Source organism: Corapipo altera, unplaced genomic scaffold (assembly GCF_003945725.1).
Source record: "Corapipo altera isolate COAL_440 unplaced genomic scaffold, ASM394572v1 45, whole genome shotgun sequence".
Classification (NCBI taxonomy): domain Eukaryota; kingdom Metazoa; phylum Chordata; class Aves; order Passeriformes; family Pipridae; genus Corapipo; species Corapipo altera.
In genome coordinates this window covers 17724070-17796158 of record NW_020884877.1, presented here as the reverse complement: position 1 = coordinate 17796158, position 72089 = coordinate 17724070, and the positions used below count along the sequence as shown (strand labels likewise).

General features: G+C 37.8%; 1 protein-coding gene across 5 annotated transcripts; it reads left to right on the top strand.

Moving 5' to 3' along the window:
• Nucleotides 1-23496: 23496 nt before the first annotated feature.
• Nucleotides 23497-51924, top strand: TANK (TRAF family member associated NFKB activator). Of its 5 annotated transcripts, none has more exons than XM_027637171.1 (11): nucleotides 23663-23785; nucleotides 24332-24472; nucleotides 26159-26258; nucleotides 28286-28432; nucleotides 31599-31707; nucleotides 32536-32648; nucleotides 40076-40255; nucleotides 41559-41635; nucleotides 43782-43900; nucleotides 45524-46104; nucleotides 50425-51924. In XM_027637171.1, the coding sequence occupies exons 4-11, from the start codon at nucleotides 28334-28336 to the stop codon at nucleotides 50590-50592; spliced, it is 1446 nt and encodes a 481-aa protein (XP_027492972.1). In that variant the 5' UTR covers nucleotides 23663-23785; nucleotides 24332-24472; nucleotides 26159-26258; nucleotides 28286-28333; the 3' UTR covers nucleotides 50593-51924. The 5 variants fall into 5 exon arrangements, with proteins under 5 accessions (XP_027492975.1, XP_027492972.1, XP_027492973.1 ...); XM_027637172.1 differs by having other exon boundaries at nucleotides 26156-26258; XM_027637170.1 differs by lacking the exon at nucleotides 26159-26258.
• The last annotated feature ends 20165 nt before the right edge of the window (nucleotides 51925-72089 follow it).

Sequence of the window (72089 nt, the reverse complement as noted above, 5' to 3'; positions counted from 1 at the left end):
CACCTCAAATGTAAAGACATGCAAATTTTTAAACAGCCTTTCTCCTTTAACACTGATGTAGGTGTGCTGTCCCTTTCTTCATTATTTTACTCACTAAATATACAGTGTCCCATCTATTGTGATTGCCATTGTGGGATCTGTATACAATAAAAACAGTTTCTTCCAGTTTCCAATTCCTAGAGTTCTCTAAGGATTGAGGTACCTAGTAGACACGATACACTAGTATAAATTTCTGAATTAGTAGTAATGTCCTGAGAACTCAATATTGCTATTAGGAGCTGGATGCTGGGTGAAGACACACTCTGGCACTCAGCACGCGATGGCAGTAGCTTGCTCTCACAGCACCTCCTGTGCAGAGGCAAACAGAGTGGGAGGGCAGTGGTTTCCTGGGACACTGAATGTTAGGCAAGGCCTCAGGACTTCTCTTCACATCTTCTGTGAGTCAGAACAAGGAAAGTGGTAAAAATAGGTATGTGGGAGGTGGGGAAATTGCATTATAGTTCTACTTTAATTGCAAATGGATCATTCAAGTCACGGTGCCTTTACAGATACACAATTTTTTATTGTGCAGAAAATAGCAATTGGAAGCTTAAGAAACTGCAGAAACTAGCAGTGCTAAATGTGGGATAATCCTAAAATGGGTGGGTGTCAAGTTTGTCTACATGATGTCAAGGGATTATAATTTTTTAACAGAAATCATGGTGGTCATTAAATTGTTCTTTTCTGCTGGATTTCTTCCCCCATGAAGTTTACTCTCACAGACACTTAAAATAAAACAAACAAAATAACCCCAACAAATTGATTAGTTGCTTTAAGTTCAACCTTCTCTTGAGTCTCTGTCTGAAGATTATCAGAACTACATTTGAAATACACGTTTTTCTTAAATTATATTTTGAAGGAAGATTGTAATTTGGGATTTTCATGCTTTAATACATGACTGTTCTTCAGCCATATCTCTGAAAGACCCTCACTCGCTATACTGACCCTGAAAGTGGAGCCCATGTGTATCTTTACCCCAGGACAGACTGATCAGGGAAGCCTTGTATTTGCTATGCTTTCAGAACCTACAGTTGAATGCAAGTTATAGTTGTAACAAAACTTTTAGAGAAAAGAGCTGGTGTTGTCATAAGTAATATTAAAATATGAATGTAGTTGTAATGACTATCATATAAAAATAATATAAGTATAAGGAATAGCAGCTCAGTTCAGAATTCAGCAATAAAAAGGGCATCTTAAGTTATGTTTACAAGTACACCTGCCATATGCTACATTTAGGGAAAATCGTGCTAATTACTTTGCGAAGACATAGAATTTTTTCAGATCTCTAGGTATAAAAAATACCTGTTCTTTGCAATAGGACTAGCTTTGCAAGATTCAGAAACTAAAACAGTTTCAGGTGTTTAACCCCACACACTTAAAGACCTAACAATACAACAAATCAGAGTTGAACCATCTGACAGTAAAAACAAGACCAGTACATACTTCTGAGAGCCAGGGTCTGGGGGACATATCTATTTTAGGACTCATTATTTATTTATGCCAAAGAATACGCTTAGTGATTTACAAAATGGAAAATAAAAAAATTCCTGCTTTGAAATAGACCACACATAAACCTTGGCTGCTGGAAAACAGAACTGACACAGAAAATATTTGAAGTACCACTAATCCTGTATTCGTAATGTTTCGGCAGAACTTATTTCAAATTCAATGTGAATTACACTTACATAAAAATTACATAATTACCCCCCTGCTCTGTTACATGATTACTACTTCAATTCTTATCTCTGTTATGACAGCACACTAGAGGTCTCAGACTTTGAGAGTTCATATACTGTACAAATACACAGAAAATAATACTGTCATAAAAATTTTAATTTGATTTAAAGAAAATGTGAAGGGAGGAAGAGAATAAGAAAGTGAGGGTCATTTATTTATACAGAGAGAGGGGAAGTACTAGTATACATAAAGGTATGTGTCCTCTATTTTCCTATGACCATAATTTCTATACAGAGTGTACTTCTGTTTCTTGTAATTATTTCTTGTGTTTAATATATATTTTTGGACAGGTTTTGGGGTTGTTTTTTGTTTGGGTGGTTTTGGTACAGTTTGGAGTTTTTTAGCTGCAATTATTGTCTGAATTCTTATTGATGTAGTCAGGTATGTTATTGCTCACTGCCTTTCATGTCATATACATGTATATTTCTAAATGTCTTTTCCACAAGGGTAGCTTCCGTTTTTGAAGCATAGTTAATACACTGTATTACAGAGGAGACATATGCAGGGATTTAATTCATTCTTTTGTTTTGTGTTTATTTTTTTTCTCTTAATTTAAAGCAAAATTAATTCAGACAGAATGTCTAGAGTTGATCTTTGGTTAGGAAAAAACATGATTATTATTCATGCAGCAGTGTTTATTTCCATCTGTCACCATAGCAGTTCTTTTAATAACTTATTACACAATTAGTTCAATAGCTTTTCTGCTCCTTTGCTACTACTGCACATGAAATGCTCTTATTCCTATAATGTTTTCACTGTCCACATTATACTATCCGTAAGTAAATCTGTTTTGAAAGTTTTAGTGGTTATACTGAATGTATTTCCTGCATAGTTTCTAAGATGAATCTCCTAAACACCTCTAGAAGTTACCTATACAAAATACATACATGATGAATTGTGCAAGATGAAACCAAGGACTATTTCTAGAATCTAATTAATTAGTTCTTGCATCTCAAATCAAAAATAATTTTTGCACCTGCAGAACTTTTATGTATTTCTTCGAGAGGACATGAGGCCTCCATTTCATCTCCAGGGAGGTGGTTGAGATCCTTCAGATCAGCAGCTTTTGGAAGATTCACCAAGGGAGAACGAAATGCATAGCCCTTACAATCCTTCACAACCCCGCAGGCTGAACAGGAAGTTTTATAACAAAAAAAAGGCATGCATGATAAGTTTATATTTACAGAACCAGTAGACCATACCAAAACAAAAACAATAACAGCAAAAACAAAGCAAATGAGTGAAATGTTATTGGGAAAGGAAGGGAGAAGTCAGGAGTGCAGGGGAGAAAAGGACGGGAGACAACCGGCTAGACAGCATCCATGCATAAAGGACCTGGGATCCTGCTGAGCAAGTTCAACATGAGTTAGCAGTTGTGCATTTGTGGTGACAAAGCCTGTATTAGCAAGGGCATAGCTAGGACATTTAGAAAAGTAGTGTAGCACTGAAAAAAAAAAAGTAGTGTAGTCTGCTGGAAGAAGTTGTGGAATTGCCACTTCTTAGACACATTTGAAACTCAAATGGATGAGTTCCTTGCAAACTCAATCTAACTTTGAAGTTGACTCAGTTTTCAGCATGAGGTTGCACTAAATGACCTTCAGAGGTCTCTTCCAACTTAAAAAAATTCTGTGATTGTAAGTATAATGCTACAGAGGTGCATAGTTTTTCTTCATCATTTCTCATCTTTTTGTCTAGGTCTGCTTTGTTAATATTCCCACACCCAGGGAAGAAAATATGAGCCTGAGAGTTGATTCGCTCATTTCTGTTCTTTTTCAAACCATGTATCTCTAAAGATATGATATCCAGAGAATAATTTCCTGCAAAGTCTATCTCACAGAATTTAAGAGAAAAAAAATAAGAATGCAACAGCTAAGGAAGAATCTTTTATTTCTACTTTCTTAAAATATGGGGGGAAAATGTTTTTGATATAAATGTTTTGAATGATCACACTATGGCCATGACATCCATTTAAAAATCTGATTAAAATATATAAATACAGCACAAGTAGATGAAAAAGCAGTTGAGACTGCCATCTGATAAAAAAAATAAAGAGGCCAAGGACATCCATGACCTGTGGAGGTACAGATGAATAAATCTAATTAATAGATACTGGTATTTCAATAGTTGCTATATCAGTAAAAAATACAGAAACCTGTGAGTGCTGTACTGCTGCTTTTTACTTCTCATTGTAGGCTCAAAAACTACCCATCTGCCATTCTGAAACTTCTAACAGTCTCTGAACAGGAAATGTAACTAAAAGTTTTATATCCAGGAGCACAAATGATAGCATCACAGTACCAAAGAAAACAAAGCTCTACAGTTTTATATCCGTAGTCAATGATTTCTGCAGTCGCAGAAGAAAGAAAATGTATTAGAATTATTCATTATTTTTGGTATATTCTAGAAATGTTACAGTCTTCTGAGTGACTCCATGGATGGTCTACTGAAGAAGCCAGAGAAGAGCCACACTAGCCAGAAATAGCAAAAACATCGAAATTTTAAATCTCTCCTGGCTACCTGGCTTTAAAACATTGTGCAAATAGTAGCAGTAACCAGTATTCTTCAGCTTCTACCAATACTTCTCGTCAGACAGCTTTTCCTGAATTTACCCCTCCTCAAGGGATGTATTTGAGAAAGATCCCTTGGTTGCCAGAGATGAATGCTATGGGATAGGTATGATGCTCTCCTTTGTCTCTCATAGGTCAGAACATGATATCTTAAGCTGAAGCACACTGCTGTTGTAAAATGAAGATAACCACTGTTTTATGGGCAGCTGGCAGCCCATATGCCAGAACTACCAGATTTGAGTAAAGGAGTTTGGACTAATCTAGTAAGTGTGCTATGGGAGAAATGTGGGGAGATCCTGTAATGTTTTATTGTCCCAAGTGAAATGCCAGAAAATGTAGCTATTTTGGCATGACCTGAACACATCACTGGGAAAAAAGGGACCCTGACCATACGAAACTTGATTTTCACCAAAGCATGTATCACTTTTTTCTCTTCACTCCTTTTGTCAGACATGGATTCTTTTCTTTCTTATATCTTATGAGACTGCAATTCTTTTTGCTCTTTCTGAGGCTTTTTGGTTTTTTTTTGTTTGTTTGTTTAGTTGGTGTGTTGTTGGGTTGGGGGTTTTTTTGGTGGGTTTTTTTGTTGTTGTTTTGGGGGTTTTTTGTTTGGTTTGGTTTTTTGTTTGTTGTTTGGGGTTTTATGTATTTGAGATTTAGCTTTCTTTTTCCATTCAAAGTTTAGAAACAAAGGCACTTAGAGACATGTCATTTCTAAAGGAATAGGTCAGCTTCTTATGAAAATCCATGGTTTATAATAGAGTCTTTCTCTATTAATTATTAACTTTGTGCAAATACATTTGGATTATAGGTTTTATTTCTATCACACCTCTTCCTGCAGAAGTTCTTTTTAGCATATACCTTCAACCCTGACTTCCCAGTGTACTCACCCATCCTCTGTGTTACTTGTGCTGAAAAAAAGATAATTTTGCAATGCTAATTACGTTCACAGAATCACGGAATATGCCTAGCTGGGAGGGACCTAAAAGGATCGACTCCAACCCTTAGGCCTGCACGGGACCATCCCCAAGAGCCACACCATGTGCCCAAGAGTATTGTTCAAATGCATCTTGAACTCTGTCAGGCTTGCTGCTGCGACCACTTCTCTGGGTAGCTTGTTCCAGTGCCCAACCACCCTCTGAGTGGTTTTCTAATATTTAACCTAAATTCATGGCTAGGCTTCGCAAACACAGATTTAGGATCTAACCTAAATATTTTCTAATATTTCCCCTAAACCTCCCCTGACACAACTTCAGGACATAATATAGAAAGACAACTCAAATCTCAACAGTATTTTCTAATAATACTTTCACACCTGAAAAATGGATATTGCTACAGCTGGACAGAAGCTTCAGAAAAGTAAGATTCATGAAAACAGTGTGACTTCAAATAAGACAGGAGAGCTTCAGTCTCTCAAATACTGATACATGTCAGAGTTGTCTGAGTTAGAATACGCAAATGTAGTTGTAACACATGCTTCATGACTATTCTAATACAGAGGACCCTAAAAATCTCTTGTTCATTGAAGCTGAAGAAAAACTGGTACAAAAAGTTTAACATTACAAGCACAATCTAGTGAATGGCAGATGAGGAAAGAGTGCCATATGTTTTGTGATCAATATGTTTTTCTCTTTTAAAAGAAATATACGCGTGTATTGATCACAGATTTGTAAAGGTAGTATCCTTTTTTTACATTTAGCTTAAGCATGTAAATAAAAATTACTTACCTGGAAAAGATAACAGGATCAAGCACTTTGACAGAACAAGTCAAATATTTTAACTGATTTAGAATCCCATGGCTTCTAAATAACTTATTTGACTTCAAGTGTAAGTAGCAGAAATAATAGTGGTATCCAAGGGTATGTCGTGGAGAATCAGTAAGAACCTGTATTATGATGTGCATAGAAAGGTATTTGCAAATAAAACAGTTCTCTTAATGTAAAAATATAAAATTATATGATGAGTTGCTGTACTGAGGGGAAATTATAAATTGACATGTAGAATTCTCTCTACAGTAAAATTCATATTTAATAGATGATTGTGAGGCTTGATGAGTGCAAAGGAAAGGTTTTCAAAGGCCCCTTAGTCACCAAGAGATTGCACATAGCAGGCAAACCTATCATACAATGAATTTACTGCACCTTTCTCAAATATCTTGTGAAGTCAATCATTCGAGCTTGGACAGTGATGGAATCTTTTGAGTAGCTTCACCAGTACAGGGGGAAAAGATCTGAGCAAATCAGATAGCCTGATTTGGTGATCTGCCTGAAGGTTTCCCTGCTAGTACAAAAGGTGCAGGTCAGATGACGGTGATGATGGGGGAACTTGGCAAAAATACCTATTCCTGAGATGACCAAAAATTCGAAGACACATAGTGAACAGAATGTTCAGAATGTTGTTATTCCCTTGTGAATAAACTACAGATCTTCCTTTCACAGTGTGCCCAAGAAAAGAAGTTATCATCATCAATACTGGTACACTGGGTATAGGCAAAGAGAGCAGAGAATGCAGCAAGCATCAAGAGAGAGTCTGGTACAAAAGCCATCTAAAGTTGCATATTAAGTTACAGGAGTAGAAAAAAAGAAACCAGAAAAAGTGAAGAGGAATCGAGAAATTCTGTTTTAGTTGTGAGGAAGTGGAATCTATGCACATTTCTGGGAGCTAGAAATGTTTAGCATATATTTATACTGGAAATCACAAAGCCGTCAAACCTGTGTTTGATCTGCAAGCAAACAGAAACCTAATTAGAGTCAGGTATTTCTTGATTATCCTAATTGGAAGAAGCATTTTAATGAGGCAGCTAGAAGCTATCATGGAAACAAATGGCACTAGATCATACACAAGTCAGATAAACAGTGATGCTATAAGCCAAGGTTCCTCTTTGGACTGGCTGCAATTTTTAAACAGGGCAAAAAAAGGGTCAGCAAAGTGTGGAACAGTCATGTGCTAGACCTTAGAAGGGACTCAAAGGGGAGCAGGAGTAACTGGGAAGTCAGATGCAGAAGATGTTAGCAAACTGTCTGTTGTTGTTTATTCATATTCACTAAAAAAAAGACTTTGTATTATCTGACCAGAAAACAAAACAAAGAACTCCAAAACATTCTCAAACATTAATTAATACCTTCATGTAACAACCAGTCACACAAGGTCTCAAACGCTGGCTCACTGCTTCAGTCAGGGAGCTATAGTATAGCCTTTTGGTAAGAACTACATGATTTTGAGAAGTCTAGAATACCAGTACAAGAAATTTAACAGAAAATGTTAATTTAAGACACTATCAAGCTCAATAATGTGAAGCTCACCTTAAAGCACCCTAGCAAGCTTGAGGCTGTCTTAGCTCCTAAGAAAAACCACACAGACTATTGCCAAAAGAAAGGAAAGATAAACTGAGGTTGCAAGTGCTGCTCCATCCATCATTGGTGAAAAAGAGGAATGCAGAAAAGGAGATAAAGGAGACAAGAGCCTGTCATCTCTTAAGCAGAAGCTAAACTGTAACTCATTTAAAAACAAAATAGAACCCACTCTCTCTCCTTGCTAGCACTGCTTTGTTAGTGTTGAGCCAAACACCAAAATTAAATTGTTTAACTTTCTTCTAGACCAGACAAGTGATTACTGAACAATGCCAGGAGATGAATCCATAGTTCCAAGGGCAAGTTATATCCAAGCTGATGCCCACCTACGAGTCTTCAGTTTGTAGTCCTTGGCCATCAATATTCTGTGGAAAAGACTCAGTGTGAAACCCAGCTGTTGTGTGGAGATATTTTCAAAGGAATTTTTGCAGGAAGAACTATGACAGAAAGAAAATCAAGAGCCCAAATCTATTTATGCAAATGCAATAAGAAAGACTTATGAACATTTATTGTTTAGAACATACCATCCTATTGCTTTAGAAATTACATGTTTGTAAATACCTTGTTCCTATACTTTGGATAGGAATACAGGTCTGTAGTTCACCAGATTCTCCTCATTGTCTTTTCAGAAGATAGGCATAGTATTTGTCCTTTTGCTAGTTAGCAGGAACTTTCCCTAACCATCACAACTTTTTAAAAGATTTTGAGAGGCCTCACACTGACGACAACAACTAAGTCCCTTAACAACACCGGGTAAATCCCACCTGTTCCATGGACTTACATATGCGCAGTCTACTCAAACTGATTCTGACTCAGTTGCCTATCGTGGATAGTAACTTTCTGCCATGAACTTTGCTGCTGGAAAGAGACCTGCAAGGCCTGAGGGCAGACCTTGCCAATGAAGATGTCAGCCTTCATCCTCATTATTGGATTGTTTGCCCTGTTCTTCAGGTGGCAACGTTTTCCCAGGTCTTCCATCTGCTGCCAGTGTACCCACACAAGTTTGTTTGGCTTTTTTTTTTTTTTTTTTTTTTTTGCTGCTCATATTCCTTTCAGTTTCAGCCCCAGATCTAGCTCTGGTCTTCCTAATTCCATCCTTGCATACCCAAGCAATGTTTCCATATTCCTCCTTGATACCCTGTCCATGCTTATGTCTCCTATACACTGTCTTTTTGTGCTTGAGTTGCCAAAAGGAAGCTATGGGATTGTCAATTGGTAATTAAAAAATTATGAATGGGCAAGAGACAGACCAAGTTGCAAGACAGTGTTGTTGCAAAATCTGATTAACCTGAGAATATTTTCCACATATGAAATTTACAGTGCGCTATATTATTCCTTACACTTAAATAACTCTGGGTTTCATCCCTGTCCAATGACCTACAAATTCTTGAAATCAATTAGATAACTTAAGAGCATTATTGGGAAAACTACAAACCTGAAATATCGTGAGCAATAAATAAGCACCATCTGCAATGTTTTGTTCAACACATGTTCTAAAAAAACTTTTGAGGTGGTATCTCTATCTTTTTGATACTCAAAAACTTATTGGTGATCCCAAATGACAAATTATGTATCTAATGAATCATGTTGTTTTATTATACATACATAAAAATATGAAAATGAATGTCACAAGAGGGCAGCATTTTTAATAATTTCCAAAAATACTTTTTGTATTTGACAGCATTTCAAATCTTTTAGTGCTTTTGTATTTTCCAAAAACCTATTTTTACCTTTTGTATTATTCATGTAGCCATAAGCTGAGACATGCTTGCTAGCAATGCGTGCATGCTCATCTCCAAGCATTAGCAAGAAAAAGTTAAAAATAGTAGGGAAATGGGACCTGCAGCACACAGGAAAAATCCCAAAAGAACTGGATAAGCTTAAGGTAAGTGGCATTTTTTTTTAATCAAAATCTCCCCCAAACTTCAAGTCAGATCTTGTTTACTCAGAAGCCATTCAATCAATCTTAGCCAAGGTGGTTTTAGGGTTATTTTTAACATTACCCTAGTGCCAAATACATTTAGAAGTCAGAATGAAATAGGAGTGGAGATAAGGAAGAGAAATAAATCTGGTAAAATAAATAAGTCTGGTAATATAATAATTGTATATTCATTACCGTGGTTGCCAAGCTGACATTTCTAGGGCTGTCAGACATCCAAACAGTGTAAATAGAAGTTTGCTTTCAAGTCAATTTATTTGGAAAACTTACAGGTTTAAACAACAATAATTTGGCTAAAAAACCCATCTCATATATTCTAGATGCTGAGTGGATTTAAAGATTTAGTATGAACATTACCCTGAATGTTGTGGAGGAGAAGAAATAGGGTAGTGAAAAATTCGCATGACAGGGAAAGGTAAGGATGGCCAGAGAGGTAACAAGCACTATGCAGGTTAGAACCCAAGAAGTCCTTTCTTTACTTTCTATCACTGCTAAAATCTGCTTCAAGACTCTTTGTTTTTAATCTTCCACATTCCAGTGTCCTTTGTTACTCTTGCAGTCAAGAGCAAGCACGCATCTTGGAAATGGAATTTGTCTTTTTACAACCACAGCCACTCTTTGGAAAGGACTTAAAGCTGGCAACAGTCATGGTTCCTTCAGGTTCCTGGTTGAAAAATCAGATTCATCAATGTCCTAGTTAGAGCAGCTGGGGCCAGTTCATCATTGTGCGGGTGTAACCCAAACTGTGTATTCTACACCCTCTTTGTCATTTCCCAGGAACCGTTAATAATAGACCATTTGCAGCAGCTGCCCAGAGCACACCTGACCCCTCAGGCTATGAGTGTTAAGAAGCGTGTGAGATAGGAGGATGTTCCTATCCTCACACCAATGAGTCAGGTGTGATAACTCTCCTCCAGGGAGTCATTAGCACCTCCACACCCAGCCTGAGGGGTCATGTCTGCTAAGAGCCACCAAGGAATCCAAAAATATCTCACGATTCACAATCACCCATTGTGGAACTCCCTGCTGTGGGGGAAGTACTGGGCATTCCCCTTCAAACCTGAGTGTATATAATCTTGGGGTCTTGGGACTTCTGGGCCCACTTACCAGATCCAGAGGAGGACCAGAACCTCGACCAGACTGTGACCAGCACTCTCACCAAGAGGTCTTTCCTTTTACTTTGGACTCAGGGGGACAATGTGGGGCTCAGCACAGGGGCCAACAAACTGTTCATGCCCCAGGGTGCTGGGTTATACATCTGGGTTTTGTGAGTTAAAACCAATTGTTAGTCCGTATAATTGTATTATTGTATTTTTTTTTTTAAATTGTAACTGTCACTTATAATAATCTCTTCTGAGTTGGGTTCATTTCTCCTGCTGGTTTACCTTTAAACCAGCATAATCATATAGGTTGATCTTGCCATATATACCCCAGTCTGTACCTGTGAATCCCTTGTTACAATGAAGTTTTCTTCATCTCATTATTTTTCTTCCTCTTTGGTCTTTAAGGGCAGGTAAATTCCTATTTTACATATTACTTTTCCACCATGTATTTTTTCCATGTATTTTTCTCCTAAACTATTCAGGTAGCAAAAGAAGAAAATCTTCTTGTCTCCTCATCTCAAGCACCGGGGAAGCTTCTTAATGCTTCCAGTCTATGGGGCTGGTGTTGGTCATGAAAGAGTACGTGTGCTAGAAACATACACAAGCCATTGTGAAGTATTTAACCAGGAAAAGTAGTGGTAGCCACAGAATTAAAAGGCTGCGAGGTTTCTAAGGTATAAGAAGCAGAAAAGGAAGGAGTAGCTGAGTTAGAGAGGGTTGGTGGAGTCTGGGCAAAAGCAGAGCAAAAACTGAGAAACACTTAGCCATAAGCAGCAGAAGATGAAGATGGGAGGACCTAGAAGGAATGGAAAAAGACCAAACAGAAATATCAATGCATACTGAAAGAAAAGAAGCTTTACCTAGCATTGCTCAGCTTTGTTGGCAAAAAATTCCAAATATAGAGGACAATTTCTAGGATGCTTTGCACATTAGTTGGTCATCTAAGGTAGGAATAGGAGTGAAAGCTATGTTTATAATGTAACTGAACACTACTACTATAGATGAAATAATTGCTGTCTGACATCTCTCTATAATTAACCTTTTTCGTTATACTGTATACTCATCTTAACCTCTCATCAATTGCTGGGTTTTTTCCTGTAGTATGAGATATTACACTCATTTCTTTTAATATGAAAGAGGCCAAGAGATTCATTATCGCTGTTTATTATCATTATTTCTAATGATATGATATTACCCCTGGCATTTTACTGTTTATCTACTCAAGTAGATTTGGATTTGCAGCAAGGTCCTGTTTAGACATTGAATGAACCCAACAGTCATGTTTAATAAGTCTTATGTTCTGTCAGAAAAAAGCAGCTTATTACTAATGAGGTGTATTATGTTGTTTAATACCCAAATAAAACACTGTTTCTTGAGTATGCATGCCTGGGGCACAAATCTGACAAACACTTAGGGAAGCAAAATGCTGTCCAAAGAGACAGTGATTAATAAAGACCTGTTGGGGGGGGTCGTTTCCATGTTCTAAAATACTGGCTTTGCTATACTTATTATTTGGAGTGAATCCAGTATGAGGAAACAGTGTGAGTATGCTAGGGAGAGCTTCAGGGAACCAAGGAATAATCACTGGGTCTCCGTCTACTGGCTGAAACGCCGATGTCTTACATGGCTCTGTTGCTGGAAACAAGAAGAAAGATTTGCTTAGTTACTAAAGTGGTGCCTGGGCATCTTCAGTTTCTTTAGCTGGGGTTGAAGCAAAAATAAGCATTATGTTGAACTAGCATTAGATTTTGCATTTCATTCATATAACATGGTGTGGAGCCGGGCCAACTGGCTCCACACTATGGACATGACTTTCACTCAAAGAGAATTTGTATCACTTGATTAGCACCACTTTTCACAAGCCACACTGCGGAACAAAAACCATAATTTCTCTCATTCTTTGCTGGGATACTAGTGTTAAAACCTAAAACCTGATATGTCTATACAAGGATCCCACCTAGCTTTCTCACATCTTGGACCAGTCACATCTGCAGAAGCAATGGTACCTTTTATTAAGCAACAGTCACATAGTCTTCCCTTGTTTTCTTCCATGGAAGTACAAGTTCCCACATAAGAATGCCCTTATTGACTCAGAGACCCCAACAGTAACTAGGAATGGATGCCTAGGGAAGTGAGTTCTATGCACAGAAGATTCTCTCAGTAGTGTACTTCACCTTTCCTACTTCTGCTCCATTTTATTTAAAACTCACTCAACGCACCTTCTAGCCATCCAGAAAATAGAAAAAAGCCCACACCACAGAGGAGTCAGAATATTTTGGTAGAAATACACAGTTAGTGTAATTATTGATAATATTTATTTTCAAACTACTTCCATGTAAAAGCAAAAATTCCTACAGATCTTAAAAGAAACAGATTTGTTATATATTCTGTAGCAGCTACCAAAAAATCAACAAAGAAAGAAAAAACCTACCTTTAAAGTAAATGAATATACAGAATTCTCTCCTATTTATTTCCTTTACAGTAAATTCTACGTAAAATTGTACATGAAGGTTTGTAACTGTGTTTTTCCTATGTTTCCTAATTGCTTACAAACTGTTCAAATATGATTAGTTATATGTTTAGTTTTTCTGAATACAGATGTAGTTTAGGTTTCTCCTTGAGATTCTCCTCTTTTTATTGAAAGAACATTTAATTTTAACATTTATTAAGCTTCTCATCTGTAATCAGTAAGATGGTATTGAACTGATCTAAATACTTTTATTGATATGACAATTTGAAAAATAAAATATTTAAACCATACATTAATTTTAAAATGGCTGGCATTCCATTTGGCATAATGGAAAAGAAACACAATAATTATGTTTTTGCAACACAATTGATGTATTCAAACAGTAGACTTATGATTTAATAGACAATACATCATCTTTAAGTATCTTTATAGTGGAAAAAGAGGCTTAATACTCAAGAAAGGAAATAGAGTGGTATTACTCAAATAAGAAGGAGCTGACTTTTGGACTTTGGAAAGCAACCTGGACATCACATAAACTTGAGGGAAAGAGTAAGGAAGAGGTTGTAGTTATTTGACTGCTTTGCATTGTTCCCAAATGAATGAATATTAATTGAGAATTGTTGTTACACATTTTATGACACTCTGGGTACATGTTCTGAAATCCCATGAGGCCTTGTTTAAATACAAATTAATCCTAAACTACACTTAATTAGCAATGCTGTAGTTGATTTTGCTTTTTCTGTTGTAAGAAAGAATACAATATCTTAGAGTTTTGCTGTTTTCAAATGTTAAAATATACAATGGAGGTGAAGAAGTGATTTTGTAGCTGAATGACTTCCTGGCAGGAGAGAATCTGACAGGATGGCATTTTACTAATTAAGAAGAGTGCTGGACTAACCAGATGGGAAAAATACATACTGAAACTTTTTTTTAATTCATTACTTCTTTTTTTATTCCCACAAGACAATGCAGAAATAATCAGGGACAACGAAGGGCACGCAAAGAAGAACTGATAAGTAAGGAAATTTGCTAGCATAAATACCAATCAGATAGTAACCAAATAATCCTGCTTTAATCAGATCAAAAATTAAGCAGGAATCAGAAGCCACTGATGTAAACAAGACATTTCTATGCTTCAGACCCATCTCTAACTGAAACATACAGTTTGACTTCTGACGAGTCAGTCAGGACTAGATCTAGACAGACATTTTAGGTCCTAAATCCAGTGTGCAGGCATCATTTTGATCCTCAAAAAAATGGAGTTTTTGAGATTTTTCATCTCCTTTAGAAAAAGAGGAGATAACACAAACCACCCCACTGCTAGTGACAAAATAAGAAATTTGCTTTGAAAAATCCCGAAATGCTAAATAACAGTGGGAAGGCCTTTTTAGCTACCTTAAGCTCAACGAAGTCACTGAGGAGTAAAAGAATAATGCAATAATGTAAAAAAGATGCCAAAATCAGAAAAGTCAAAATGGGATAAATATCTACTCTGGTAACACACCTGTAGCAAGACAAAGGAAAGAGAGATCTGCTGGTCAGTGGAGAAAAAGTATGATTAGAGATGGTATCAAAAAAGCTGATACCTTTTTTACTTTTCTTCACTAGAAGGGTCAGCCTCAATCAGCTGGCTAAAATCATTAGTATCAGAGACAAGGGGACAGAATACAGGCTTAGATAAAATACTTTCAAACCAGATGAGCTTGAAGAAATTCCTCTCAGAATACTTAGAGAATAGAATAAAGATGTTTTGGAGCCACTAGCAACAATCTTCAAGAACAGATGAGCTTCTACAAGAAAGAAAAAGGACAGATGACATGTTTATCTATAAGAGCAGAGAACAGAGGAAATCAGGAAATTACATACTGTTCTTCTTTATTTTCATTCTGAAAAAAATACTGGAGCAAATAATTGAAGAACTTTGCTTAAAAGCTTAAGGTTTTGTTCTGTTTTAAGGATATAAAACAGCCGGCATGTGTTTGTTGAAAACTACAGTGGAAAGTCTCAGCTGGATCATATTGTCCAGTTTGTTCAGTATACCTTGTGGAAAATGTGGTTCAACTGAAGAATAATTAGAGATTTAGAAAAAAAATCTGTAAGAAAGAACAGAAGGTCCCTCGGGAGGCTGTGAAATCTTTATCACCAATATAGATCTTCAAAACAGGCAAACATATGTTCGAAATGGTTTAGGTAAAGCTGATGCTGCCTTTGGCAAGGATGGTATCTTGAGAGGGCTGTTCTAAGCACCAGTAAAGTAGAAAACCAATCAGTAAAACTGATTGTCAAAAGCAGCAAAGTGGGAATGACCTACTGCCTACCATGCCATAAAACATGTAAATATTGTTAGAAGGAGACTGGAACATAAAGATTGTATTAGCCATGAGACTGGAGGACTGTAATCTCTGTTATCTGCCCCAATCAGTCCATGTAAAATCTAATTTTCATCTCCAGGAGATGTGACTAGAAAGGATTGAGGACTAGAGAGTTTTACCCAGAGACAGCAGCTATGCTTAAAACATTGCTTTTCAGCAAGCCCCATTACTCTGTGCAGCAAAGTTTTGTACCAGAGGCTGTAGCAGCCTCCACGAAGCCACCGGTACCATAACCCTAAATGCCTTCTGTGGTTCTTGTCTTTAGCTACTCTACCATCTGTCAACAAAGTAGGAAGAGATGGGTTGGAAGATACAAGTGTATCAGGGATTGGACTGATAGAACCGTACCTTATTAGTCTATTACCTCTGACGAATTTGGAGAAAAAATTTAGGATCACCTCAGTTAGTTCCAGGCTATAGTTTAGATGAAATACTTTAAAACAGGGGTTTAGAGACAGATGTCAATTTGGTCGTACTTCAGGGTATGAATGGAAAGGTAAAGCCAAGAACTAGGGAAGGAGGGCCTCTGGTACTTCATTTGCTTACTCCCAACTAACCTGACATCTATGACTTTATCTTTCCTGGTTTTCCTCCTCATACTAAGAGTTGCCTTTCTTTGATGTTCTTTTTGCCTGACGTGCTTTTGTGATCTAAAATGCAGTTGATACTCACTGTTGCAGGGAATGATTTTTTGGTTCTGTCTAAAATTCTACCGTTTAATTTAATACATATGCAGTGCAATCAAGGAGCGCTTAATTGCAGTTATATGATGACACTATAGCAATAGTCAAAACCTGGTCAAATAAGACTATTTCCAAATGTCATAGAGGCAGAAAATAAGACCAAAATGTCACTTAGAACATTTCATCCTAGACCCTGGGTGTTTATCTGCTGATGTAAACTGCTAATTAATACAGAGAAGTTAATGTGTAATAGCTTTTACAAGATTGTTTTGAGTTATCCCATTCTTATTCAGATCTCTGATCCAAGCCAAAATTCTCTTGCATCTTTTTCTTCCAGAAAACCAACAATAAATGGATACAATGCTGGAAGAGCAGGTGTGTTTTCTCTTAGAGGAAGCAGCTATAGATATGAAAATGTCTTAGCAGCTGGTGAATAAGAAGACTGAAGCTGTGCCAGATGAAGTAAGCGAGTGTGTGTGCGTGTGTGTGTGTGTGCACGTGTGTTTTGCCACTAATTATGCAAAAATGCCCAAACCCATTGATCATGTGTTTCTCTCCCTACTTCACCAGGAATAAATCTTGAAGTGTGACAGCTCTTTCAGAAAGTCAAAGTTATTACCAATGATGCATTTTCTGTATTAGAACTGAGAACATACAATGAATCACCCTTTTTTTTTTTCTTTATGCTTTGTGCACATGTTCCTGTTTACTGCATGGTAAGAACAAATGTAATTTGCAAGAAGCTGGTCTGAATTTTTATTGTCATATACTCCACTTATCTTCACAGACAATGAGGTTGTATTCAACCAAGGACAGTGTCAACACACAGTCAGCCACTACACAGTACATGGCTTCAAGCTTCCTTTGCTTAAAGTTGGGAAAGATTTACCATAAAATTCAGAAGGCACAGCTGCTGACTTATCTTTGGTGTATGCAGATATCAAGAAATTTTAGTTAAAACCTGAGCAGCCTGACTGCTCAAATCTTTTTGCTTTATTTGGTTATAGAACTTCACTGCAATTACACATTTTAAGATTTATAGAAACACTCATTTGACCATCTTATTTTGTCTTGCCCACTCTAATTAGTCAACCTTAGACCCACCAAACTCTCATAGGAAGACTAGGAGTAAAAATCAAGAAAAGCACTTTGTTGAAGTCACAAAACCATCTTTTCATTTATAAAATTATTTAAAAATTAACATGAGGAGTTGGAACAACTGTATCACAAGACATAGATGAATGATTCCAAAATACTTTTTTGCTATGCAGATAAACAGAACCATTTATTTTCAAATGCTGCTATAACATACAATCAAATAATGTTGAAAGAAAAATGTGGAAATGTATACCAATTCCATGTATCAGGGATATTATAGATATGGTTTCAGTTTCTCTATCTTGTAAAAATACTTAAGGAGGACTTGTGGTTTTGTTAAAAGATTAAACATGATTGAACCATTTTACTACCTGTTCCTATAAATTTTACTTTAGGAGGAAACCTAGGAAGTTTATTCCATTGTACAGTTTTAACTAGGACAACATTAATTGGTGTATATGGAGACACAAACCCCCTGCACTAAATAAACTGCATTAAATGGTTAGATGCTGCCTCCACTTAAATGATGGGAAAAAAATCTCTCTAACTACTACTCTTCGTGAGGCCTTTTTCTCAAGATCTGTTTTCAATCCACCAATCAAGAAGGTCACCTTGCTGTGTATTTACATAGGCGTACCTTCTGTTAAGCTTCGTGAGCAGTTAGAACGATATTATGAAGTTGATCTGTTGGTCATCACAATTTAACTAGAAATGTAGTCAAACTATAAACAGCATCTTTGAGAAACCAGATAAACCTCACTGGTTATTTTTAATAAACCTGCTCAAAGGTTTTATATTTCAAATGGATATTTTAAAATAATAAAAAATAATTCTGAATGGATTCCAATATCTCGTAGAGCTTCTGCAATTGTAATGCTCCCTATCCTTCTAGAGAATCCTATCTTTTATAGAAGATTGTTTAATGTAGAGAAATTCCTACACATTTGTATCAGCATGAAGTCATTAACATAAGAACATACGTCACATTGGTTCAGACCCATCTTCTCTTCAGCAGAGGCTAGAAATCAATGCCCTGGGAAGAATAAGAACAGGGCAAGCATATGTAATACTTCCTCAGAGTCTTCTCCCAGCTGCCAGCTATTTTCAGGTCAGAGAACTTCCTGAGACTGATGCTGCCTGTCTCTTTAGTTTCCCACAGTGAATCTCTCAAGTATTTACTTGTCCAATCTCCCCTTGAACACATCCAAAATTTTCACATCCTGAACAGTTTCGACAAGAATTTTCATAGGTATACTAACGCAGGTCCATTAACTTAATGACTTTGCATCAACACCTGTCTCTTCCTTTTCCCCAAACTTTGGAATTTTATGACACTACAGAAACAAAAATAATACCATGGAATCTGTGATCTTGCTGCATGACATAGCTCTCCTTTTTGCAGAAGAGGAAAAGAGATTCCAGAAATGGAATGTGGTATTTCAAATGCATCCTCCTTGACTTCTTCCACTCTTACTCCACACTGATAACCTGAACAGAGGTTCAGGATCAAATAACATTCAATAAGTAGTGCAAAGCCTCCATATATCAACTATTTTCTTAAGTTAGATACTGAATATAATGTAGTTCTATCTAAATCAGGTACCAAGATTTATGAAATTTTAACAAGGAACAGAGGGAGAAGGCCTATGTAATGTAGTTGATATCAAAATATCTCAATTTTCACATTGACAGATCTAAGGAATTAATGTTTATATGTTAAATTTTCTGAATACTTGTTTCTCTGGCAAAAAGACGCTCATGCTATAGAAAACAAATTTTCCAAGCTAAGTGTTTTCCCTACACTGTTCTACAGAACTCAGTTTCACTGTACAGTGGTTTGAGGGGGAAGGGGAGGAAAGACACAACTATGACAAGAAGCTGAACATGAGCCAGCAGTGTGCCCAGGTGGCCAAGAAGGCCAATGGCATCCTGGCCCGGATCAGGAACAGCGTGGCCAACAGGTCCAAGGAAGTGATTCTTCCCCTGTACTCAGCACTGGTGAGGCCACAGCTGGAGTACTGTGTCCAGTTCTGGGCCTCTCAGTTCAGGAAGGATATTGAGGTGCTGGAGCAGGTCCAGAGAAGAGCAACTAGGCTGGTGAAGGGACTCAAGCACAAGTGCTATGAGGAGAGGCTGAGGGAGCTGGGGCTGTTCAGCCTGGAGAAGAGGAGGCTCAGGGGAGACCTCATCACTCTCTATGACTCCCTGAAAGGAGGTTGTAGCCAGGTTCGGATTGGTCTCTTTTCCAGGCAACTGTCAGCAAGACAAGAGGGTATGGTCTCAAGTTGTGCCAGAGGAGGTTTAGGTTAGATATTAGAAAGAATTTCTTTACGCAGAGGGTAATCAGACATTGGAATGGGCTGCCCAGGGAAGTAGTGGATTCTCTGTCCCTGGAGGTTTTTAAGAAGAAACTGGATGTGGCACTTAGTGCCATGGTCTAGCAACTGCAGCGGTAGTGGATCAAGGGTTGGACTTGATGATCCCTTCCAACCCAGTTGATTCTATGATTCTATGATAAAACTAAAAGTAAAACTAGAATTCAAGGGTTTGCATAATTAAGTTTCTTTGGATCTTAACTAAGAATAAGTGCATTGGCTAGTCTTCTCAGAGAAGTATTTCATTCTCCATCTTGTACTCTCTGTATTTGTAACACAGGTTATATTCTATATAGAGGAATAGCATTTGTCTTACAAAGCTGTTGCTACTTTCTTTTGGTGTCATTATCATCACTGGCGTTTTCTTCACAATACATTAAAAAACATGTATTATATTTGGTACAACAGTTGCTATGTATGTTAACTGTTCCCACGCATGCAGAGTTGCCTGTTCATGCACTGTTCCCTTTTCATGAAGGCTAAACTTATTGCAAGGTAGTGAGCCTCCAGAACCCATTGACCTTAATTATGGAAATCAGGAATGTTGCACTGGGTCCAAAGCCAGTTTGCAGGTTGTTTCTGCTAAAGTCTCCGTTTTAGAGAATGACTGTCTGCTTGCAGTTACATTTAAGGAAGTTCTTCAGTTGGGTATTTCTCAGTGGAAGTTCCCAGCTAATATTAGTCATAAGCGGTACTGAAGTACAAAACCACATTTCATAATCCTGTTGACACTCCTCCTAGGCAACACAAAAATTTTCTGTACTCTTACCAAAGAGATTAGAAAAGAAAATGCAAACCTTTTGTTCCTACACTTCATAAAGACAATGAGTAAATTATACTTAGCAACTTCAGCATTTGGATGCATAGAAAAAGTATAAAGCACTATGTTTATGTTGCTTATAGTTCACCAAATCTGTATGTCTGCACTTTGACTAATATCATTTAGTTAGTTTCTGGAACTCAGGTTTTGTCTGTTACCACCTATTGGCAAAATACATACTAGGGTTTCCACAGGCTCACCAACTTTTGATGTTGGGGAAAAAAAAAATCATCCTCAATCTTCCTTCATACTATGATACGACAACATTTGATCTAAATTAAGCCACAATTCTCTTTTTCTGACCAGGAAAGGCATTTCAAGTTCAAAACACACTGTTTTATTTTGTTAAAGCAACAACAACAGGTTGTAAGAATGGAGAAACACCACAGAGTAGCAGAGACTGCTTCAGCACCCAGCACACTCCTTTGGGACCACAGTTTATAAATTCTGGAAAAGGTTTAACATCTGACGTGAGCCATCTAGTGTCTGAACAAATGGCTACATTAACAACTTGCAAGAAACATTTTAATCTCTTTCTGGTAGTAGCCAATTTGTATTTATAAGCTTATAAAGTTGTATAAAGCAATCAGATGAAACCTTTGATGAACTACAGCCTTTTGTCAGCTGCTGCAGCACCAGCCTCTGCTGAGAGCAGTCAGTTCCTTCCAAGACCTCAGCACAGTGTAACCAACATTGTTAACACACCAGCACAAACTAAGTAAAATTCCTGTTAAAATACCATTTCTGAAGTAATGTCAAACAGCAAACTGCATTTAGATGATGTGAGGTACTTAAATAGGCTGCTTGACCCACTCAGAGCAAATTTGAATTTTCACTATGAAAAAAGTATCAACTTGTTTCCCCCTCCCAAAATAAAAAAAGTTTCTAAGTGTAAGTAGTCAAAATATTACTTTCTCTGAGTCTAAAGACACAGACAAAAATAATAAAGACAAGAACTTCTTCACCACCACTCCTGAACTCCAGATAGGTGTTTTGCAACTGGTTTTAAGACTAGTAGATTCCTAAAATCCTAAGTCATTTTTAAATACACTGATATATGCTTGTTCTTTCCAGCTATCTTGTGAGGACTACATATAGGAAAGCAATTCTGTCTTGACAATGACATAAAAGTGTGAAATATTGATGTGGGACAAAAATACAGAAAGTTGTTTCTTGAATAGCTGTAGAGAAGGAAATACAGAGACAGAAGAGGAGGAAGCAGAAAAACAAAGAAAAAGAAAGCAAGGTGAGGAAGAAAAGGAAAAAACTAATTGACTGTAAAGCAGAAAACACTCTAAAAGATCAAAATTAGAGATCAAGTTAGCTATGCATTAGAGGTTCTGTATTATTTTCATGGGTATTTTTCTTTTCTTCTATTTAACAACTTATTGAAATGTTGGAAGTCTCTGGGAGTATCAAGTGGGTTACTGTAAAGCTTGTTACATACATGTTTTTGTATTTGGGGAGGAAATGTAAGGAAAGAAGACACTAAATAATGAAGAGAGAGGAAAGAGCACCTTCTCTTGTGCTTTACTGTGAAAGAATATTACTGGTAAAGAACTAAGAGATTCCAAACTATGTGATTCCAAAAGTGATGTTTGTAGATGGTTGTCACTTTTGCTTTGCTGAGTTTAAGACCTTCACAACAAATTAAGCACATTTCTAGAATTTACAAATTTTTTTCCCTGTAAAAACTAGCATGCTATGATGCTGTATATGTTATGGTTCTATTTGAATTCAGGTAGTCATAAACTTAGTTGATACATGTTTATAATCAGATAACACCCACTTGTACTTTTCTGCACATTATCCCTGTTTAAATATAGTGTCTGTTAAATTATATTTACATACATTGATCTGAACTTAAAAATTGCATGTTTTATTTCAGTTACTGAGATACCCATTACAATTTTAAGTGTATAACTACTTGCCAAAACTGAATAAAAATTTAACATGTAGAAATTAAATTTAAAAAAAAAACCAGCCATAGTCTTTTTTGCCCACCTACCCACTTTTTTTTTCTAAGACCTGGTTGAGAGAAACCTTAACTAAGACATCTCCAACACTGTCTCTGAAAGAGATTTCATTCCCATTTCTCGGAAACATTTTAACAGAGCAAACCCTCTCTGCACCTTAATAGTTCATTAGAACCTGAAGTTTTAGTAACCTGAAGTTACTAAAAGTGGCCAAATAGGAAGTATATTTATAGGCTTATTAAGCTGTCTGCCTATAAGTCTCTCTAAAGCTAACTTTAGCGCAGGCCAAAACAGAATAAAAGAGTTGTTACAGATCTGTCAGAAAAGGTAAATTACAATAGAAACAGCCTTCAGAGGAGCACAGAGAAGAACATCTGGCCACTTTTCCTATGGCTGTGTTTGAACTCAGTCCTCAGGCTTCCAAGTGCATGCACCCAGGGAAGGTAAGGTTGCAATAGCTGGAACGCAGGTTCTGATCTGTGACCGGCCAAAGGGGAAAGTTCTGCTCTAGCAGAAGAAACACTACAGCCTGGCTGCGTGGATGTGTTCACTGGGGTTCAGAGCCGGCCGAGATTAATTCAAAATCTGTAATGCTTCTCTGCCGCTGGCTCTGTGACTATCCTGGGCAAGTATGTAACAAACGCCTCAAGTTTTCCCATCAGCTCCCACCCTCCTACACACCTTCAGGGAAAAAAGTTGTACTAATATATGTGACCTAAAGAGAGAAGGGCTTGTAGCAGTAGCAAAATTAAAACTGTATGTTTCCATTATATTCTTATGTATAAAATTCATTGTCTGCATGAAATAAGTGCAGAGGGGGAAAATGCCAGCGCAGTAACCTAAAAAAAAACCACTTCAGACAGAAACTGCTCTGAGCATGAAAAGTATATTACAAACGTAAGTATTGTTATTTACAAATCACCCTGAAACACGGAAAGACAGAAATAGGGAAGGACTGTGGAAGTCGGGAGCGCCACAGACCCTGCTTGAGGTGGGTGCTTGGCTGCGGCCAGGCAGAGGAGGCACTGCAAGGCAGAGGGAAGCAGAAATACTCCCATCTTTGAGGTGAGGGCAGCTGGGCGCTCCCACGGCGGCGAACTCCGGCGGCCGCTGCCCTGCCCCGACCCGGCGGGCAGCGCCCCGTCACAGGGCGGGGAGAGGCACGGCAGGAAGTCGGTTCTGGTTCCTGGGTTAAGGCGCTCGGGCAGGAGCGAGCGCCTTGTGCCGGGAGCGGCCGCGGGCTCCGCGAGGCGCTCGTAAGTCTGAGTCGCTTTGGGAAGCGCCGCTCGCCGTCCCGCGGGGGGCGGCGGGCGCTCGGCCCAGGAACGCGGTGCGGGCCGGGCGCTCCCCGGCCGCGTTTCCGCCCCCCGCTCCCGGGGGCGCCGGGTCCCCCTCGGCCCGGCTCAGCGAGCGGGGCCGGGGGCGCAGCGCTGGCGCGAGGAGGCGCTCCCGGAGCGGCGGTAGCGGGGTCAGCGGGATCAGTGTCGGGCGGCGTGGCCCGGGCGGCGATGACAGGAGCAGGAAGAGGCGCTCGCTGTCCCCGCGGGCAGCGGCGGCGCGGCGGGGGGGAGAGAAGCCCCGCGCTCCGGGAATCACCGTCCCGCTCCCTGAGCGCTGAGGGGCGGCCCAGCTGCAGCGCTGGTGTGGCAGGAGGGGCTTCTGCCGTGTTCCCGACGCATTCCGCAGTCGGGCAAAGCAGGACCTGTGTCCACTAAGAAAAAATAAGGGGGGATAAAAAGAAAAAAAAAATCGAAAGAAAGTGCAGTGAGCTCGCATTCTCTCACAAATGATTACCTCAACAGGTTTCCAGTTCCCAAGATGATGGCAGTGTAACTTAAAAAATATTTCCATTGAAAAAGCTGTTTTGAAGGCAGAATTATGTAAAGAATTACTTGTTGCTGGATGGCACCTATGTTCTCATCTCTCATATGAACCTATGAGAGGTAGGCATGTGTATTACGAATTAATGTGTATATATACACATGATTAGCTAAAATATTTTTTCAGAATTAAAGGTTTTCTGAGGCACTAAGAAAAGTCATATGCCTCTCTAGTGAGCTGTGGAGCTGAGACTGCAGCAGCAATATGCTGCTAATCTTTGTGTTGGAGCTTTTTTGGCATTTGACTCAGAATATTCATATTGCTGTTTCTTTTTTTTTTCCCACCTATATCAGCAAAATGTTTCTCATTTGAGGCAAGTATTTTAAGATAATCTGCAGGTTTTATTTGGTTTGTTTACTTAAAAGTTTGTCTTACAATGTTTACTATACCCAGTTGTTTTCTGGTGTTCAAGTCTTTACCTAGATATGAAAATTGAGTTCTCATTGCCATAGCTTCAGCAATACAGCACTCACAGGTATTCACATTTGCAGGCTGAGCTCTGGAGCTAATCTCTTCCTCTAATTCTGACCCTGTTAGAATAAATTCAGCAATTTGTATTGCTGCATCTCTGCTGGCTACATATTGCTGTTAATGATTGTGGAAGTCTTTAGGATCTAATGAATATCTAGAATGTCAGTTGCTAAAGATCAGAGTTGTCAGTTTTGGGCTGAATTATGTATGGAATACAGTGACTGGAACATAGCATAACTAAGACTGGTTAAAATAGGGGGATATTTGAGTTGGGGGTTGTTGTGGGGTTTTTTATTTTAGGGTTGTTGGGAGGGGTTTTTTCCTCTTAGTTGGATGTAGGGAGAAGGGTAAATGACAAGGAACAGTTGGCAAATTCCCTGATAAATATTGATGCCTATGGAGGAGAAGCAGGAAAAGGAGCCAGCTTTTCTAACTGCAAGGAGTTCTGGATATGAGATGTATAACATAAGAAGCAGTTATTTATTCCAGCAACAGGCAATCCAGGGTGTGACTACAGAGTAGTTTAATCCAATCTAAATCTAGACTGCGGCAGTCCTGCCCACGGCTAGTCTCATGTTCCCACTGCCTTCTTGTGCTGGTAGTAGTGCTCCAGCAGCCTTGCAGTGAGCTAGCTCCAGTTTTAATTTCAAAGTTGGTTTTTTTAGGGGGGTTGTTGTTGCTTTTTTGAGGAAGTAGGGATCTGCTTTGGCATACTCAGCTGTATAGCATAGAAGTGCTAATACTGGTACAAGTAAGTGGCAAAAATACATGGCCAGAGATCGGGTAAGGTCCAGGTATTCTTCTCCGTGGCAGGACAGACTTACATCACTGTTACATAACTGTGACCTCATGTTACAGTTTCAAAGCCAATGCTGCTGCTGAACACAGGGGTTCTGTCTGCCTTTTGCTGATGTTTTCTGCTCCTGTGCAGGAGTCCTTGTGTTATCGTGTCATTTGAAGTGGTCTGTGGATCTGATCTGATTAAAACTAACACAGCAGAAACACCTTTAGTATTTAGTTTTAAACTGGATCAGTTTGCTGATACAGTTTCCTGTAAGGTTGCTTATGCTGGAAGAAAGGGAAGGGTGAGGTGGAAGCAGAAATGGGTGTCTAGGGGGTATGGAGCAAATATTGGACCAGTTCTTCTAGTTACAGTTCTATCTTAAAGTGTTGCTAGTAATGACTTTCATTGACCCTTTCTTACTGCATAGAGTCTGAATTTTAGGGAGCTACCAGTAAAGTAGCTACCATTCTCCTTATTTTTCCCTACCAAGTAGAAAATCAGGTGCAGTGCTACAATTCTGCCTGTTGGATCAATTACCAGCAGTCCAGATGACAGCAGAACTCTTTGTCAATGCTCCCACTTTCAAACAGTGAGTAAGTATAAGACTGGAAATCAGGTATAAATTTTAAATACTGTTTTTCAGATGGAGATTTGAATTTGCATGAATGAAATGAATACCTTTATTTTCTATGAACTTTGAGCCCTGTTCTCTCTCTTAGTATGTGAATAGTGTTTTCAATCCCACTGGACTCATTTAAGTTATGTTTTATATGTACAAGACATACCATTTACTAGGTAAATTGTTACAAGTGTCAGTGGAGAATTTCAGAAAAGTACAAAGTCAACGTTGATGCAAACTTTGCAAGCTTTTAAAGAAAGTGAGAGCACGCTTTCAGTCACTATCAGCCATAACAATGCCTTCTGCAGGTTAGCACCTGTCCTTGAAAGCGGGTGTAATATCTGATTTTATTCACTGAATTACATAAAACAGTCCTTCATTTGAAATTGAAAGAAAACCTACCTATTTAGTTAAAGATGTACCCCAGGTATTAGAATGGATATTGCATTTACTGAAGGGATACCCTTTGGGGGAGTTAGGGGGTAGATGAAGTAGCCTGTGTTACTGAAAACACTCCGAGACAGTATGCAGGGACCCAAGATTATAAACTACTGTACTAGTGTTCAGGAAAACAAACAAACAAAAAACCCAACAAGTCAAAACAAACAGAACTTTCATATGAAACAATGTAGCCGTTTTAGCGAAACTTACAAAATTGGATTTCAGTAATGCTTGTTACATCAAAGGATCCCTAAATGATTCCAAGTTGTTAAAGAATTCATTTTGCCACTTTTAAAGTACAGCCATGCCAGAGTTGAGATACAGTTGCTTTTGCAGTACACTGTTAAACTAAAATTTGCAGGATGAAAAAGTGCAATATCTCTACAGTAATCTGTTGCACCTTCTAGGAAAGTCAAACCACATTTCTGTATTCAAGCCCTATGATAGGGAAGATATTCAAAAGCCAGAACACATGAACAAAATCTTCAAGCGGCAATCCTCAGAATTTAGACCAGGGTCCAAGACAAATTACACTCATACCCTTCTTGCTTGGTTTATCCTCATCTGACTGCACCACTTTCCTTAACAGTATCTGTGGTTTATGCATAATCCCAGAAGATAGTGAGAGATGGTAGTGGCACACCATTTACTGTGAGATAACCATGCTTTAAATACCAGGAGGGATTAAATTATTAATTTTTTTTTCTTAATGCTAGTACCTTGGTTTTTTGGGGGGTTTTTTTTGAGAGTTCACTAACTTATTCTCTACTGTGCTTATGTTATGATAAATTTTGATCTTAAAATTAATGTCATATATTACTATAGAAGCAAAGGACCTGTGTTTGCAAAGTTCTTGAAATCGGAGTCTGATGTTTACTAGTGTTGTAGTCTTATGGGTTGAAGTTCGTGAGCTGTAGTTTCGGGAGTTTTACTGAAGTTGTATACAATGTGTAAAAAGTTTATAATATTGTGTGAAAAGGTCCAAGTCTTGCTTATTCTTACTGGTTGGTATAGCCAATTTTTAGATAAAAGATGTTTTAATTCACCTTGTAGCGTAGCTTGTGTTGCCATTTTCAAATATTGCATAGAATAGGATAGGTTTATGTAATCTAATGTTATTGAGCTTTTGTCTTTCTATTGCTTAATGCCAAAAGCTGAGTTTAGTTTTGTTTATTAATACTGTCTGTTATTTCACAATTATGTAAGCCTTAAATTTTTGGAGATCACATAACTGGTGATCAGGTAACTGGTGATCTGCACCAGTTTTATATCTCAGTCCTAAACACTGTAACTACACATATATTTCCACATTCTGTACATCCAGAATTTGATCCAGAGCTAACCTGCTTTTGTTTGGCTTTTGTTTAAAACTATCCGTGGACATAAAATTAAATGTTGAGGTGAGCAGAGCTATAATTCAAGCTATTATGTGAGTTAATTGTCAAACATACTGCGCATATTACTTGAATATGATATTAGTACAAGTCACGCTATCTATGTTTTTAGTCAGGTACTTCTGTTTCTTAGCATTCTCTCTTTTTCCTTCTGATTACTTTTCAGGTCTGTTAACTCCACCATCTTTCCAGTGATGAAACAACGTTGGGAATTATGGACAAAAACATTGGAGAACAGCTTAACAAAGCTTATGAAGCCTATCGACAAGCATGCATGGATAGGGACCATGCTGTGAAAGAACTACAGCAAAAAGTATGTGTCGGTTTCTGAATTCTATCTTTACAGCCATCCTTCCCACGGAGGATGGTAGTAAATGTAGATTTCAGTTTCACTTTAGCTATGTACACTTTAGTGCATCTGTTAAAGTTGGAAATTGCCATTATGAAACCAGGCCAGTACACTGCAGAGTAACTCATTAAGCTGTGAATTTAGTAGATGGGTTCTGGGTTTTGACCTTGAATTAATTTAATTTTTTTAAAGGTGGGAAAATTGTTGTCTGTTTTGGAGGATTAATGAAGTCTTCTAATGTAAACAGCAAAGACATATATAAAATTTACCTACCTTTTTGAAATTTAATTTGCATTCTTAAAAATTAATTTTTAAATTATTAATGTAAGTAGCTCAAATTAAACCACTTTTTGTTAATAGGAAGATAGGCCATATGAATTACTAGGTGTAAAGGTCAAATACTCTAATATTTTAAGCACTGTGCAAGCTATTTGGACAGCAGAGGTTTTGTGTTGCAATGTGTACAGCAAACATATCTGAAAGTTGCTAGAACAAGTATTTCTTTTTTTAAAATAATAATCTCTACAATTATTCTGTAATTATGAAGTAAAATATTCTGGAGGCATTCTGACCAGTAAGGAGCACCTTTTGAATTTTTATTTAGTCTACTGCAGAAAACATTATTTCAGTCAAAACTCCTCTTGAACTTCTCATCAAGTAGGACAACATATTGCAAAGCTATTGGGGTTGGCTTTGTCGTAGTAGTTTTATCATTCATATTCTTCCCAGCAATGGAACCTCTGTTACAGGGAGCCTTGAATGGTTTTGGTGCTACAGGACTTTCTGATACTTTGTAGAACTGGTAGGCTGGGACTTTGTTCAGGGGCAGATGAACCATATTCAGTGTCAAGTTATGGAAGCAGTCGTAGAACTGGGAGCAGGGAAAGGTCTGCTAGAGAATATTCTGATATCTTGTCATCTCCTTGCATGACAAAATAAACTAGCCAAGGCATTGCAGAACACGTAACAAGTCAGTCATGTGTGCAATCATCCACTGTGCAGTCTGTCTCTATTCATAGTCTTGCAGCAGTGCTGCTGTAAATCTGTAGAGATTTCTATACATAACAGGCACAAATAGTGTGATTTTTGTGCTGAAATTGCAAACTAACTTAGCAAAAGGCAAGACATTTTAGAATGTTAAGGGATCTTTTAAGTTCTGTCTCATATGATGAACAATTAACTATTTGAAAAAAACTATTAAATTTAATACTCCTGAGTCATCTACAGTACATGACAGAAACTTCTGCTCAAGAAACAAGACATCGAGTACAAGATGTGATAGCCCTTCTAAAGTCTTTGCAAGAAAACCAGAGAAATGTGGGATCATAAGTGTTAAGTGAACTAAATGCTTGCAAGATTTCTCTCTGCACTTTTACTCGTTCACAAATTAAAAATTAAAGCCTTTGATAAAGGATTACTACCAGTTTAAATCTTTGTCCTAATCAAACTTTCAAGAGATGAATTTTGTGACTTCAGAAAAGAACAAAAGTATTTTTTCAAGAAGAATTGATACTGTAATTTCTTGGTTGGTTTTTTTTTTTGTGTTGTTTTGGGGTTTTTTTAGCAAAACTCCTGGCTTTTCAATGACCTTTGTACAGTGCTTTACTCTAGCAACTTCGTCTGTTCATTGTGTGGCCTCCACACACTGTTGGATTGTCCACCATGCTGTTGTTAACAGTTTACTACTTAAGTTACCGATAGGCCACTTGTTTTGCCAGTCTCTAGAGCTGGGAGCCATGTCAAGCACACAGAAGCCAGAGTCATCTCGGCCAGATGGTGTTTGATACAGATGGATGGTTGGTTGTCATGCAGATCTTCTAGTTGGTAACTTGTTGCTGCCATCTGACTCAAGGAATAATTTGTGCACACTGGCTGTCAAAAGCATCTTCTCTTCTGTCTGTTTTAGCTGTCATGTCTGTGCTCTGTACAGAAGTGTTGACAAGACATTGCTGTTGTACATTTTCAATTTGGTTCTCAGTGATTTTTCTGCTTCATGAGGTCTCTTCTAGCTGCTGGAGTGTACTGCTCTTTGATCACTTTTTTTTTTCTTTTAATAAACTCTCATAGTACAACTACTACCTGACCTTTTAAAATAAATTTTACTTTTAGATTTTTTTCCTGCCTGCTTTACAGACAAACACACTGGACAGTAGGAGAGTATGGAATTTAAATGTAGCTGAGATTTGAGAATTAGATAGCAATATGAATAAACTATGAAAGACATGAGAATAATGCCCCATCCTCTCCCACGTGGTGACAGGTGCTGACCCGTTCAGTAAGTGACACATTCTTAATTTCAGAAAAAAATTAGTGCATTCCTGAGTGTTTTCTTGTTGGGATTTTGCAAGTTTTCTTGCTTGTTTTTAGCACTGCTCTAACTTCAGCATTAGGCATGTGCTAATGAAAGAATAGTTTTGAATATTAGCATCTTCCTACCACCTGGCCAGTTGTTCAATTAATGGACTGTCTAGCAATATTTATACCCTTTGGTGAAATATGAGCAGTATTATTAGAGGCTGTATGGCCTGTTTATAGCAGGAGAATGGAGTATAAGAGATACAGGATGGGACTGTTTGCTTGCCTTCTCTCCCTGTCCCATTCGTGTAGGGTAGAAAAACAAGTCCACTATTTTTAAAGAAACGGACAAAACTGTTCATTGGCATTCAAAATGATTTACAGAATATCTGTTGTATGGAATAAGCAATGTTGATGTTTTGCATTTAAAATCTATCTTTTTAAAAGCCTTTTTTTTGTTTAATTTGTTAGCAAATATGGAGGAAGAAAATTACTCCATTCTATAGTTAAACTAACTGACCAGCATTCTGAAGCATACTAAAATTTTAATTTTAAGCCTTGAGAATTAAGCCTTAATTTTAAGCTTTAAGACTTAAGAATCCTAACTTAAAAGTTACCCTTTACCACTGCCACAGTTGAAACAGTTACTAAAACTCAGGATTTATTTCCTATAATACCTTTGTGCAGTCTCAAAAATATTGACTTGCCAAAGGTTCTCATGCAGAGGACCACAACTACACTTATCTTCAAAAATCAGAGCTGCTTTTTATATGCCAAGTAGGAGACCCCTAGTCAAAACAGTATAAGATTAATGCTAATTATATTGTATTTGCAGACAGAAAACTACATGCAGCAAATACGTGAACAGCAGGAAAAGATAGAGCTTCAAAACAGCATTATTGCAAAACTGAAATCACAGTTGGCTGCTCTGAATGCTAATAGAGGTATGTACTCCAGTTTGCACGTTATTGCTTTTCATGCTGTGTTGCTCTGATGAATAGTTCTGACTTTGTTTCTTCAGTTTTTACAATATATGTATCTCAAATGAGTATCATACTTTTCTGTGAATGTGAGAGTTAACACAAATGTGCCGTTTCAAGATCTATTTATAAAATGCAACACTTCTGGGGTCTCTCTTTATCCTCCTCAAGAAATGGTGAGATTTTCTTTAGAGGTAGAACCTGCTTACACTGAAGCCAATAAAAGTTATGAAAATATGGTTCAAATCATTCACTAGAATTATAAAAATATGTTACATATTAATTTTACACTTTTCTGTTAATAAGTTTATCTCAGGTTCTTCTAGATGTGAGTGCTATGATTATATGTCTTTTATGTTAGATGACTCTTGTGATGCTAATCTTATTGGATAACCAGATTTTATAAGCAGGTAATTCTCTTTCAAATCAAATAGTCATTGATGGATAATTTTTCACTGTTTGACTGTATTACACAAATAAGAGAAAAGAGTCAAAGTAACCATGTGTTAATCTGCCATGCTCATTAAATATTTATTCACACTAGCCTAACACTCCTGGTTTTCATAAATACTAGCAAAGTGGCTGACTTTTATTTTTAGGGTACATGTACATCCTTTATTGCTGATTTGTCTTGCATTGTCTCCAAGCGCTGAATTTGCCTTCTCTTGCTTGTTTAATATGAAGGCTTGCTGAAAGAAAATAAAGGAGTTAATGCTTCATGTAATTTTGCTTGTATTTATAAACCGACTGTGAAAAATGCAGTGATAGTTGCCTTTTTTTTTTTAATTTAAGGTAGTGCACATCCCTACATTATGATGCATGAAGACATTGAAACATTCAACTTACCTTTCAGCCAGCTCTCTGAAAAACTGAACATAGCAAAGCAAAGAGAAAAACTCTTAAAGGTACGGTCACCTGCAGTATATTTAACATAAATTCACATTTGTGCTGTGATTATACTATGAGACCCTAAGAGGTAAGTGAGATTTTTACTGGTTCATTTGAGCTACACCTGAAGTACATGAGTGTTGTGACACTGAGGTCTGTTTAGGTGAACTAAGCATCTACCTTTGATCCTTCCCAATTAGATTTCTGTTTGACCATCAAGCTCCCTAGAGTAGTTTTGATCATAAAGTAGGAACTTACTTGCTTATTTGTTTCTTAATTTGCCAAAATCGGTGGTCAGAAAAGGGCTTTTTCTTTCTTACAACATCATTTCACATTGCAACCAGTCTCTGTATTTTTGCAAGAAATGGAGAATCTGCACTCAAAAAGTGGTAGAGTAGAAAGTGAACCATACATTGCTCTGGATATGCTGCTGATTTGTTTGGGTTTTCTAAATAGCCAGGTTTAAGACAATGTCTCTTCTGCCTCTCTTCACTGAAGTAACACTGAAATTTTTACTACAGCCTATTGGGAGTAACGGGAATAAGAGTAAAGCAATAGTGCAGAATATGACTTAATTTTATATATTAAGAAAAGACAGTGACAGAGATGCACAAAGTTGCGTTGTTCTTATCCTGTCATCTCATGTTTTTTGAGAACAGTCTTGTAACATAAAATCTCTTTATTTTTGAATATGAATCTCCATAGCTCCATAGCAGGACCCTGTAAGGGTCGTAAAAAGACCCTTGTGTGAAATCAGGCATTATATTTTAAAAGAATCTATTTCAGGATTTATTTCCTAAACCTGAGCTAGAAACCAATTAATTATGCTAAATTCACAGAAATGCATTTTTTATCAGAAATGTTAATTGAAAAGTAATTTCATTGGATTGCTGATGCTTGCTTAATTATCCTGAAGGAATCTCATTTGAGACTAAGCCTTTGCAAACATTTTAAATGTACTGTTAGAAAATATTTATATATACAATCTTTTTCTATTTAAAAAAATCTCTATATAATTTTTCTGCACTAGAATCTGTAATCACAAGATGTCATTTCTTTCCTAATCTTTGCATTTATTTGGATTAGAACACAGCTGAAGAGTTAATTCTTTGATGGAACATCTTTGCATATTTTTGCATTTCGCTGTCTTGAGTTGGATAAAAATTATGCCTTAGGCTTGCGCATGGAGACCTGATCAAGTCTAATATTTCATACACTTGTTTCTGAATGCTTGCTGAAGAACAGTAGTTTTAAGTAACTTAGTCATATAATGAGTAGGAGAAAGGAGAAGCTGTGTTATCTGCTTTTCTCATGGGCAAACACTGAGATTATGTGAGCTGTACAGGAGATTATAGGCAGTGCATGAGAAGATGGAATCGTTATCTCAGGACCTATTTTCTTAATGGAATGTACATTATTTGTCTTTATCTGCATATTTTTGTGTGTAGTCACTTACTGCAGATACCTCTCAGCAATAGGTATTTCATCGTGATTCTTCTCTTTCTGTGCCATGAACAGAAATATCACTGATATAACTCAATGCAGAATCAACTAGATTGTCTGTCTGCATTTAAACCCAGGCACAGTGCTATATAAATAAGGTCTTTTCAGAGGGGATGTGTAGGGATTCAAAGTTGGGTTGACCCAGCCTACTCTATGTTCCTGTTCGGGGGAATGTAGTAGCTCTCTTACTCTGTGTTGAGAGCATGGAGCTTGAGGAAGAATGTTGACTGGACAAAAGCTGGCTTCTGCAGTTGCACACGATATCTTTGCACCATCTTTCTGGTGCAAGGAGGACCCTAATGTTTGGTATTGTGTCTAGTAAACTTTCACTAACCTGGCAAAAGGATACGAAGTTGTCCAGAAAGCACAACAGAGGCACACACGCTTCTACTAACTCTGGCTGTGTCTTGGCCATGCCATTCATGAACTGGCTACAAGTAAGATACACAAGTTCTCATTTTATTGAATAAACTCAGGGGAGAAGAACCATATAACCCAAACTTCCTGTTGAAGATGATGGAAAATTAATTGTGTTGTTTATATGCCTTTGTGGCAGCTGCCAATTTTTGTGCTTTTTAAATGTAGAACTTTTGATGTATGATGGATAAACTGCATGGAATGAATGTGTGAAACAAGTTGGGGAAAACCCAAGAGTTCCCATTTCTCTGTCTTTCTCAATAAATGAAGTAAAAGTAAAAAAACCCCACAGAATAGGTAGTCAGCCATTGGAAGTTTGTGGTTCAAGGGAAAACTGGACAACTTCATGCACAAAAAATCTGTTGAGAGTTAGTAAATACATAGAAACTATGTTTCTATGTAAGTTTCTTCTTACTAAGAAGATCTGGGAATTTATTAAAGGATGTATCATGAATGTCTCCTGTTTTCTTGTACTTTTTTCTCCCCTAGACATCATATTTTGACGTCTGTTAGCTCAAAAATCCATCATGCTCTCACTGGCCCAATATGGTTGTCTTATACCTAATTCAATAAAGTACTGGCTTTTTCAGGTATTGAAATTTGGAAGTTCAAATATTCTATTTGAAAGTCTGTATTTTTCTAGTCGTACTCCATCCACATTATGCTCTAAACCAAATAAATTATGCCTACAGCCATTGTCCTTTACAGCCTCAGAGTCTCTCCCATGGCTGGAGGTGCCTGGATTTATAGATACCTTCTGAAACTGTCTTTTGCTACGTTCAGTGGGATTTTTCAGTGGATTGTATTCTGTCCTGCAGTAATATGAATAGGAATCCTGAACTGATTGTAATAGGTGCATGATTAGAGCTTAAATTTCAGATGTTTAAAATAAGGGAGGGGCTGTCTTTTCTGTGTTTCCTTGTAGTTTGTCATACTTATGTATTTTATATGCTGTTGTCAAGTTCTGTTGTCTGCGTGTCATAAAATGTTTTAAGATTTTTTTTCCTCACATTTTTCTTCACTGAAAGAGGTGAGTGGACCAGATTAGCTTGTTGGTCAGTACCAAATATATGCAAGATTAAGAGACTTTTTCAGTCACCTGCCTGAGAAGACTAAAGGGCTCTATATTGCTGCCTGGTTTTGAGACCCTGGCTAGACTTCATTCAGCAGGAAGAATTTGGCTCTCTCAGAGCCAAAGCTGCCCAGCAAACAGAAAACCTTAGAGATGAGACAATGTCAAGCTTCTACTTTTTAGAACAGTCAGACATCAGAATTCTTATAAATTCAATAAAACATGAAGCTGAAGTCAACACCTGTGACAAGACAACATGCTCATGATCACATTTTCCTGGTTCAAGAATTTCACTATTAAACACTGTGTAGAATTTGTTCGTCAGAGTGTTTTGTGTCATGAAAAAGAGGAGGAAACTGTGTGTCAGGAATGAATGATGCATACTTATACAAAATTGTTCATCCTGCAATAAATGTTTAGGTCTTCTTTTTTGTGTGGGACATAAACAGAGGAATGGCAGATGTATGGTAGTCATCTTTATGCTCTAAATTAGGGTCCTAAAATGACTTACATAACTAAGAGCAGCTATTGCAGCAATCTTGCAGAGTTGCATGTTCCAGCTAATACCAGCTTCTCTGGTGTCAGTTTGTTTCCTATCTCTAATGCAAAGAAAGCTCTACTTGATTTTATGCTAGCTGATAATTTTATACATTTAACTGTTGTCTGCTGCTGGTATGATGTATGCAGTACATCATACAGGAGGAGGATGGATTAGGCCCTGCGACCAGACGTAAAAAATTCTGGTATCAGCAGCCTACGACCAGACATAAAAAATTCTGGTATCGGTAACCTTTTCTCCTATTCCTTCATCTGTTTAATCTATCTCTACCCAATAATAACGAAGAGTTTGTGGATAAAGTGTTAAAAGTTACACTTAATATTCCTTAAGACCACTTACAGTTCACATCAGTTGAATAGTGGTTTCCCTTGAAACTGTATGACCATTTGTTTGTTGTAGGAAGCCACTGAAATAGGCCATTATAGCACACTTCAGGGAAAAATAAAAGGACCTGCCTTTACTGCAGTACTGGTGACTGAGTGGTTGTGAAGCAGCTCTGCTGAAAAGGAGCTGGGATCTTGTTAAACAGCAAGCTGAGCATGAACCAGCAGCATATCCTGACGGAAAAGAAGGGCAGCAGCTTCCTGGGTTGTATTAACAGGAGCACAGCTAACCCACCCAGGGAAGTGAGTATCCTCCCTCTATTCAGTGTTCATGGACTGCATCTGGAATACTACACCCAGTTGGGGGACCTCTAGTACCGCAAAGACATGGACAAACTAGAGTTCAGCAGAGACTCCACTGAGATAACTGGAGGCTTCTTCCCATGAGAAGAAGCTGTAGAAACTGAACTTGTCCAGCCTGGAGAAGAGACGGCTTCAGGGAAAGCCAATAGTTTTCCAATACCTACATCGAGCTTAGCAGGGAGATGGACCCAGGCTCTTAATGGTGCGTGGCAAGAGGATAAGAGACAATGGGTAATTGAAACAGTAAAGGTTCAGACTGGACGTAGGAGAAAATATTTCACCATGAGGACAGCCAGACATTGGAAAAGGTTGCCCAGAGAGGTTGTGCAGTCTCCACCTTTGGGGAATTCAAGACCAAACTGAGTAACCCGATCAAACATCATAACTGACCCTGATTTGATTAGAAGCTAGAGAACCCTTGAGGTCCCTTTCAAGTTCAATTATCCTCTGATCCTATAAAGCCTCTCCGATCGAAAATCTACTGATCTGTTCACAATACATATGTAACTACTTTGCTGGCAGCTAATACCAGCATGCTTAAAAGATCCAGTGTGTTGCAAAGTACTTAACTGAGCAGGTATGACCTGTGTGACATAAAGTTTATAAAACTTCTACCAGTTTATAAGTGTTACCAAATCACTGCAAACCACCAAACTCAGTATTGGAAACTGTAAGATTATCAAGCTATGAACAGTTGTATGATGGAAAGATCCCGAAAGGTTTCTCCAGTGCTTTTTCTGGTATCCTGATGGGGCACAAGGATGATTTCCATCAGTGTGTACTGATATGTCCTCATTGCAACATGTTGCAATGGTTCTTCTCATGTGACTTTTCTCTCTGCTTGCTTAAATCTTGTCCTCACTTCCTGCAGGAGATATAGGAGAAATGGAAGAGAACTACTGGCCGTTGCTGCAGTGGTTCCAGTTATCCAAAGGCTTTTTGAAAGCCCACATGGGAATTGGAGCTGTAATAGTCCCAAACATAAATTATGCTGTATCACATGCTCAGTGAAAGTGTTCTTTTACTGTCTTTAAGATACAGTTGTTCTTCGAGGGCGTTATCTTTGATGGAAGCTTTTTCCTACATGTTTGGATTTTCCATTAATATCAAAAGAAAATACAGGAGAAACTGTGTCCCCTGGCTTTTTTTAAATGAGAAATGGAATTTGACCTGCCAGAAATGCAAAGCGTGGAAGAAAGGCTAGGATTAAGGAGTTTTGCTGTGATAGAAACATGCCATTTTTAGGTAATGTTTTGAAGTCACTTGAGCAGAAGAGGCTTAATCTGGATCTCTGAGATACCACCCAAGTCTGGAGTTGCATTGAAGCTCTTACTGTAGGTTTACTATTCAGAGTCACAATTGAGACTAAAAACCAATGATTCAAAGCTATTTTTCTGCAGGTTTTTGTTTGTGGTTTGTTTTTTCTTTAATCCAGATAGTATTACCTTTTGAGGCTAAACACTTGTGTCAGCTACATGTACACACATCCATGCTTAACAAGCTGGTGTCTTGGTGAAGCAGCTCTGGACCCAGCCTTGCATGGCTGTCATTGTCAAGTAGAGTAGCCCTACCTACCTACCTAATCTCCAGTTGCACAACCTCACCCTATTTAGGTTCCATTTGAAAATAAAACATGGTCTTGGAAAAGCACTTAGCTGCTTCTTTCCTCTTAACCTTGCCCGACTTGCCTACAGACTATCTCACTGCATTTCACTGACATTCTTCTGGAAGAGTTAACTTTTGGGCGTACTTCTCTCACAGAGACAGTCATGGGGCTTCAGGACACTTTTTGTGACACTTGATACAGCTCAAGATTAGTGTTTCTGTAGATTTCATAAACTGACAACTATAAGGTTTTCATAGCAGCGGTTTTTATCTGTTGGTTGCTCTTGAAAATTTTTGCAATTTTCAAGCATATTAAAAAATTGAGCATATTAAAAAAATTTTTTGTTATTCTACCAAAAAACCCACATACATAAAAATTCCATTAATTACTAGATGGATCATTAAAGTCAGGACAGCCAGTGCTTTTTATTTCACAAATCTTTATGGGATTGAAATATTTGCAATACAATCCTTGTGGAGGATGAGAGGCTGGAGAGCAGCCATGCAGAAAGAGATCTGAGATTTGGGTTGAGGGCAGGTTGATATGAGTCAACGATGTGCCCTGGCAGCCAAAAGGACCAGCTGTGTCCTGGGGTGCATCAGGCAAAGCATTGCCAGCTGGTCAAGGGAGGTGTTTGTCCTGCTCTTCTCTGCACTGGTGCAGCCTCACCTCGAGCACTGTGGGGAGCTTTGGGCTCCGCAGAACAAGAAGGACGTCAAACTATCAGAGTGTGTCCAGAGGAGGGTGACCAAGATGGTGAAAAGTTTAAACGGCAAAACTTACAAGGAGCAGCTGATGTCACTTGTTTGTTGAACTTGGAAAAGAGAACCTGAGGGGTGACCTCACCCCAGTCTACAACTTCCACAACGGGAGCAGCAGATGGGGGAGGTGCTGATCTCTCTCTGGTGACCAGTAATAGGACACGAGGAAATGAAATGAAGTTACATCAGGGGAAGTTCAGGGTGGACATTAGGAAAAGGTTCTTCACTGAGAGGATTGTTGATTGTTGGAACAGGCTCTCCATGGAAGCCAGTCATGGCACCAAGCCTGTCAGAGTTCAAAGAGTGTCGGGACAACAGTCTCAGTCATATGGTTTAGTTTTAGGTAGTCCTGCAAAGAGCTGGGAGTTGGACTTGATCCTTATGGGTCCCTTCCAATTTGAGATATTCTGTGATTCTATTATTGAGTTCTTGGGTTTGCTCAAAAATTAAGGTGGCTGCAGAATTATCACCATCTTCAAAATGGTTTAAGATTGAAATTCATGAAATATTATTTTATCTATTGTACACGCAAAAGATGTAATTTTTTAATGTAAATTATGCAGTAATTGAACCAAGTGTCTTTATTTTTTATAAACACTAATATGACTTTCAGAAATCCAGAAGATACAGTTCTTTGAGTAATAATCTATGATAAGTTACATCTATGTGTAGTGATAGAAGGTTTTTACCATCAATTTTAAAGTAATAATGTAATAAATAAGACTGACCCTTACTTATGTTGCAAAACCTTAATTTAGCTTATTCCAGACTGCTGAATAGTGATAGTCCACAAGTCTCAGTTCTATTAATTGTACTGGTGTTTCTAAAATTATTTTTTAGGAACAGTTAGAAAGTGAGAGCATGAAATTGAAGCAACTTGAGGACAAAAGCAATCAAAAGGAAAGGAAGCTTTTATCTGTTATTTCCAACCAAGAAGATAAAATAAGAAATCTGAAAAGCAAATTGAAAGAATTAAATGAAGCACAAAAGAGTATACAGATGCCAATATATAAAAGGGAGGTAAGATAAGAAACCAAGTAGAGATAAAATGAATAAGACAAACATTTGTAAATTATTACTTCTTTCAAACAGGAAATGTTTGGAATTTATACTAATTATTCTACTAAGCACATTTTAAATTTCAGCATTGTATAATTACTAGGAAATTGTCAAAGTATATAAAGCACACAGGGAGTACCATTAAATACATATTAGTTGGTTTGTATGTTAATTATTTTATGTTATGTCTTTAAAATGTTCATATTTGTGGAAACTCCAGATTATAATTTCTGGTTTATAAATTTCAGTTGGAAGTTTTCACCAAGACCGAGTTGATTTTTTTCATTTTTTTCCACCCTATTTTTGTTACAGAATAGCATCCAGAGTGCTATTGTGGGATAGCTAGAGTGCAGTCATTGATGTGAATCTAACCATGTATACATATTTTACCTAGCTAATTTAAAGAGAACACAGGTAAGGGTGGGAGCACAGCAACACATAAGTTGTTGCTATTAGACTTCCCAAGCATTGCTTAACTTACTATGGCAAGCACTTGTAAAACATGTTGCTAAGGGTAAGGCAGCTCAAATGTGTCTACAGGAGCTGCAATTGCCCTTCAGTGCAAGGTAAGACACACCTGTAGGCTATGGATCTGTGGTTATAAGCACTGTATCAGCTTATACAGATTTCTAATCTTATACAGTTTAGAAATCAGCTGATTTGGGAGGTGTGATCAAGTTCATGTCTGATTTGGAGCACATATGAACTACCCAGGCCATCTGGTAATGCAGCTCTAGTGGAACTGCACTTTAATGACTGGTTGTTACAAAAACTTTCCTTAAAGCCTGGCAGATTTAAAACTATGTAATACTGGAGTGAACCACACGGTGGTAGTCAAAGTTAATAACTTATTTAAAAACCTGCTAGAACTTCTGACATATTAGCTTGTGATGTGTTCAATGAATAAATTGATTTTTAAGAGCTAAAATAGCTGGACACTTCACTAACAAGCTTATACAAAATACATAATCTTACCTTATACATGACTGAAAAAGAATTACAGTCAAGCAATATTCTTAGGATCAGTTCCCTTTCAAGGGAGTATGAGCAGAGGAATGCCATACTGCATTAAACTAAAAACTGTTAAACTAAAAATAGGAATTTCACACAAACATTAAAAAACTGGTTTTGTCATTTTGTGAATATTTTGATAGCTTCCAGCAGGACTTAGGTGAAGGACCCCATGACATTTTTATTCATATCAAGGTGAAGCGCAAAATTAATATGCTAACATGTGCTCAATATTTTCATATTTTACTTCAAGGTGAAAAGTAGGAAAGTTGTTCCAGATAAGCCTGAATTATCTCTAGGGATCTCTGGTATTTCACCTATGGCTGAAAGGTAAATACTTTTGCAGCATTTCTAAAATTTGCTTTTGTCTTTTCTGTCTTTAAATAAGGCCCTCTTTTCTACACAGTACCTTAACAAAAGGATGGGGAGAAGTGGGAAGTGGGGAGCATCAGAGGTCAAAGAGCTCATGCAGGAAGGTAATAAAGCCAGCAACTATGTGGAATCATAACTGGGGCTTTACAAGTATGTAGGTGTAAGTTGGGAGGAAGAAAAATAGCCACTTGGTTCAGCAGGAGGTTAAACTCTGGGAATCAGCAGTGGATGTTAATGCTAGAGTTTGGATAAGCATTGACTCCCTTGCATTAACTCTCTTCAGGACAGGAATGTACAACCATAGTGGATTAACTGATAGCAGCACAGCAGAGAAGGCTGCTGTGCTGCCAGGAGGGAGTCTGATAGTCAGTATGAAGAAATAATTCATAGCCTGATCCATCCTAAATGAAAGAGTTGAAACTAGGTTTATCTGTTAAGTGAAGCCAGTCAGACCCTGCTATGACCAAGGGACCAAAAGCAGTAGATTTCCTAAGCGAGTATTCCCTCTTCTGCCGGTGATTTCAGAAGAGTATTGACCAAAGTCTTAGGTTTGCATTTTTCATAGAATAGGCAGTAATGCCACTTTTAACAATTTTACTGAAGTTAGGTAGAAGATTCTCTAAGGTGAGGCTAGGGGAGTGTTAAGGGAAAGTATGGTAAATTCTTGCTGTCTCCTTATTCTCTTGCCCTGACATTCTCTTGACCACTCCCAGACATAGGCTAGGTGAAGTGCATGGATCTTTAGTCTGGCTCACTGCTCCTTTAGAATAAGAAGGAGAGAAAATAAGACTGTGATGTGAGAAAGACTTGTTTGTCTTTATTGATTTATATCTAAAAAATGAAAAACCTTTACCTGTCTTCTGTCTCCCTGCTCTCAAATAGCTCGCTTACTTTACTGTTTTCTTGGAAAGAGGTATGTGATTGGTAAGATTACTGGTAATCTTACACTAGTAAGATTATAGTATCACAAATGTCTAGCAAATTAAGATTGTTTCATCTAATACTATGTATATTTTAAAGCTCTGATTACAGACTTGAGTCTTTTATAATTTGTTATGTATTAAAACATCTGAACAAATTGTTAGAATGAGAATGTTAAAAGTAGCAGCTTTAACTCCTTCTGCTAATCTTTTTTTCAAAAGAGATACAAATAGACATTTGTAAGACATTCTCTTCAAAAAGAAAAGCATGGCAGAAGTAGGAACACAGGCCGATTGCTATACAAATAAGCAATAAAAAAGGAAAACAATTCAGTGGATTAAAGCAAAATCCCTTTTGAGGTCTTTTGATACCAAGGTGCAAAAGAGAACACAAATCGAACTTCACTTTTTCATCCTTGAAGTTAATTTTATAAAATCCATTATGTTTTGCTTAGAAATGTAAATTACTCAGCAAGTTTATCAAAATTTCACAATGGAATTTTATGGATGCATCAATAACTGAATAACATAATGCCTTTGGGCAAATAAACTCACTCCAGCATGAACTATTTTTACCATTCTCAGTGCAGATAACTAAATATCAGATGCCCATGTATAATAAAATAAATCCCTCAAAATAAAAGGAAAATTCATATGATATTGTATGAAACAGAGAGGGAATGAGTTCACAAGCCCCTCTCCAAAATGCGAAGCAGACAGAAATGGAAAGAACAGTAACAAAGGCTTATGTGTTCCTCCTTCTGCAAAGTCTGAAGTGCACAGACAACAACAGAAAACAATGTTCATAGTGGCAGAATCTTATTTTCCCAAGAATGAGGTGGAAACAGTACCCATGGGAAAGATAAACTGTTCCACAAAATACCTGAGGGAACTGAAAGAAATATAAAGGCTGGATTTCTGGGGGCAGTCCTTGCAGAGTCAGTTCTTAAGTTGAAATATATGTGTGTATGATATGACTAAACAGCTCTTTGATAACATTTTCTTTTCCCTTTTCTGCTTGCTTTTATGAGGAGAACAAAAATATGTATATATATGTTGAGGAACAAGATCTCCAAGAAAAGTAGCTTATAGTATTGCTTTTCTCTGTTTTCTGGGTGTGACTAGATTAAAGGTCACAACAAGCTGAATTGGTTGACTCTTTAATTTACAATTTGATCTTCCAGAGAGAATCTGGAGACTATTTTCCAGGACATGAAAGAAGAGTGTCATCGAATATGTATGCTAGCCGAAGAACAAACAGACCAACTGATTAAATTTAAGATAAAGCCAGAACCTGAAACTGGTAATATCATACTTAAGCTCTTATTGTGATTCAACTGTTTGAAAGCTTTGCTTTATATTTGAAAATACTGCAAATTACACATACATAGAAGTATTTCCACTGTTTACCATCTGCCTTTTTCAAGTCTGTTCACATGGTGCTCAGTATTTCACCAAGAAAAAGCACCGCCAGTTTTGGCATTCTATGACGAATGCTCCAAATCACATGCTATAAAAGACAGTCATCACATCAATGGCTCTTGTAATTGTTTTGCCCCTTGGAGTGAGAGGCAGGCACTTACTACATGTGATATCCCATCATACTGTGTGAATGACAGCACTTGCTTGCTTTTAATTTAGCTGTCAGTTCAAAAGATGTCTGCTATGAATGTCTCTGGCCCCATATCTGTTAGAGGAAAACTGCTGGACTGAGGACAGTCAGAGAACTTATTTTCTAGACTTCCTTATGCAGACTTTTGAATACTGTTTTGTTATATGGGACAAGAGCTTCATCCAACACTTCCTGAAAACAAAAGAAAGGCTTGAATTTTGTTGCAGCCATAAGAGATCCTGGATATCCAGTTCTCCTAATGCTTAAGTTTACTATAACGTAAGCTACTGTGGATATTCTCTACTAGCTTTTTGAATAGTAGGATCAGACTCTTAAGTGATTTCAATAAACACCTGCCAAACTCACGCAGTTGATGCAAAATATGCTGGTATCAGCGCTTTCTTTTAATTTAGGTCATCCATTACTGAAGTTTTGTTACGTGAAGTACTAATGTGTATCTTGTGGTTTCAAATTGCTGTGTCTGAACTGTATTGTTATATATGTTAATAACTTTCTTATTCGAGGGTGGAAATTTTGGAGGATGTGTGTTTGACAACTTACTTCAGAATGGTTTTGGTTTCCCTAAAGAAGTGCCTAACTCAACAGTGTGAAAAGCTATACATGATATAGATTTAATCTGTTTGATTTCTGTTACTTCTGTGTTCCACTTTACTGTAATATCTGATTGATGTCAGAAGGGTGCTGTACAATCAATGTGTACTGAAGTTATTCTCTCACCTGATTAGGATTAACCATGTACATTATTATCATTTTTGTTAATAAAGTGCTGAAAATGAAGGGGGAATTCTCAAAACAAGTGAAAATATGGTCCCATTTCTGAATAGTTATTCAGTTTAAATATTTAACTAATTTGGAAACCAGTGGGAGTTTGGTACCTGAATACCTTCTAAAATCGTGCTCATGGTGCCTAGCATGTTCTTGGCACTGTGTGAAATGGTTTGGGTTCCAGCTTCTATTTCTGCCAGAACACTTCAGTAAATATATGCGAGTATGTGTTAAGAGTATGGGACAACATAATTTTCAATAAAATGAAAATGTTTATAGCCATAGTCAAACAGAAATAGAATTACTAAAACATAATTATTTCTTTTTATTCTGTTCTGATAGTTTTTGTGTCAGATCTCATGTTTGTGAAAGAGAATTCAATCTGATTTTAAAGAGGAAAAAAGTAACAATTAAAAAAAGCCAAGAAGAAAGATCAAAAACCCCACAGGAAAAAGACCCCCAACACTACATCTTTAATAATTGTACTTCAGTGGACTATTTAATGTTTTCTTCATTCTTTCTTCACAGAAATACAGTTTTCCATGCCAATACAGTGTACTGATAAAACTGATGAACAAGCAGAAGAGCTTTTTAAGCCTCGGGTTATAAAGGATATAAATAGAGGTGCATCATGCATCACATCTATCACACCAAGAGGAGTGGGCCAAGATGAGGACAACAACTCTGTAGAATCACTTTCTAAATTTAATGTCAAGTTTCCACCTACAGACAATGACTCTGCTTTCTTGCAGAGCACTCAGGAAAAACCAACAGTTTCTTGTACCGGTATAGCTGAAAACATGCTTCAAGATCATCATTTTAACCTGGAGCACAGAGACCGTGCTGCTAACCTCAGTAAATTGGAACCTAACTCATTTGAAGCTCATGGCATTGATCTCATGACCTCAGCTTTACAAAGCTTAACTACTGTTGACAAAACAAACCCCTCAGATCATGCAAACGTGCCTATAGAAAATATCCATGACAAACCGTGTTTAAAAACAACAGACAGTGGTTTCACATTTGTACCTAAGCACACAAACCAGGGTGTACCTGAAGCAATTTTTTCTTTAGAAACTGCTGGAACAACCGTCAGAGGTCCTCATCAGGTATCTATCTATAAATAGTGTACATTTCAAAAAATTGTAATGATTCAGACACACACTTTGCAAAGAGCTTTGAGACAGGATTAATATATTCTATATTCATCAGTCTTTTTTTAAGACAATATCTCTTGTCAGTTCTTCTTCCTAATACTGGTGTATGTTTACAAGTCACTTTTCCAGTGAAAGGGCAGGAATTTAAGCAGACACAGGCACTGGATGCTTGTACAAATTTCAGTTCATCTCGATATTAATTGCTTCTATATCTATTTCAAAGCTGTCATTAATCCTAAGTTGCCCCCTTGATTGCTTTCCTTCTACCCCTGATCTCAGTTGAATAGGGCACAAATTTGTTTTAATTGTTTTTCATGTACAGCAGAAAATATGAAAAATGGACTAATTAAAAAGCTGAACAGATAAATACTTCCACTATGCTACTTTTTATCTCAATCTGAAGTATAAACAACACCCTATTCCTCCCCTCTAAGAAAACTTAAATTATTTCATCGTAGGAGGAAAGCCTTTTTTCAAATGAAGGAAAGTTCACTAAAATACTTTATTTTAGGTTTATGTAGGTAATTTGGGCTTGAATTTCAGTTGTAGCTTGAAGTCCATGGGAGCTTCTGAAAACAAGGCCCAGTTGCTGTAATGAGAAAAGTATTTTGGCAGGTTCTGACACTCACAACTCTTGAATACTTTGCTTCTTTTGTGTAACATCCTGTCTCATCTAAAAGCTGGCAAAATTATGGAGCTTTATAGACTGATTTGGTTGGTTGGTTGGTTGTTTTTTTCTGTGGCTTTGCTCGCACCTTGTGAAAGAACAGATTTTCAAGAATAAGCAAGTAGTGATATTTAGGAATTCTCTGAGCCTAAATTTCACGTCTTTTTACTATTTACATTTATATAGTTTTGTGTTCTTTTCTAATGACAAGGTACGTGCAGCAGAAGAGCTTTACATCTCCATTTGGCCACTGCATGACACACAAAACTAGCATGTGGAAAGTGTCTGTAGGACGTGATAGCTTTGATGTTTTCTTCTCCTAAAATTTACCCAGTCTAGTTTAATTTTCTATCATAAACAAGTTTTGCATGAAAATTTTAAAGCATGGAAAGTTTGCTGTTCTTCATCATTGTACTTTAAACAATAAGCCTGATTTTTCAAAAGGTATTTTAAATATCTATTTGTAATATAGGAGATCTCGATTCTATACTAACTTATTAATCACAACTTTTATTGTTCTTTATTTTTCATTGGGTCCTCAGTTCAAGTTGCGACTGAGTTAAACAAATTAAAACATTTATTTTATTGCTAGCAGAATTGCTGTGGAGCTATGAAGCATTCACTCCATTGCTTGTTACTGTCCTCTTTTCCTGTATTCCCTCTCCAGCTTGTTCTTTTAGTAGTTAGTATGTGTATTCATTTTTCAATAGATGGCACCCTGCATTGTACATTACAGCAAGTGAAACAGCTGGTGTGTGGTTATAAATTGATAGGGGAGTGTGCAGCTTAAAAAGTACAGAACAGTGGTTGAATAGCAATAAGCCTTTGATCACTGGTATTTCTGCAAAATAAGGAAATTAATTTGGAGCTATCATTTAAAATGTGAATGATCTACTTTATGGAGAAAAATGTACTAATGCTAACACTCAGAGAAAAAGAAAGCTAATGGTGAACTGTTTCAGTATTTGTAAGTCATATTTACAATAGCACTGCATTGATTAAAATGTTACATCTTATCTACAAGCTTGTTTGAAACAAGCCAATACTACTTTAGAATCCATTAAATGTACATCTGTGTATATCAGTATTTAAAGATCCATCACCTTTATTCAGCAGCATTCAAAATAGGTTTTTAAATATTTTTCCCAGTGAATTGGACTCAGCTCTAGAGATTTTTTCTGACTGTTATTGTGCTAATGAGTTGATTCACAGATAATATATATGTAGATCAAAACACTCATGGTTTTTTAGAAGTTACTTGTATACATGCCCTTTCCATTGTGTTAACCTTAGCAAAATTTATGTAAAAACTTGTTCTTAGTATTTTTACCACCTTTCTAGGGGTAGTTATCCTGCATACAGCTTCTATAATCCCTTCCAGTGGTGAAGCTCCAATAGGAAGGAATAACATACCTCATTTTTTTCCCTAGCGTAGATAAAACTTTCAAGTATTTACTACATATGTTAACTTATAAAATGGAAAACCCCATAAATGCAGTAGATTTGGCAACAGTAAGTTCTTGGAACTGCTCTCAGTTGGTGTAATAAATTTAGCTCTTTCCTTCTATGTGGATACTAAATCTAAAATCTCAGTACTGTTTTCTTTAGATGTAATTTAAAAAAAAAAACGTGACTGAAAAGAGCAGCAGATTAAAATAAACATGGATATTAGTGAACCTAGGATTTTACAGACTACATTTAACTGAGGCTTTCATATAGATGCACGTGTTTATCTGTATTTATCTGCAGTTCGAGGGGGTTGTTTCCACCAAAAATATTTCCAAGTATGTTCATGATTTTAAAAGCAAATCAACAGTATTAATCTTAATCTGAATATTGATGTTTTTGAAATGGAACACCTGCTTAAATAGTTCTCCTATTCTGAAAACGATATTAAGTACATGCTTAGCACTCAAAGAAATGGAAGTTAAGTGCCTGCCTCTGGGGGTTGCTGGATGAGTACCTCCCCTTGTTGTGCTTCCAAGTGAGATATAGTATTTTTACAATATTATTTTATCTCTTTTTCAAATTACGCTTTACATCATAAGGTATCAGAAACAAGCAATTCTAAACACATTTATGTGGTGTGTTTAAGTGTGTTAACTTATGTTTAAGTGTGTCAGTGTCTAGATAGATTTAATATGCAATTTACACCGGCAATATACAATAAGTAGACTCTTTGAGCTGAAAAGAAGTGGTGTGATTGCACTTAATTACTAATTAGTCAATTTAATTATATGGATTGCTGACCATAATGAAAGACAGTAAATCTGCTATTGCTATGTGATAAGCTAAACACTGTTTAAATACCAAATAGGCAGGAAATTGACTCCCAAGAAGTTTAGGGTTGTTTAAAAAGAAGGTTTAACCGCAGTGAAAGCCAGGTTAGTTGTACAGTGGGTTACCATGGCAGGAATAAAAAATAGATTCTAACTATTTGACATGATGAAATTGGAAGAGCTGAAAATTAAAAATCTTGGGTAAGTATCAGTAGCAAGAAATTTAAAACTTCTAAAGAAACTACTTTCTAAAGTATTCTTGCTTGCCTTTCCATGTGCTAGTGAAGCAAGAGGGAAGAAAACTGAGCCAAAAAAAACCCTGTAGGGTGCTCTTCTCTTCTAGATTCCATCCCCACATAGAGCTCATACCAGCTTGCTGCCATTCTGTCTACTTTGCAGTCACAGCAGTATGCATTTGGTTTTCAATTTACTCAAAACCTGATTGTCCTGGCCATATAACATAACTATTTATTTGATCTTGTGTTGCTAATATTAAAGTAATGAAACTGAATTTTTAACTTTACTTTGAAAACTGATAGAAGACTTTTTGGTTCCTAGTTGGTGTGTTCTAAATAGTGCACACGTAGTCTCCAGACTTAAGTGCCTTGAATTCCAGTGTCGGATAAACAGAGTTAGCTTTAAGCTAACTAGCTCAGGGAGCAAGAGCAGTGCAGCTGCTGAACCCAATACAGCATAGTTCACAGAATTGCCTGAATGCATGGGTATGTATTCAGATGGTCCCAGCAAGTTTGATGCTGTCATGGCCGAAGGAATCCCAAACTGGATTATTTGAGACACATTTACAGTAAAAGACAGTCAGAGCAAATAAGTACCTTAAGCCACATGATATTGCTCTAATAATTTTGTAAGTAAACTGAAAGCTAGTTACGTGCCAATAAGAATGGAGATATTAACTCTGTACAAGAAACATTTTATTCTAAGGTAAAAATGTATTTTCTTATTTCTGTTGAATGGCTATTGTGTATTATGACTTCTACAGTAAAATACTGAAATGCAGAGTTAAAGAAAAACTTTAATATGTATCAAACTGGTATTACAGACTATTGCTTATAGCAGTATTTATTATTAATAGATACAAAGGTATTTTAAGTATTTGCAAGGACAGTGTGTTTACAGAACTTAAAAAACCCTAAGTTCTGCCTTGTGTTTTTTTAAATGAGAACTCTCTAGTTAACATCTCTGGTGAGGCAGGTGTAAAGGATACCTAGTTTAAAGAGACAGGTATTTTTTTATATAAATATAAGCTACAGCATAATGTAAACCACATTGTAAACCACAGCAATAATAATTTTCTGTTTCTTTTAGATCATTTGGCAACCTCAAGACAATGATTTGCTGGCACAAGCATATGCAGACTCTGAACTGAATCAGTGTAGAATATGTGAATTCTGTCGAGAAGTTTTCCCACCATCTCCAACATCTAAGGAAGATTTTCTTCGTCATCTCAATTCCCACTTTAAAGTACAGTCTTAATGTATGAGAATTCAATGGTTCACTGGTTTTGCATACTTTTTTTTATTCAATAGATACGCTAAGAATTTAAGAATTAAGACTTCTTGTAACAAGAACTCGTGACTGAAATTCTTTGTCAGATAAGCACATTTTTAGTTGTCTTTTGACAAGGTAAAATGAAACTAAGTCACTCAGTACTGTAATTCACATTATTGCTTGTTATGCCTCACTATTAACTTCAAGAGTGATGTCAAACACTTTTTTTTCCCAATTAATCTTTGCCTGATAGGCCCAAAGTCATGGTTATATTTATGAGTGTAGACTTGCAGGATTAATGCCTTAATATAACTGGCAAAATTGATGTAATGCTAGGATTTTTTTCATAGTATCCAATGATGTGATTATATTCTCCTTGAAGTAAACAGGAAGAGAAGTAGGCTCTCATTTTTCATTTCTATTATAAAATTTCCAAATTTAACTTAAAATAGCAAACTTCTTAATTCAGATTCTTATAAAATTATCACGGTAACCTAATGCCAGGCGAGCCAAAATTAGAATAGGCTTGTTCACTGGTAACCTAAATGAATGGTTGACTTTCCCAGAACAACTGTTTACTAGAGAGAGTAATCAAAACCAGCACATAAATGATCCTTTTGCCAAAATGTAACAGTACTGATTTTATGAATATCTGTTACATGTTATTAAAAAAAATACTTGTTTGTGTACCTTTCTAGCATTAATAATTACTAAAAATGCTTTCAGGAAAAAGATTATATTAGTATGAAGGATAGAAAAGGTTAAACTTTCCCTAAAATTAATAGTACCAAAGATTATTTGCCTTTTCTTCTGGTCTGCTACGAAGGATCGCTCAAGTCTGGTAGACTAGAAAGCAAAGGCAAATTCCTTATCACCCAAATCTCAGTGACTTCATTTTTAACCTGAATATGCTTAGCAGCTTTCTCAATGCAATTAAAATTTGTGTTTAGTTGAAACATTGCAGTCTGATAAAGTTTGCACATTTTCTGGGTTTCTTGATATCAAATTAAAAAGAAGGGGGAGTACCAAGTATTTTAAATTAATGATAAAGGGTGCTTGCTTTTTGCATTTGAACTGAATACAGGGTTTAGTCCTGATATTTGATAATTAGCATTAGGATTTTCCTAGCAGCGAAGCACAACATTTTCTCTTTTTAAAGATTCGTTCGCAGGTGACAAATTTCTGGAAGAATTAACACCTGCAAAATTTTTAGAAATGGATTTTTCTGCAATAATTTTCTCTATTTTAAACATGTCATGTTAGTGATGGGCTGTCAACAGAGTGTGCTGTAATAAACAGTGCATGTCTGCTACATGACCTGGAGAAAGAGTTTGTTACTGTTCAGAGCTGTACACCCCCGCCGGTCGCCAGCGGTGAAGAGGCGATGTTCGGGCCTGGACTCGCCGGGCGGCGTGTGAAATTCCTCCCCAGAGAGCACGGCTGGGGGTGGTTCCCGGGAGAGGCAGAAGTTCCAGGCTTGGGAGGAGAGAAGGGGATTCGCACATCTCCATCCAGCCCGACACACAACACTGACTCGTCCTCTCAACCGTGAAATTCGAGCTCAGAAGCTCACGTTATTAAGAGATGAACAAACTGCGAATCACCTTTGAAGAAAATAAAGTCATCTATTTTTCTCCCCCGCCCTCCAAGCGTGGATGCGTTTTCCCCAAGAGCCCTTTTGCTGGCAGAGCAGGGAGCCCTGCGCCGAGCCCGAGTCCCCGCGCGGGGCCACGGCTTTTGTTGCTGGAGGCAACCTGGGGTCCCCTGCAGCCCGGGACAGAGCGGAGAGGGCGGGAGGAAGTGGGGGGAACACGGTTGACCAAAGTCTCGACAACCAGCAGAACCCAATCCATCTCCCACTGTGAGAACTCCTGCCTAGTGCGGCGTCTTAGGAAGCTGTTTAATCCTGCGTGCTGGATTAAACAGTTGCTGGATTAAACTGTTGCTGGATAAAACTGCGTGCTGGATTAAACTGTTGCTGCCTGAGGCCATCCAGATAGGCTCACCGATCAGAACACTGCGAGGGGCACCAGTCTAGTTTTTAAATAAATAAATAAATAAATCTCACGCTAAGTAGTTGTGAGCGACTCAAAGTGGGAGACAAGTGCCGTCCCTGAGTGGGCCCCATTTATACAGCTTTCCTGGAGGAGGCTGTTGCTGCCAGCACGGACATCTGCTTTATTACGCTCACCAGAGGAGGCTCAGTATTCCTCCCCTCCGCTCCCTCTTCCACACAAGAGGAGGTTGAATCCAAAGGGGAAGTAGAATTTCATTAAAAATATTAAATATGGTGGAAGGAGCTTGAGAGGAAAGGAAGAGCAGGAAACTCATGCCAAGGTGTACTACCGAATGCCTCCTCTTTCGGGACCAGAGGAGCCCCTATCGGGGCAGCCCCGGGGCTGGAGCAGTTTCAGGGCTCCCGTACGAGTTGACTTCTCACCCCGCCCCGCGCTGACGGTGCGCGACGCGTGAACCCCCCCCCCTGCTTACAGCCAGCGTTCGCGCGAGCGCTGGCGAGGAGAAACCGCTCCCGTTTCCTTTCGGGAAGTCTCTGAGGGATGCTGCGGCGGTACGGCTGCCTCAGCCTGCTGCGAGGGCTCAGTGCCGGCGGCCGGGTAGAACACATGTAGCTCCTCTGTCTCTCCGGCTAACTCGACAGCTGCTCGTAGCTCCAGTAATTAGACTGTCAGTGCTTGTTAGAGGAGAGGAAAACGCTCCTATGACAGATTCCACGAGTCCTCTGTTTTGTAAGATCTCGCAGAAATCACCAGAGCATTAATTGAGATCTCTCATTTCTCTAGAATCAAAAGGGAAGAAGTTTCCTCTGCCATCTCGCACTCCAATCAGATCTCTCTTCCAACTCCCATGAAACAGTGAATTCACTCTAAGAGGCTTAAGAAGTTACCTTCCTTCCCTGCCTAACCGGGAGGAAGAGGGAACTTCCTGGCCTGTGAACCTACTTCTAAAATCTCTTCCTCATATGGCTGTATTTAACCAGATAACAGAAATGCAGTCTTTTCTCCAGCCTGAGTGGAGGAGTCGCTCAACTCACGGTCTTTCCCCATCCGAGATAATATTAATTCAGAGGATGCTCAGGAGAGGCTATTCCCCATTACGAACAAAAGCACTGGAGGATCAAGCCGAGATGCTTCTCCCCCCACCCATGGTTCACTCAGCAGATGAGACTCAGAGGAGGCGATTTCTTTCCCTCCCTACCGTACATTCCCCTTTCCCCCGCAATCATACAAGGTTAACTCAACAGAGGAGTCTCAATCCAAATGGCAACTGGGATTGCATTTAAAAAAAAAAAAAAAAACGGAAGGGGGAGAAAAAATCAGAAATAGGGAAAGAAAAGAGAAAAAGCAGCAGGCTGATTACGAGGTGTCAAAACTGCCAGGAGCAAGAAGGTGATAGCAATCAGGGGTGAGAAGAGTGCGCCATTCGTGCGGGGCAGCTAATTATCCGTCTCATTTGAGAAGAGCAGCATTCGAGGCAGCAGCGTTCGCCTGCTGAACGGTGACAGATTGGCGCGGAGGAGAGGGGAGGTGTTAAAACAATGGAGCCGGGCTTGCGAGCGCTGCTGCATGCTAATCAGCCCGGCCTCCTTCCTTCCTTCCCTCCGCCTGCCTGCCTGCCGCGATCCCTCCTTCTCGCTGGCCGCGTGGCAAGCCCTACGCGATCCGGCCCCTCCGCAGCAGGCGGCACCGCACACGGCATGGGTGGTAACCCAGAGAGAGTTCCAGCGGGACCGCTCAGCGGGGCTGGCGGCACCCGGGGAACCTGGCAGGCTGCTGGGTATCAGTGGCAGATTTCCGACCTCGCCCTCGGCGCCCAGGCTGCCAGGAGCCCGTCAGTATGAGTCCCCGCAACGGGCAGATGCGAGGAGCATTTTGTACAAGTCTTGTGGGTTCTTTGGGCTGCCCTCCTGGCGCCCTGATCCCCGCCAGAGGACAGACGATAGCCGGCAGCGCGGCAGGTTGCCCGGTAAGAGACAATCTATTGCCGCACCCCAGACCAGGCTCACAAAGGTGAGGGAAAGGCAGAGCTGTGCCAGCTACTGATGGAGTCCAGGGGCTCCGTTACCGTCTTAGCTCTGCACTGGCACTTGAGTCCGAAATGCTAAACACGTAGTAAGCAAGTGGTACGGCCTCTCTTCCGCCACTGCCTTTTGCCTCTTATATTGCTTGACCTTGCAAGCCCGAATGTCTTCACGTACACAGCGTGCACCTTGTGAGGAAGAACAAAAAGGGCTAGCCTTCCCTCAGACCAGGAAAAATCATTCCCTTTCACAAACAGTGCAACAAGGTCTGCAGAGACAGTGGAAATGCTTTGTGTGGGATCATTTTGGCCCTAGTTTTCCCAGGAAGTCTATACTTCGCAGGACTCACAGGGCAAACCCTAGGGCTGGAGCATTAGCAGCCCAGCTACAGCAAGTGTTCCACTCTACCAAGAAGAAGCAGAGGAATGAGCGTTGGAATGTTTACTCTCCAATATTTCTCAGTTTCCATTCCATCCTGCCCTGAAAGATTTTTGATTACTATACACTTCAAAATAGTATTTATTACAGATTTACATAATCTGTATGTTTTATGTTAAGGCAATAACACATTGATGCTGTACTACTGAAAGGAGTTAATCTAAACTATGTAGTGTCTGCTGTAACAGAGTTCCAACTGAAACAAATCCTTGTTTCCTGGCACTGACAAGTAACACATATCCAGAAGGACATTGCCCAGCACATTAGGTAAGGTGCCAGGTGAAGCCATTGCTCAGCTCTTGAACCTTCAGTGGGTTGTGGATCAGCACTGGGCCAAATTAAATTATACGCATCTGTGTGTAACCCCACATTTAATTTAACAAATGTTATTTCAAATAGCATGTGCCTGGTTTATAGCAGGATTCACAGGGATGAGCAAACTGAAAGGAAATAAACTGATTGAGGCCTGAGGTAGGCAGCATGATAACTCAGGTTGAATGTTATTTAAAATAGATTTGAGTGCATGTACGGCTAGGCGGTAGTAATAGCATTTAAATTTTGTTATTCTAAGTCTGTCGTTGAGTGTACTTGATGAGATTGTCCATGAGCATACAGATGGTGAGATTTTCATGCTTCTGTGGCATACTGACATCTCAGGCTGTAAAAATAAATTCCCAGATCGCTGCAATACCTAAGAAATAGAAAAATGTAGTCCACCTTAATGCTTGAAATTTGAGTGCTTTATGTTTAAAGAGATTTTATATACTAGATACACAAGTTGGTGCATATCAGGAAGACTAATTTAATGGATTTACAGTATAAAGCAAAATTCGAGAAAAACTCTGTGCCCTTTTTTATGTGCTTCTGAATTTAGAGATATGAGGAATGGAGATAAAAACTTGTATTTGCTATTATCTCTATTTTTTTTTAACTGTACATGAGGATGAAAGGAGAACGTGAGTTTTCATTAGGTCATATTTATTTTTCATTAAAAGATTCTTGGATTATTTCTTGTTTTCACATAATTTTCCAAACTGACCACAAAGTATTATATCTATTTTGATGATTTATGCTGCACTGCAAAGGTATTTGCATCAAAGATGAATGCCGAGATATCTTCTCGAATATAATAACTTTTCTTCCTGCCCAAGAAGCCCTAGTGTGGACTGATCTGTGCATCAGCCTGTTCAGCCTGGAAACCAACACTGATATTGCTCATAAATAGCCGGGGTAGGTAGGCCACCCCTATTGGTTACTGCCCGGCCACAGAAAAGGTGCTGTGCTTATAGAGGTCTCTGAGCCGACCAAATTAAACATTTTAAATAGACACATATAGCAAGGTGATATGGTGAAAACAAGCTAAAAGAAAAACGTTTTGCAGAGACAAGTATATAGTTTAGAAAGGTTTAAAATATTCAATTGGTGAAAAAATAACTACTTGTAAAAACGTGTGTATTTTCATTATGCTTAATTTGCCATTCAAAACAAGTTTTTCTTAATAAGCTCTATTGTTTCTATCTGTTTTGTGAAATGTAATACGTGTGAGACAGAAAGCAGACTCGGAATGTGAATGAGTCTTGTTTTCTCTTTCTCTCTTTCTTTCGTTTTTAAAATACAACTTTATTCATATTCACAGGGATCTTTAAGTTGAGAAAAGGATTAATGGAAGGGGCATGACATTCGTGAGGTTACGAGCTGAAAAGATGAAACATGAAATCTTATCTGCTAGTCTTTTCCTATATCTTATTTCTGTGCAATATAAGAATGTCCATAAGCAAAACACTCTATAGTTAATAGTTATGTTTTCACTTTCAGCAGTGACATAAGCTTTGTTAGGTTTTCGCTGTTTGTATAGTTCATTAAAATACTTTAATAAATGGCTCGTTGTTTTAAAAAATCACCATACTATCGCCCGAGTAAAAACATCTATATCCTCCCAATTCTGCGGTGTCAAAAGTACAGTCTCTCAGGGCAAAAGGTTACGGAGCCTTCATAAAGGTTTCCCATCTGTCATCAAGCGCGACATCAAGCCCTCTAGGTGCTGTGAAAATGATTTTCTCCGGAATTCTCCAGCCCAAAGATGCCATCCTCTTAATTACGAGCACTTGAGATAAGGAACGCCACTGAATTCCCTGGAGATTCACAGAAGATATGCAAAAATAATCTCTTCTCTTGCTTGCCTGCCAGTGCTTCTGTACCTGCCCACAAGCTAGTCGGCTCATTTGCTAGGTAATGACGGATGAAACAAGGCAGCCCGTACAGCTGCACTGCCGCCCCTCCTGACATTGCTGACATGCAGTCATTCAAAGTTTCCTTTTTATAATTGACCACCAGCAAAGGAGTGACAAATAATGGTTGGGGTTTGATGTTTTGGGGTTTTTTTTTTCTGTTTGGGGAGGGGGATGGTTTGTTGGGTTTTTTGTTTGCTTGTTTGTTTTAATTGATCAACTGCCCTTCTCGCCATCACAAGCCTCCTGTGCACGGGTTACTCCACGCACACGGGATAATGGAACGAAACAAGTCCTTGAGGCTGCGGACTGTGAGACTGTTAGAACATCTGCTTATAACAGTTGCCCTGAAAAAACACAGCAACTGCTCCTGGGGTCAGTGCGCATGCAAAAGTGTGTACGGACAGACGGAGTGTGGAGTCGAGCCATTGTGTGACAAGCCCGTGCCTGCACAGCAGAAACTGAGCCTCTGGTCGGGTGACAATCCAATCTACAAATGTCCATTAGCACTTTTTCCAGCGGTGACAACCAGGTGAAAGGCCATCCGACCTACCAATTTATCAACAGTCGAGTGCTGGAGGTTTCTATGGGGTTAAAGGGATTACAGTAATTGTAGGAGGAGGTACAGAATGCGAAGTGAGCAGGAAAAAAAATCACTGTAGACTTATGCAAGTTCTCTGCCAGCACGGAACCAGCCCAGTGGAACCAGCTGGTTGGAGTGATACCGTTCAGAGCTCGCATAGACCTGGTGATGGATACCTCTGAAAAGGCTTTGATAGTGTTGTAAATCCGAGCAGTGTAGACTACATTTTTAATATGTGGAAACATGTACATAACTCTGGACATAAGGGTGGGGGCGTAGTAAAAGCCACGTCCAAGCTCAATAGGATCACTGGAGAGAAACCTCGGGCTCCATGCCATCAGAGATGTGAAAGCCCACGGAGGCTCAGCAGCCAAAATCACATACACTGATTTTTTAATAGAGTTCTCATCCATGTGTCCATTTAACTGCAGTTAATACAGATCAAATAAGCTTGTTACTTATAGATTCCCAGTTGCCTCAAGTGATACAAGACAGTAGCAACAGGAATATCCCTAATTAGAACAAATTCATCTGATTTCTTTATTCAGGGAGTTTAGTGTCCCTAAGTATTCAAAGAATGATAGAAGTCTTCCAGCATAAAGCCACCAGGTTTAGCCCCCCTTCTGCCCAGGGAAGAGGAACAGCTGGTTTACTTCCCCCATTATTATATATGACTTCCGAAATCTCCTTGACCATACTACTCCCTGAATTTCTCCAAAGTTTTTATTCCATATAATTTTGTGTACACACACATGCATTTCAGGCAAGAAAATCTGCAAAGAATACATAACTGGAAAGTAATATGAAATGTTATATCAGTTCATTATGAAATATCTTCCTACACCTTAGCAAGGTTTTAAGAGTTGTCATTTTAAAATTTACTTTCTGTAGTGATAACTTGGCATTATATGTCATGATTGCAAGTGCAACTCTTTGAAGATGTGTAGTAACCTGTGAATGCCTCTTCTAAGAGAAGAAAATGCTGTATGCTTTACAAATTCTTATAAAGTTAGTTTAGTTTTACTTTTAAAATTATTACTACTTAATTGTGTGCTTGTTCCTTCTTTCGTGTAGAATAGCGGAGATGCCAAGAAATGCCCGCTGACATTCCAAACACAGAAAGAAAAGGCAGTCCCTTCAGTGTTTTTTCAACCTTGCCATCCGGTGGAAAATGGATGCAAGACCTGGAAGGTGATGCAATTCTCAGACTTGTCAGATCTCTTAGGGGATTCAAGGGAATCATATGGCCACCAAATCCAGCTTCGCTTTGATTTAGTCAGTCTATCACAGAGATCACCAGAAAAAGGTATCATCAGAATGGCAGAAGAGCAATTACCTAGCCATTTGCATGAGGGTAGCAAGATTATATGGATTATAAGACTCTCACAGCATTTCAGAAGGTCTGTATTTCCCACTGGGCCTAAGTGACTTTTCCATTAAAGAGTGAAGAAAATGGTTATCATACGAAAATGCTGGTGAAGAAAATGTTACTATGTAACAGGCTGGTTGTGTCTTTTGCTAAAGACTTTGTAAGAAATAACAGAGTGGACTTGCTAGCTGGCTGTCCTCAAAACCAGTACCTTTGTTTTTGTGACATTTCTGAGAAGAAGATAAGAGGGCATTAGCTTTCTTTTAAACTAAATGTTCGTGGAGTGTGTGGGTGTGTTTGTGCTGGGAGGGAAAGTTTCTTTCTTTAAAAATAAAACTGTTCCTTGGATTTTTTTTTTTAACGAAGGCTAAAGGGACACGTCCCCTTTTTTGTATTCAGAAGAAGTGGTAGAAAGTTCAAATCTTCTCGTTTTCTCTTCACAAAAGAAACACCTTATTAAGATCACATGTGTGATGCCCTGAAAAAATGAGCAACAGCTTCCAGGTCCAAGCATGCACACACAGGAAAAGAATCCATTCAAAATATATTTTAAGAAACAGACTAATCTCAACCTTCACATTTGCAGTTGCAAAGCCGCAGTAAGATACCGTTAAGCTGCGGTCTTAAAGTTTTATTCGGTGGCATTTCCTTAGGTTAACTGTTCACAATGATGAGATGCTGTGAGCAATAATGCAACTCCCATGGGGACCCATGCCTGAGAGTGCTGGTGAGTAGTTGAACTGCCATGTCTGCTATATCAGAGGCTGGGATGTACACTGGACTGACTTTACCATCTTATTTAAATGTGATGGTTTTCTCATTTGTTGCATTGTTTGTATTAATACGAATATCTTGTTATGTTTGTTTTGTCTCCTGGGAGCCAATAAAGCTGTGAAGTTTTTCTTTACACCAAATGCAGCTCTACGGGCGATCAATCAATGGGTAGTTTTTGGATAATCTGCGAGAGTGAGAAATCTAATAAAGCAAGCAACTAAAAAAGGAAAACAAAGTCTATTTTCTGTTAGGTTAGCTACGTCAGGAGTCAGGCTTTCCACCATGCCTTTTTAAGATATTTAAGCAGCTACATTTAACTATCAGGGCAGCATCTCGCTAAATTAACTTTCTGACATATAAGGGAAAAAGTTTAGACATTGTGACCTCGGCAGCAATGTGGGTGACTTACTTGTACAATTAAATTTACTTTGACACTTGCATTTCTCCCCACCTCCTCCTCCGCAGTGGTGTATCAAAACACACTAATGCAAAATAAGGACCAATCATGAAGTGAGAAAACAAATAAGTGATATTTTAAAATTGCTATTGCTTTGCTACACCAGGTATAAAGTTGTAGACGAAGACGATATAGTTAGCTTCTAGGTCGCAACAAGGTCCATAGGAAATCATGCCATTTAATTTCAAGGCAGCAGTTCTCTTATCACAACAAAATGAGTTATCAACAGATCAAAATAACAATCTGAATTATCTAGCATTAGTGGCTGAACTGAACAGCCCCAGATTATGTGATGAATTGTTAAATTGCAGTAGCATTGTTTTGGAATTGCTAATTAAAAAATAAGTAAACCCCCATGACTCTGGATATGACAACTGAAAATATCCACAAATTATTTAATAAATGAAGCGTCTAACAACTCTAACACTTCCTGCTCGCCTTGTTAATAAATGTAATTTGAGGTAGTTTTAAAAAATCTCCCATCTAAACAGTGAATTCATTACGAGACGTTCAGATCTCCAGATGCCTATGGACTCCTCGGAATTAGGTGTTAAATAGACAAAAGTGAACCAAACTGCCTTTAAAAGCACAGCATGACCATGTAATTCTTTTTCCAGTTTGTGGTAAAAAATGATGAAACTTCTTTCCAAGTAGCTATCACCCAGATTTAGTGTGAAAAGTAGTGTAATTGTAATTCACGCCATCAGGGTCTATCACTGATAGACTATCAGCTGTTCTGTAGTTAGGAAGGCTTTCTTTTCAAATAGGAAAGCTGCCAAGTGCTCTGTGATACCTCCAGCAAGCTTATCGGTTGGAAGATCGGAGCCAAAACAGCAGCTGCACACATATGCAAATTGGCAATTAATAGTATAACATTCTGGGGAGGGTTTTTTTGGGTTTTGTTTGTTTTTTGGTTTTTTTGGTGGTTTTTTTTTTCCCCCTGGTTTGGGTTTTGTTTTGGGTTTTTTTGTGTGTTTTGTTTTTTTTGTTTGTTTGTTTGTTTTGTTTGGGGGGTTTTGGGTTGTTTTTTTGGTGTTGTTTTTTTTTTCCCCTTGGTTTGGGTTTTGTTTTGGTTTTTTGTTTGGTTGGTTGGTTTGGTTTTGGTTTTGTTTTTGTTTTTAATATGGGAAAGTATAGCAGATCTACCTTAATGTTAACCTCAACAGTGACAGGGAACTTCTCGCCTGAGCGGCCAAAGAATAATTACCCTCTGGAGGGACTTTCACTCTATTACTACCTTCCTTCACACAAAGATCAAAGCTTTGTTTTCCTGCCGAGTTTGTCTTCATCATGAAAGTTAACTTCAGGGGATTTAAAAAAAAAGGGGGATGCCTTGTAGCTGCAACTCTCGAAAGCAAGGAATCATGGCAACTCGCGCTTCCCTCCGCCCCCCACAAAATGTAAAAAAAAAAAAAAAAAAAAAAAAAAAAGGTAAAAGAATTAGGTCATTTTGGTTTTTGTTTAGGACGCTTGTTCTGTTCCCTGAAAAGATGTTCAGTGCTAAATAGGACTCTTAGGACCGCGCATTTGTTATGGATACTCTAATCACCGACAAAGTAATTGAAAGGATTAGGTTTGTATATTTTCCCCAGCCTGCCGCAGCAAACCAGCTTGCTTTATTTAGCCCAGCATGTATGAATACAAGAATCCCAATTAATGCAGTTGCTTGCTTTAGTCAGAACATTGCCTTTCAAAGGATCCTCACATGATCCTTTTCTTTTAATAGGAGACTGGAGCTGGAAAGGCTTTGCAAGGCTGCTGCATTTCACACCAGCCCGTCCCCAGCGCTTTCCCAATGTCTGTCTGTCTCTTCTAGGGCAGGCGTGGGGTGATTAACTAATGTTTTCGATAATCTGTGAATTCTTAATAGTCTGATTTTCACAATTAAATATCTAATCGTTTTTAGGATTAGGATTCTCCACGAAGGCAGGCCAGAAAGTTTGGTCGTCTCCAGAGGCAGGCGCCTCAGGAAAGGATTTGCGTGGCACGGCTTGTGCTGCGCCTGCCGTGCGGCCGGACCTGTCTCCGACCACCGCCACTTCTGCCGTCTTTTTCCGCGGCCACGTACACTCCGGTACAAATCCCCTTCCATTTTCTGACTCGGTAATTGCGCTCTCAGTTGGAACACCGTCGTGTTCCCGCCTGGCCGCTCCGCTCCGGCGGCACCAGGCGCTGTTTCCGCGGGCGCTGCGGGCGGACCCGCTCCCGGCGCCGCTCCAGCCCGGAGCGCGGACACGCGACAGCCCCGCGCCCGGCCGGCCCCTCCCTCCCCTCTCCCCATCCCAGTCCAACGGCGGCTTTCCAAACAGCACTCGGGAATTCCGACAAGCAAGGAATGTTCGTTTAGATTCACAGGCTAATTCTGCTCTGTTCTGTTCCATTATCAAATCAATATCGCACACAACTTAGGGGAAAGTGGAGATATAAACATCCATACGTTCTGGTTTTCAGTTGGAACTGGAATATATACACGTTTATTTTCACAGGTTCTTAAAAAGTCTTTGAGAGGGACAATTTTTCTTGAAATACCAGGATCCCAAAGGCAGAATGATACAAATCCTCACCTAAAGCTGACTACAGCAAAAGGAAGACTAGTTTGACCAAAGTATCAATTCAACTGGACGCAGACAGGAAAATCTGTTTGGAGGATATTCAACAAGCATATCTATGTTCAGATGGGTTTCCATCTCAGTGCTTGTCTGAATTATCATTTGTGATGCCTTTTTCCAGATTGCAACACCTTTGTTGATCCACTCTTATTTTCTCCAGTGCCTCACAAACACGTAGAACACAGCCATTATTTAAAAGTGCTGTAGTTTAAGTTTGTTTTAAAGCTTCGTACTTTTGACCCACATCAATATCCCAAAATTTATATAAAATATCATAGGATCTGATAATTTCTCCCATGAAATCATTTGCTTTTCAAGTTTTAGTTTGGACAAAGAATGGCCTCTAAGCCTTCTCATGAATATACATGTGTATATATAAATAAAATATTTTGCATTCATACAACTCCTTTGCTTCTTCTGTTTTAATGATGACATAACTCTCCTTAATCAGCTAAATGTAAAGAACAGGCTTAGATAATATTGAAAATATAATTTCAAATCATGTAAGGCATAACCTAATCAAAATAATTCTGATGTTTACAATTTCATGTAAATCAACTGTATCGACGAAATTCAGAACAAAAATAATGGGATTATTTTCTTAATTAAGGACAACATGGTTTGGGCCTTCATCCTGAGCTCACTTGACTAAAACTGTGTACTGGAAAGCATGTGGTGCCATACAACTGCATGCACTGCTTGGAGAGTTCAGTGACATCTGGACTTGTAGAACACAACCTCTCTCAACTTTGGGTATGGTTTCCACATAATTGTTATCTGGGAACATTTACATTAGATATAAGTACACGAACTGTGCAAACAGCAATATTTTTTTATTTTCTAAGTACTCTTCTCTTAGACATTTTTATGTGTTTATTTATCTCCCTTTAGGAGATAACGTCATAGTGTTTTTTAAATTCTGATCTGCAGATAAAATAAAGAAAAAGTGGGGTTTATCGCATATCTCCTCATAATTTTTAAATCTGTTGGCAAAGTTCAATCGATTTGACTGCAAAATACACATTAAGGTACTAACTTTCCCTCCCCCCATTTTTATAAATAAGAATAAGCCTACTAATATTATGTGAAAGGCACAAAGAAGTCAACCATTATTTGCTCTATTTGGCAACAGTTGGTTGATCAAAAAACCTACATGAGCTCCTGGACCAGTCTCACTATGTGATATCTCTTACCTAGCTGGCCAGAATTCAAAACCAAAGGTCAAGGGAAAAGCCAAAACCACCCTGGGGATGTCCCATTAGAGGAACAGAGGATGTCTTGGAGGTTTTAAGATATAGTGGTAACCTCAGATCACTTGGGATACTGAGAAGATGGGAGTAGGTAGGAGGATACAGGAAGGAGAACTATAATAAATCAATTTTACTGTTGATTGAACTGCTTTTCACTTTGAGTATTCTAATATTTCATTATTGGACTCTTTGCCATAGTCCTGAGACAACAGGAAAGAAAGACAAATCATTCACAGTGAATTTCAGAGTTTTGTCCATCAAACCAGTACCAGTTTTGTGTTGCGTAGCAGAAATCAATCCTTCAACTTTTACAGCAGTTCACTGGGGTAGAAGATAATTGAATGTACTTTTACAAGTACATTCTCCATGCATTACTAAAGAGAAGCTGTGAACAGCAAAGGTTAAAGAAAAAAAGAAATTAGTTAAATGTGATGGTAAAAGAAGATTCACAGTGCCAGTAGGCTTCCTATGTTGGCTATTTCCATTTGATTTGAGAGACCAATGCAAAATCCTGTTTTCTTAGTTTTGTTTCCTTAAAATGTTTAAGCATTTTAGTAATATAGAGTATCCCAGTGTTAAAAGGTGATACTATATTGTTGCATTTGAAGGATGTGATTTGACCACTGTAGACCAAACTACCTATCAAATTTAAAATGAAAATGAAAACCAAAAACAACAACAACAACAACAAAGGGGAATTCCATAAAAGAAGAGCCACAGGAATATTCTTTAGAATATTGCCTCCTTGGAGAACAGAATTGCTGCTCAGTGAGAGAGAGTCAACTTTCAAAACTGGATTTTGAGAGAAAGAGGGAGAGAAAGAGAGAGAAAGAGAAGAAGGAAAGAAGGAAAGAAAAGAAGGAAAGAAAAGAAAAAAGGAAAAAGAAAGATCAAGAAGGAAAGAAAGAAAGAAAGAAAGATCAAGAAGGAAAGAAAGAAAGAAAGAAAGAAAGGGAGAAAGAAAAGAAAAGAAAGAAAGAGAAAGAAAGAGAAATTGAGATGGGACAGAACCAACATTTCTAGATAATATTTGCAAAATATGGCTTATCCTTGGCTATTCCAGCAACTGTAGCCATTTCACTGAAGATGTTTTTGCAGACAGTAAAGAGATCACAATGGACATTGATAACTTCCATATTTGAGAGACAAATAAATCACTACAGAATAGTAAACAGATAATATTAAAACATTAAAATTAATTCACTTGGTTTAGATAAGCAATTTACAATATTATTCAATTACACAGAACATTTTCAGCAATAGTTCTAAGAAAATTTTGAATGTACAATTTGACATAAAAAGCCACATCATCCATACAGAACTGGCAATTAATCATCTCTTGAAGAGTAAGTAATGGGAAATTAGGTAAATACAGCATACAGTACTTACTAACTGAAAGGCAAGAACAATATTGTATTAGTTGTAGGACTGCTACTGTATGTCTCTGTCAGATTTAAAGGGGCAGTTCCCTAGATGGTATGAGAAAAAAAGAGTATTATAAACATTTCACCTCAGAGAGACCTGAACTGATTGGGAAAGGTCACAGTAGAAAAAATCACGCTTTTGTATGATCTGCAATACTGGAGCTGGTCTGATGTTCACAATATATTGCTCACCAAGAAACTGAGCCCAAGAATTATTAAGTTTTTGGTGAATAACTTTGAATAATTAATCCTTCTGAGAAAATCACAATCTGTTCACCAAGAGTTCATGAAAAAAACAAGGTGAATAATTCATTATGAATTATTTGACCAGTTTTAGCAATGAGATTCTAAATCTGTCTTCTTATGGATATTAACCTCATTAATACTATTTAGATACAATGTTTCAGGATAATTAAAACGATGCAATACTGCACATCTAATATGATACAAATTCAGCTACTGAGCTTCTTTTGGTAAATACTTCGGAAGTAAGTCTTTATATGTTAATTTTTTTAAAGGTTCTGTGTACCACTTTAGAAGTACTGCTAGTCTTGGAACAACTGGTGCAATAACAGAACATTTCTAGATGAGAAGAAAGTCTGATGGAAGACAGATCTAAATGTTTAAAATCTGCTGGGCTCTCTTACTATAACACATAGCTAAGGGACCAATTTTATAGTAAGAGGTCATCGCTCATGAGTTTTAGGGCATTTGTGAGTATGTCTAATACTGCACTGAGAAACAGAACTGTCATGGATGTGAAAGAAATCAAGTTCAGATTCCCATTCTTAAATATGTTTTAAACATTATTAATAATAATTATCAACAGTTATTGTACAATAATTTTAAAAAGTTACAAGATTAATTTTAAATTGTTCTAATGTGCCATCCTAAATTACACATTTAACCATTACTACACTATTTCTGTTTAATTATAAACATGACATCGTTTTTAATCAAAGGCTAACATATTCTGACAATTCCCAAGCAACATGTAGCCAACTATCCAATTTCATTAGTTAAAGCTGTAGTTTCATAACACTTTGAACTGCTCTACATCAGAGCTGCCAGTATGCTTTGTGCTAAGTATTTCTGCTTTCACTCTTGCATCAGCAGCAGTGTTTGGATACCACTATTGCCCCATCACCTTACCACAGAGTTGAGCTGTTTCATGGCAGAATACTATTCAGGGGGCAGCCTGACAATACAACTGGACTGGTCTAAAATCAAACTCCTATCAAAAGAAATTATCCAGCTTCTGTTTTGTTCCCAAACCTGGTTGCATGCTTCCCTGGCATAGGTATTGATCTGATCCCATGGAGGAGACAAAGAGACAGAAAAAAAATCCTATAAAATATACTTCTCTGGACTAGTAATAGGCCATTGAGCCACAAGACATTCAGTTTAAAGTCAGATGAATGAAGGTGCCAGTGAAAATGCTGGAGAAGAGCATAGTTAAGAGAGCTCAAGGAAAAGCAGTGGTAACATATGGCCAAAAGTAGGGTTTGCAGCAATCAACATTTAGATTGGCTTCAGCTTCAGTGGAACCACAGGCTTGGATTTACTGTAAATAAGATCTAATTCTGAAGGAACTTCCTCAAAACAAACATAAGGCAAGTCAATCCATACTCCTCCTCCAAGAAAAAGAAACCCAAGCACATCAGTTACAGTGATAGTAATAGTAATAGTAACTTACTTTGTCTACTGTATTTTCAGCCACTTGGCATACCTCATGTGAGCCTACCAGCTGATTATACTTGATGCTGAACCGAGTTTTACCTACGCAAGACTTAATCTGATCTTTCAAAGAATAGTTTTAAAACATTTAATTGTAAATGCAAAGCTATGAATTTTAAAAATGCTTTACTGTTTTCTATGTGCAAATATGTATCACATTACCTTGAAATGTCAGTAAAAGCCTTTTAGAAGAATAGCTCTTTTGGAATAAATTTTCCATTTAAATAGTTCTGAAAGTAATCTTCTATTCGGTGTTATGATGTTAAAATCAGTTTAAACATTACAAAAATGTTTACTATATACTATTTATATACTTTGTGAATATTTTCAGTACTACTGCTAAATTTGAATATAAAATCTGAAATTATGTAAAGAGATAAAACTTCAAAACAGTTTTCTTCTTTATATTGCATTAAAACATATGCAACATATACATAGCAAATATGAAAGACAATCCACAGTTTGACAGTTAAAAATTATGCTAATAATTATTTTTTATTAATAAATAGAGCAAAACTGTCATAGCAGCATGTTGGCAGAAGGCAAAAGTTTGTACAGGTGGGATTTGGCTTCGTGATTCCTATTTACACAAATCATTCAATTGCATATCAGATCTAGGAATTTTCTCCCTATTAGTTTAGCATTAGGCTTTTTATCTTTGGTGCATTTGAAATTGGAATTAAAGAGTGACTGATCTCTGCCAATTCCCTCAGATGTGGCATTCATAAATAGACTCTTCCCAATTTATTTTTTTTCTGCTCTGTGTTAAAGAAGGAATTTATATTAAAAAACAGGACTGCAGCTGTATAATACTAATGATGATACAGTTATAGCTACTACTGTAGCTTTATTATTTTAGTAGTCTAATGTTTTAGTCTAATGTTCACTTATATGACACCATAATAATTGAAGAATTTTGCAAGTAAAATTTATGAAGCCATAAATCAAAATACTATGGATTGGATGGAAAAGATTTCACAGTAATAAAATTTAGAGAAAAATGTAGTAAAAAACCTACTACTGTAAAACACGTGTATGGGAGAAACATTAGCAGTATTTGCAGTCATCACTTATTGCTAACTAATTTTCTCATAATTTCTGGGAAAAACGCTGAGCAGATTTCTCACAACTACATCTCCTTGCAGTACTGATGGGTTGCCTGGTGCACCTCTATTGCTCTGCTCTACCTAAGAAGAAACCTCTTACCCTAGAGGCTAGGTCACTTTTTTCAAAGGTGAGTTCTTTCTTGCTGTTGGATGGGTTCCCTGGCCAGGAATAGAGAGGTCAGAGAGAGATTAAAGGTCCACAGAAATAAGGAGAGAGTCTAGATGCAGGGAAGTCACCCCTAAAATGGGGCATACCTTGTTGCCTTCCAGCATGAAAGAAAGGGGATCTAAACTTAAAAAAAAATGACAGAAAAGAAACTTGCTTAAACAAAAGATTATCAACCATTTATTTAGACAGGAGCGTGAGATGAGACCTCCTACAAACTACCAAGTCATTCTAGTACAGCTTTAACTCACCAAGCTTTCAGTTGTTTGCTAATTCTCATGATTTTACTGAAAATTTCTCAGTATTGTGTGATGGATTTCACTGAGAATCTCAGCTTCTATTAAATCAAATCAAAACATAATTTTTCAAACAAATAACTTAAAACTTACCTGTAAAAAATATCAGTGATTTAATATCATAAATGTGACAGCCTTAAGAAGGAAAATGTATCCCTTTTTGGCTCTTTCTCTAATACCTCTCTAATGTTCTATGAACTATCTAATGGTGCAGATGAAAATATCTCAGTTTCAGACTTACTTAATTGTATTAAACAGCCTGATATTTTACTTTTTTCAAAGCTTTGTAGTATCTTTTCAGATCTTGTGGTTGAATTACAGCCTTCTGAATATTATTGTTCCAAAAGTATCACATTCATTATAAGGATAAGCAATTATTTTATTTTGTCCCCTCTAGTTAGTAATTTCAAATGCTCAAAATACATACATATCAAATTTCACAAATTTTTAAGTGCAGGTAAACGGTCTTCTTCCACTCTCTTTAACCAGACTTGTACTAAGAACTCAGATGTTTTGTAATTTCTATAAAGTGTAGACAGTTCACAACAAAGCCTATGGTTTGGGGTTTTTTCAATACTGTGCTCCCCTTGACATACAAAATTCTTTTTAAGGATAGATAAATAGGAACATTGTGTGCTAAGTAATCCAACTTGCAACTACAAAAATGGATTTATGGCTTTTGAGAAAAAATATTACATCTGCATTTTATTATTTTAAAGGTTTAAATTTCCAATTAATTTATAAAAAAACTATTTTAGTATCTGTGATTGTTATTTATTTAGTAGTGCTTTAAAATGTCTACTAAGTCAGAAAGAACAGCATATAGCACCTAAAGGAGTGAGCTCAGAAACACTGTTGTAACACAACGTGCTAATATGATAGCAGGACTGAAAACTAAGACAGGCTGTTCTCACTGTAGGAAAAGCTATTGGACTAGTTTGATTTTAGAGGGAGACTATTTTCCTTCTGAAGACGACAGTCTCCCTTTTGTTCTTATCTCTCTGCCATTCCTTTGGGCCATGGCTTGATCATGCATTCTGGTGTCCTGTTTTCCAAAACAGCAATATAATTTTCCTCTCAGCAATACTCTTCTTCTTGGAGGAGGTGGCAGGATGAAATGGCTACAAAGGGCCAGTAAGGAAGACTTATCAACTTCACATAATCAAAAATATGAGATTTCCATAAAGCATAATGGCAACAGCTGATCTGCAAGCAGCAAAACCAAGTCTCCTCCAGATAAAAGCTTCGTTCAGGCACTCCAGCTTTAGTTAAATAACACCACTTCATTGACAAAAAAAAAGTACAGGGACTTGCAGGCATATTTAAATTAAGCAACATATAACAGAAAGAAGTTCTTAGAGATGTCTAATTAAATACATTTCATCTCTATACTCCACCCATCAAGTGCTCTATATTTTAAGAGTTTATATTCAAATGTGTATCTTAGATTCTGCAAATTTAAAGGTAGTCACTTTTGTCTCACCATATTATTTTTAACAATGTCTCTAGTGTTTAGCTTAATATTAAGCAAGATGATTCACTAGATAGTTCAGCAAAGAATTCCATAAATGGTAATAACTGTGAGATCATTCTTGCCCACCCTCCACTCATGCAAGCAGAACTCCCTATAATATAGTCTATAATTCATTGTCCACTTTAAGTCTGTCAAGCACTAGTGCTTTCATCCATTATCTTTTGAGTCTGAATGCATAGTTTAAAATTAATGAAACTAGGCCCTAGGCTTATAAAACAACTGAACATTTCATTTTGAAAAGCAGCTACTGTGCAAGCAGCCTGACTTAAAAATACAAGGAAATTCTGGATCCATAATTCACCCTCCACCTTCTGACCCCACCAACCGCCATATTAGTGTGCCCTCACCAAAATACCAGCTTGTGTTTACAGTTTCGTTTCTCCTGATGGTGGATGGGCGCGTGTACACGCACTCGCTCTATGTGCACTCAATAGGATCATGATCTGGAGAGCTGAAAATGTAAACACAAGCTGGTATTGTGGTGTGACTAGCGGTTTGTGGTTTCTTTGTTTGAATATCTCAAAAATGGCACACTGGCCAGAACTAAAGAGGAGAAAAGCAGAGCTGCTACTTATACAAAAATTTGATGGTTCCAATACTCACACTTCAGACAGATAAAAAGGGCTGCACAGTTGGAGGCTATTTTTCAATCCTTATTTTTTACAAAGTTGACTACACTTGAGGGCAGGAATTTTGTTTTCAGGGATAGATAAAATACACTTTTGCCCTTAATTTCACATAATGAGGAATACCTTGCTTGTTTTGATACCCATCAAGCAATTTTTTTCACATTAGGAATGCTCTATATCACATTTTAGGTGACTACAGCTCATTCTCTTTCCATAAAGAATTTACTGGATTATGGAGCTGGTCATTTTCCATTATTCAGGCTTGAACACAGATTCATATGTGGACCACATACCTCAAGGAGATATGACATATCTTTACAGTTACAAGAGCATATATTTAAATTGGTGTAATTTCAGGGGTTTTTTCCTTTTTGCTTCTTCGGAAGTAAATTAAGCAGAATGATCTTATGAAAAGGCCATGAGTCAAAAAACTCACCTGTTTCTTTCTAAGTATATCAACCATTCTCAATAAAACCTCATAACATAAACATAGTTTTGCTATGGTTCTGAACGTGGTGGGGAGGAGAAGACTGAAATTCAGCTTATAAAGCACTGGATTATATTCAGCTATACTATATTATTATACTTTTTTTAAAAAAAAATAAGCTTATCAGATGTAGATATTTGAAGTAAAATTTTGGGGGTTTTTGTTGTTTTTTTTCCCCCAAATAATTTATTTTCATCACTTGTAGACTGGTTCTAACACCTATTACACATACTATACAAGCTCATCACTGAAAATGTAAACAATTTAAGTACAATTTAAGAAAAGCTTGAAACAAGCAGTGGTCTTCTCAAAATAGTGAAAAAAGTCCAGAAATTCTACTAGTATTAATGCAACAA

Excerpts from the sequence above, each read along its gene's own strand:
- TANK (XM_027637174.1), top strand. The coding sequence starts at position 28,334 with ATGGACAAAAACATTGGAGAACAGCTTAACAAAGCTTATGAAGCCTAT. Across the intron at positions 32,649-40,075 it reads AAAGAGAAAAACTCTTAAAG|GAACAGTTAGAAAGTGAGAG; the intron begins GTACGGTCACCT and ends ATTATTTTTTAG. Across the intron at positions 40,256-41,558 it reads TGCCAATATATAAAAGGGAG|GTGAAAAGTAGGAAAGTTGT; the intron begins GTAAGATAAGAA and ends TTTTACTTCAAG.